At 37.9% G+C, this 72,089-nt stretch overlaps 5 protein-coding genes and 1 long non-coding RNA gene across 9 annotated transcripts; 3 read left to right on the forward strand and 3 right to left on the reverse strand.

Moving 5' to 3' along the window:
* Positions 1-887: 887 nt before the first annotated feature.
* On the forward strand, positions 888-1,946 carry LOC138894333 (uncharacterized mitochondrial protein AtMg00810-like). Its single transcript, XM_070179022.1, has 2 exons — positions 888-1,508; positions 1,551-1,946. The coding sequence occupies exons 1-2, from the start codon at positions 888-890 to the stop codon at positions 1,944-1,946; spliced, it is 1,017 nt and encodes a 338-aa protein (XP_070035123.1).
* An 11,982-nt stretch (positions 1,947-13,928) lies between these two features.
* On the forward strand, positions 13,929-15,789 carry LOC104115621 (transcription factor MYB48-like). Of its 2 annotated transcripts, XM_009626296.4 has the most exons (3): positions 14,023-14,248; positions 14,401-14,530; positions 15,032-15,789. In XM_009626296.4, the coding sequence occupies exons 1-3, from the start codon at positions 14,131-14,133 to the stop codon at positions 15,495-15,497; spliced, it is 714 nt and encodes a 237-aa protein (XP_009624591.1). In that variant the 5' UTR covers positions 14,023-14,130; the 3' UTR covers positions 15,498-15,789. The 2 variants fall into 2 exon arrangements, 1 of the variants encoding a protein (XP_009624591.1); XR_011408711.1 differs by lacking the exon at positions 15,032-15,789 and having other exon boundaries at positions 13,929-14,285; positions 14,401-14,519.
* A 3,244-nt stretch (positions 15,790-19,033) lies between these two features.
* On the reverse strand, positions 19,034-25,686 carry LOC104115622 (uncharacterized). Its single transcript, XR_011408712.1, has 6 exons — positions 25,177-25,686; positions 20,520-21,151; positions 20,307-20,433; positions 19,952-20,230; positions 19,751-19,865; positions 19,034-19,670 (listed from the first exon to the last, which is right to left on the reverse strand). It is a non-coding gene; the product is annotated as an uncharacterized lncRNA (long non-coding RNA).
* Positions 25,687-32,407: 6,721 nt separating this feature from the next.
* Positions 32,408-33,647, reverse strand: LOC104115623 (aquaporin TIP1-2). The gene is made up of 3 exons (XM_009626300.4): positions 33,432-33,647; positions 33,071-33,321; positions 32,408-32,975 (listed from the first exon to the last, which is right to left on the reverse strand). Exons 1-3 carry the CDS (start codon positions 33,562-33,564, stop codon positions 32,601-32,603), a joined length of 759 nt encoding a protein of 252 aa, XP_009624595.1. The 5' UTR covers positions 33,565-33,647; the 3' UTR covers positions 32,408-32,600.
* A 3,159-nt stretch (positions 33,648-36,806) lies between these two features.
* Positions 36,807-40,484, reverse strand: LOC104115624 (protein POLLENLESS 3-like). The gene is made up of 5 exons (XM_009626301.4): positions 40,042-40,484; positions 39,286-39,498; positions 38,417-38,565; positions 38,254-38,322; positions 36,807-38,168 (listed from the first exon to the last, which is right to left on the reverse strand). The coding sequence occupies exons 1-5, from the start codon at positions 40,240-40,242 to the stop codon at positions 36,986-36,988; spliced, it is 1,815 nt and encodes a 604-aa protein (XP_009624596.1). The 5' UTR covers positions 40,243-40,484; the 3' UTR covers positions 36,807-36,985.
* A 15,255-nt stretch (positions 40,485-55,739) lies between these two features.
* LOC104115625 (dirigent protein 25-like) lies at positions 55,740-57,272 on the forward strand. 3 transcript variants are annotated; one of them, XM_009626302.4, is made up of 2 exons: positions 55,740-56,049; positions 56,352-57,272. In XM_009626302.4, exons 1-2 carry the CDS (start codon positions 55,839-55,841, stop codon positions 57,110-57,112), a joined length of 972 nt encoding a protein of 323 aa, XP_009624597.1. In that variant the 5' UTR covers positions 55,740-55,838; the 3' UTR covers positions 57,113-57,272. The 3 variants fall into 3 exon arrangements, with proteins under 3 accessions (XP_009624597.1, XP_009624598.1, XP_070035780.1); XM_009626303.4 differs by having other exon boundaries at positions 56,355-57,272; XM_070179679.1 differs by having other exon boundaries at positions 56,364-57,272.
* The last annotated feature ends 14,817 nt before the right edge of the window (positions 57,273-72,089 follow it).

Below are 72,089 nucleotides of genomic sequence, written 5' to 3' on the forward strand. Positions count from 1 at the left end.
GTATAGGCTGTATGATCTAGAAAGCAGAAGAATATTTGTCAGTAGAGATGTAACATTCAGAGAGCATATTTTTCCTTTCAAGGAAGGAATGCAAATTGAAGAAGAAGAAGGAGAAGACCTCTTCCCAAATACTACACCATCAATTGTTCCAACTGACCTTATGCCTGACCAACATGCTCTTCATTTAACTACTGAAGAGCAGCTTCCAAATGAGGCAGTAACAATAGTAGATTCGGAAACCACACCAGCAGTAGCTGATTCTGAACAAGCAGCCTCCATTGAATAAGCAACAGTAGATGATTCTGAACCAGCTGTGAGTCCAATAGCAGAGACTGATGATGTTGAGGATCAAACAGACACAAGCCAACTACCTGATGATGCTTTGCATACTAGAAAATCCAACAGTGTTTCAAGACCCTCTATTTGACTAAAAGATTACATTACCACATGCAAATCACAGTCCAAGCCACACTGTATCTCTAACTCTATATCCTACAGTCATTTATCTAACAATTACCAAGCCTATTTAGGAGTGTTTGCAGCAAAAGTTGAACCTAAATCCTTCAAGGAAGCATGAAGGAACAAGAACTGGATAGAAGCAATGTCACAAGAAATTAAGGCTCTTGAGGTCAATGCTACTTGGGAGATAGTTGACTTACGAGTAGGTAAGTGAGCAATAGGATCTAAATGGGTGTTCAAGATAAAGTACAAAGCAAATGGGAAAATAGAGAGATACAAAGATAGATTAGTGGCAAAGGGTTATACTCAACAAGAAGGTTTGTATTATCATGAAACTCTCTCTACGGTGGCAAAGATGGTAACTCTGAAGACAGTGATCAGCATTGCAGCATCAAGAGGTTGGACTTTGATCCAAATGGATGTGAACAATGCATTTTTGCAAGGAAGCCTCTATGATTGTCTACATGGACTTACCTCAGGGTTTACAGAAACAAGGGGAGAAAAAGGTGTACAAACTACTCAAATCTCTATATGGTCTTAAACAGGCCTCAAGACAATGGAACATTAAACTTACTGAAGCTTTAGTGAAAGGTGGTTACTCTCAAAGTGCTCATGATCACTCTCTATTCACTAAGAAAACAGGTCCTCACATTGTTATAATCCAGGAGTATGTGGATGATTTTCTTATGACTAGAAGCAATATAGAACTGATAGAGGAGGCAAAACAGACTCTACACAGCTCCTTTAAGGTGAAGGACCTAGGAGAACTTCGTTATTTCCTTGGCATAGAAGTTCTGAGATCAAAGGAAGGGATACTGCTCACTCAAAGAAAGTATGCTTTACAATTGATCTCAGAAGCTGGACTTGCAGCAGCCAAACCAATCTTTACTCCCATTGAACTGAATCAGAAATTGACTACCATGGACTATGACAAGCATGTAGGAGTCAAGGGGTATGAGGAATTGGAAGACATTGGAAGCTATCAAAGACTTATTGGGAAGCTACTCTACCTAACCATTACTAGACCAGGCCTTAGCTTTGCAGTTCAAGTACATAGCCAATTTATGCAACACCCCAAACAATCACATTAGGATGCAGCATTGCGTGTGGTCGGATATGTGAAATCAGCTCCAGGGCTTGGAATTTTGCTATGTACTGGTCCTATCAACAGCATATCTGCTTATTATGATTCTGACTGGGCCTCCTGCCCAAACACCAGGAGATCAGTCATAGGATACATCATCAAGTTGGGTGATTCTCTACTTTCCTGGAAGTCTAAGAAACAGCAAACTGTGAGTCAAAATTCTGCAGAGGCTGAATACAGAAGTCTAGCAGCAGCAGCAGAAGAAATTACATGGTTTCTAGGACTGTTGAAGGAGCTTCAAGTTCATGTCCATCAACCAGTTCCTCTGCATTGTGACAGTAAGGCTGCTTTACAAATAGCAGCTAATCCATCTTTCATGAAAGAACCAAACACATTGAAATAGATTTCCATTTTGTTCGAGAAAAAATCAAGGCTGGACAATTGACACCGCAATACATTCCTACCAGTCTACAACAGGCTGACCTTATGACCAAGGGTCTAGGATCAGCACAACATTATTTTCTCTTGTCCAAGCTTAGTGCGCTTGATGTATTTCACCCACCAGCTTGAAGGGGAGTATTGAGATACATACTAATTGTACATAGACTAAGTTGAGGGACCTATGTGTAAAGATTAGAAAGTTAGAGGTGGGCTGTTATAAAAGGCCCACCCTCACGTGTATTTGGGCTTATTCTTCTTAAGAGAAAATACAGAGCTTCTTCTTCATCTCTTTTCTCTCTATCTCCACTGTAGATCTCTCACTAGATTCACTGGCATGTTGCATTATTGTATAGATTCAATCAATTTTATCAGTTAGCCAATTTTACATTGTAAAATATAAATAGAAGAGGCCCCGGTTGTTAATAGTTGGCCGATTATTTTCTCATTCTCTCTCCTCGTCTATTCTCTCTGATGAAGAATATTCTAGAAAAGCCTAACCTCCATTAACGATTTTTCCTCTTCCGATCCATTTTCACTAGTTTAACATCAACATTGTAAATGGCCATAAAGCCTCATTCTCTCCCGCAATCAGACAATCAATATTTAAAACATACCACAACATCAAAGCAGTATATGTAACGGAGAAGACAGGGGGATGAAGACATAAAATAGTAGTAGTAGTATATATAACCTCCTACTACTACACAAAATAGTAGTAGTAGTAATATATATATATATATATATATATATATATATATATATATATATATATATATTAGAACTTCCACGGGATACCAATAACCATGTGACACTTATGGTGATACTTAAAGAAAACCATAAGGATAAAGCAGACTTTTTTCCTTTTCGTAATTTGTCTGGGATGTTGCTGCGGGAGAGGGTTGAGTTTTTTCTTTAATCTATCAATGGGTTTGGTAATTGAAAAAAAAGAGGTTTTTAATTTTGCTGTATCGGTCGGGTCGGGTCAGGTCGGGTCGGGTCCTTTCAATTGGGTCGAATATTTTATTTTTAAAATGGGTTAATGCTTCAGAAAGATTTGGATTTTCGACATTATGCCTTTTTAGTTACAACGGTAAAAGTTTTATAATTTTTACGTTATAAATAAAGTTATGTGACTTTGATAAAAAAAAAATATAGGTTATATGACTATTTATATAATTTACCCGGAAGATGAACCCCTTTTCTAAATTGGGATTTTATGTTTCTCGACGAATCTTTTGCAAATGGTAAAAAACAAAATCCTAAAGAAGAGAAAGTTGGAAGTCTAAGTAATACTATACAATATCTGTATTCGACTAAGACAAACAGAGCATTTTATGGAGTAATGATGTTCTCAAATTTGTACTAGAATATAGGAGTGAGAATTTCCACACAAAATTTCATACTTTCAACACTCGAATTAAAACTTCATATTAGTAAGTCTCTAAAGGGGCTTGCAATAACGAAGAATGTAAACACCTTATGGCTCGTTTGGTGATAATTAATTCCGGGTTAAATTTAAGATGAGTTTATCCCATATTTGGTTGGAATAAAATCGTAGTATAACTAATTCTGGGATTAGTTATCCCGGGATTGTAGTGTTTTTTTATCTCTATGGAATAGTGAAATAACTAATCCCGAAATAATTAATCATGAGATAACTTGTTTTCCTGTCACGGCCCGAAAATCCTACTATCGGGACCATGATGGCACCTAACAATTCACTTTCTAGGCAAGCCAACATTAGAATAATTTATCCATTTTTAACAGTTCAACTTAAATAATAAATAAGAAACCGTAATAACTCAAATAAGTTCTGAAGTAAGAAGCGGAAAACATAATAACTGAAAACTCTACTACAACCCGAATCTGGTGTCACAAGTGCACGAGCTACTAGAATATTATAGATAAAGGTCTGAATAAAAGTAAAGTTGTCTAAAAGGAAAATACACAGCTAAGATAAAGTGGGAGGGGACTTTAGGACTGCGAACGCCGATCAGATGTACCTCAAGCCTCCCCGCTGATAGTCAACCTGAGCACGTTATTGACCGCCGTTGGGACCGACTCCAAAATCTGCACAAGAAGTGCAGAGTGTAGTATGAGTACAACCGACCCCATTTACTCTGTAAGTGTCGAGCCTAACCTCAACGAAGTAGTGACGAGACTAAGGTGGGTTACTCACAATATAACCTGTACGCAGTATAAAATAATGACAGGAAAGGAAAATACGAAAACGAAATAAGGCAGTTAACTTAAGAAAATAAATCAATCCTTTACGAAACCCAGTGAATGCCAGAAATACAAATCCGTAGAGTCTCGTTTGAAAGTACCGAAGCCAACACAACACAATAAAGAATAGAACACATAAACTGTTGCGGCGCGCAACCCGATTTGTAATGACCCGATCGATCATTTTGAGCATTTGCCTTTTGCTTGATAGTTTAGGGGCATGAGTAGCTCCGTATGATGTATTATGACTAGTGTGTATCGTCGGTTTGGTTTTCAGGTGATCCGGAGCTTGATTTGGAAGAACGAATTTCATCGTTGAAGCCTTAAGTTGGAAGAGTTGACTAAGTTTGACTTTCGTAAATTTGACCCCTGTTACGACCCAAAAACTTAGCATGTCGTGATGGCGTATAACGTGGTACTAGGCAAGACGACACTTCAAAATACTTTCACATTTTTAAATAAAAAATAAGAATAACACACGATTAAATCATCGAAACTCTCAAAATGGATAGAAAGTCTTAACCAATATAGAAATTCCCACAATCGGGGTGTCACTGAGTACATGAGCGTCTTACATCACAATTCTGGGAGTACGGTCTATAATAGTCTGAAACTAAATACATAAAGCGGAAAAATAGGGAAGGAGAGACAAGGTCTGCGAAATGTCAGGCAGCTACCTTGAAGTCTCCACACGATCAACTGCGCAAAGGAATCAACACCCACCGTGTCCGGAAATACCTGAATCTGCACACGAAGTGTAAGGTGTAGAGTGAGTACAACCAACTCAGTAAGTAACAAGACTAAATAAAGGACTGAAAATAGTAACGAGCTTAATAGTTATAGTTCAATTACAGTAAATTTCCACATAAGAAGGTAGGCATGCATCCAAGTTCGACAATTTAAGCCACAACAATTCATCCATGACAAGTTTAGATGAAACAGAATATAATATCTCTCAGAAATTACAATACGGTGATATATGACAGCTGAAGTACAATAGAAATGAAAGTCAAATTTATCCTCTCAAAGAAACAGTCACTCAGTCCTCCCATTCACTCCCACTTCACCATCACTCATTCCTCACAGTCGCTCATTCCTCTCAATTACTCAACACTCGGCACTCGCACTCGGTAGGTACATGCGCTCACTGGGGTGTGTACAGACTCCGGAGGGGCTCCTTCAGCCCATACACTATAACAAGCCAATCATGGCATAAATCAATGAAACATATTGCGGCGTGCATCCTGATCTCATAAATATCCTCACAATTAAGCCCTCGGCCTCACTCAGTCATCAACCTCTCCAGTCTCTCGGGATCTTAGAAATCATGATAATCAGCCCAAACGGCAATGACATGATACATCAATAACGAACAATAGAGACTGAGATGTAATATCTAAGTAAAACTGTGACTGAGTACAAAACAGTATTTTTAGCAGATAATTCAACATATACGCGACCTTTTTGGGTCTCTACAAAGCCAACACATAATCTAAACATGATTTCAAACATGATTTGTAGTTTAATTTCTCTAATACATGGAGAATGTACGGATAACAACAGATTATTCAACTACATAATTCCATTGAATTGACCAAATCACAATTTCTATGCACGCCCACACACCCATTATTTGTATCGGATTATCGGGGTAATGGATGGTGAATGGATTGAGATTTTATAATTAATGGCTTAACGGTTTGAGGGCGAATTACTCAATTTGCTTATCGGGTAAACCGTTAACTCGTTAAAAATTTTTATATTTATATTTTTATCCCCTATGTATATAAAGTACTACTGAGAAGTCACCAGTCACCAGAGCTTAGAAAATCTTTCAGCAGTTCTGCAACATAACTTAGATGCCTTCTGCAACGAAAATATCATCTAAGTTACTTAGATGCCTTAGAAGTTACGTTCCAACAAATTCAGACTATGTACTTGCAGCAGATTCAGACTATGTTGCCTTAGATGGCATTTGAACTAAGTAACTTAGATACCTTTGTAATAACCAAATAAAAAATAAGTGGAAACTAATAAAAAGTTAGAACTGCATCTGTATTATGTGAAGTAGTGATATAATTATTTTTTTTCATAGCAGAATTTTACCAGCTATATAATACAATTGTTTAATCAATACTTTCCAGAAAATATGCATGAAAATTGAGACAGTGCAAGCACAATTCCAAGATAGAACCAAAGAAGACATCAACACAACATCTCAAGATAGAACTAGAGAAAGAGATCTATGATAATGGCCAGAACTGGAAGTAATTTGTCGATCTCAGATGGTATTGATTTGAAACCATTTGGTATTGATCGAATGATTGTTCAAAAACGTTCTATTTAACTTAGCCGATAAACCGCCCGATAATCATTAATCTGATACCAATCCGCACGTTGTCTTATTGGCTAGCGGATTACTATATTTATAATTCGATAACTGATAAGCCGAACTATTAAGCGTAATTATCTGCCCGGTCCGCCCGATAAGCACCCCTACCACCGAGCTCCCAAAATTAATTTTGTGTTTTGAACTCAAACCCTCATTTTTTAAATTTAACATTGCTGCCCAGCTACTCTTAATCGCGAACGCGACCATCTTCCCGCGTTTGCGAAGCACAAAACAGTCTGCCTCTCTAATTTTCCTTACGCGAACGCGGAGACATCCACGCGAACGCGGAGACATCCCTCAAACCTACATGATCGCATCCCTCTTCACGCGATTGTAAAGAACAAATGCGTGACCCCAGCTTTTGCCTCCTATACCCTACGCGAACGCGACCTTAGCCACGCGTTCGCGAATCACAACATCCCACAACTACGTGATCGGAGCCTCCTTATCGCGAACGCGTAAAACAAAGTCCTCCACTACCCAGCTAAGCCTATGCGATCGTGGACCTTTCCACACGATCGCGTATAAGGATACTTGATCAGTGCACCAGAAAATCTATAGCTATAACACCGAGTCCAAAATTGATTTGTTAACCATCCGAAACTCACTTAAGGCCCCCAGGACCTCAACCAAACATACCGATAAGTCCTAAAACATGATACAAACTTAGTCGAGCCTTCAAATTACATCAAACATAATCAAAAACACGAATATCACCCCAATTCAAGCCTAATGGAACTAAGGAAATCCAATTTCTACAAATGATACCGAAACCTATCAAATCACGTCTGATTGACCTCAAATTTTGCACACTAGTCACAAATGACACCACGGACTTACTCCAACTCCCGGAACCCCAATCCGAGCCCGGTAACCACAAAGTCCACTCTCATTCAAACTTTCAAATTTCTAACTTTCGTTATTTTAAGCCTAATTCAACTATAGAACTCCAAATCACAATCCGGATATGCTCCTAAGTTCAAAATCACCCAACGAAGCTAATGGAACCATCAAAACTCCATTCCGGAGTCGTTTACACATAAGTCAATATTCAGTCAACTATTTCAACTTAAGCTTCAACCTTAAGACTAAGTATCTCATTTCATTTCGAAATTCCTCCGGACCCAAACCGACTACCCCGTCAAGTCACATAACAACTATAAGACATAAAAGTAGCAGTAAATAGGGGAACGGGGATACAACTCTCAAAATGATAGGTCGGGTCATTACAACCCGGAACAGAGTTTGTATGGTTTCGTTATGTCCGGATGGTAATTTTAAACTCGGGTGTATGCTCGGGTTTAGAAGGATTCGACGCTAATTGGCAAAAGTTGGAAATTGAAAGGTTTGGAAAGTTCATAAGTTTGACCGAGAGTTGACTTTGATGATATCAGATTCAAATTGTGGTTCCGGGGACTGGAATAGCATTGTTATGTCATTCGGGACTTGTGTGTAAAATTTGAGTTCATTCCGGATTGATTTGATATGTTTCAGCGAGAGATTTGAAAGTTGAAAGATTTAAAGTTCATTAAGTTTGAATTGAGGTGCAATTCATCTTTTTGATATTATTATGTATGATTTGAGGCTTGAGTAAGTCCATGTGATGTTATGGAACTTGTTGGTATATTCGGGCGGGGTCCCGAGAGGTTCGGGTAAGTTTTGGACGAGGTTCGGATAAGTTGTAGACTAAGTTGAATTTTAGCTGTGCTGCTGGTTCTGGTGTTCCGCACCTGCGACTGGTATTGCGCAGGTGCGATGGTCACAGAAGCGAGCCCATGAGCATAGAAGCAAAGAGCACTGCTAGGAAGGAGTCCGCAAATACGGAGATTTCGTCACATCTACGAAGGCACAGATGCGGACACTTCATCACAGGAGCGAAATTGGACTGTTGGTGAGGGATCGTAGATGCGAAAATGTTTGCGCAGAAGTGCGACCGCAGAAGCGTGAAAATGATTATAGAAGCGATGGCGACTGAGTTTGGGCCTGTGCGCAGAAGCGGAGGCTGGGCCGCATGTGCGAGTCCGCAGAAGTGGAAATTGGTTCGCAAATGCAAAATTGCTGGGCAGATTCTATATATTTCGAGGTTTTGGTTCTTTTATCATATTTTGAGATTGGGGGCTCGAATTGAGACGATGTTTGAAGTAATTTTCACCATATGGATTGGGGTAAGTGTTCTCTACTTGGTTTTGAAAATTAGTTGATGAATTTTAGAGAGGAAATTGAGGCTTTTGTCTAAAATTTCATAAAGCAAATTTTTGAGTTTTGAACATCGATTCGGAGTCAGATTTGAGTGAAATTAGTATGGTTGGACTCGTAATTGAATGGTTGTCGGATTTTATAAGTTTCATCGAGTTCCGAGGCACGGACCCAGATTGGACTTTTGTGTTGATTTTGGGCTTTGATTAAAGATTCGACCTTTATCGATTGAGTTTATTTCCTTTTGTATTATTTGATGTATTTGAGTTGTTTTTGGCTAGTTTCGAGCCGTTCGGAGGTTGGTATGGTATTTTTGGGGCATCGCTTGGCTTGCTCGGTATTGGATTTGGCTTGTTCGAGGTAAGTAACACTTCTAAACTTGGTGCTAAGGGTATGAACCTCTGAATATATGTGATATGTGTTTGGTGTTGAGGTGACGCACATGCTAGGTGACGGGCGTGTGGGTGTGCACCGTGTGAATTGTGACTCGGTTATTTCTATGGTACTATGTAGTTACCTAATCTTATTTGTATCCATGAAATCTCTACGCACTAGAGTAATTGAGTTGTGATCCATGTTAGAAACCATGTCTAGACTATATGTTTATCCTGTTGGGACCCACTGAGGTCATTTCTGCTGTTGAGTTATTTGCTTATATTGTAATTACATACTCGGTCATACGCATTTATTTGCATACATATCTTAGTCTCTGTGACCATTTATTGATACATCACATCATCATTTTGGGTTGAATTTTCATAATATTGTGAGCCTGAGAGATTGGAGAGACTGATGACTGGGTGAGGCCGAGGTCCTAATAGTGAGGATATTGATGTGATCGGGCTGCACGCCGCAATATGTTTTATTGATTTATGTCATGATTGTCTTGTTGTAGCGCTTGGGCTGAAGGAGCCCATTCGGAGTCTGTACACCCCCAGTGAGCGTAGGTACCTACTGAGTGTGAGTGTCGAGAGCGAGTACCGAGTGATTGGGAGGACTGAATGACTGTGAGGACTGAGTGAATTGATACTCTAAGAGTATGCATATGGTTTTATCACTGAGCTGCATTGCATTCGATATGCATGCTTGATATATAGGCATAGAGATGCATTTTCCTCATGTTGTACGATATTGCGTCATTCATGACTTCACATATACATTGACATGTAGGCATAGAGATGTATTTTTCCTCATGCCATTTGAAAAATGAAACATTTACCTGTTAGAAGTTTTGGGAAAAATCAAAGTTTTACAAACATACTCATATTTTGGTGATTTCGGTAAAATATTTGAATTTTCACTGATATACTTGAAAAGCATGCCTATTTTCCGGAACTGTGAATGAGCTAAGCAATATATCTCTGAATTTCTTCTTTTAGCACTTTTATTATGTTGTTATGAACTGTTGTTGGCTATTGGTGTTGGACTTCGATCTTTATTCCAGCTCGTCACTACTTTCAACCTAAGGTTAGGTTTGTTACATATTGAGCATATGGGGTCGGTTGTACTCATACTACACTTCCGCACCTTGCGTGCAGATATTGGATGTTGATGTTGCTGTGCGCGGTGGGAGCTGGATTTGAAGATGTACCTGCATTCCGGTCATAGCTGCCTCTTGATCTTGGTAGCTTTAGAATTTTAATTTGTTCATGTATATTTCAAACAGATGATATACTGTATTTCATACCAACTTTATAAATTCTAAATCTTAGAAACTTATGGTTTGTACTATCAGTTCTTGGGGAGTTGTAAAGAAATTTAGTTATGTCATCTTTGATTCACGTCAGTGTTATTATATTATGTTGTTTTGTTAATTGGCTAACCTAGCGGGTTGGGTTAGGTGTCATCATGACGGTGTGGATTTTGTGTCGTGACACGATCCCACCGTATAACTCAATCCTCTCATATTCCACCATATAAATATCAATAATAATAATAATAAATAAATATATGTTACGGCGAGCAACCCGATCCCACCATATAATCAGAATCAATATCATAATTCACCCTTATTTCACCATATCAATCCACCCTTAGTTTACCTGTTGGGGCACGTAACCCGATCCCACCGTACCGTATGAATAAATTGATAACTGCATTTAATTTAACTATTTAGATCACAATAGTCCTCTGTGATTAATGGATATGAAGCGGAAACAGAAAGGGAATCTCGTCTCAAATTAAGAATCTACCATAATGAGTACTAAACAATAAGACAGATCAAATAAATGACAACTAAGGGTACAGATTAGTCATTTCAAGCAATAGCAGTAAATCATGGAAGCACGGCAAAATCTAACATTCTTAACATGAGATTAATAAGGGACAAGTAGCAATTAAGGCATGGGAAGCAATTAAAACATGTAACAGTTAAGGCATGTAATGAAATAATTCTTGAAATACAGGGCAAACAGAGAAACAAGTATTTTGGCGACGTATATACACTTGTCACCTCACATATATGCCGCAACACATGAATTTCACATAGCACATAACTTAAGGGTTCCTAAATGCCTCAAATTAAGGTTAAACCCGACACTTACCTTACTCCGCACTCCACTCAAAATTCAATCACGGCTTTACCTTTTGAACAAGCCTCCAAACTAACCAAATCTAGCAAATTATTAACCAAACGATTCAAATTAAGCTTTAGAAACTACTCACGAATGAAAAAGGTTCAATTTAGATCATTATTGAAAAAAGTCAACAAAAGTCAACCTTGAGCCCGCTTGGTCAAAACTCGAGGTTCGGACCGAAACCCGATCACCCATTCACCCCCAGCCCGATTACGCAATTTTTTTCGAAATTCGACCTCAATTCGACGTCTAAATTCTAATTTTACAAAAATCCCTAATTCTACCCAGTATTTTAAAAGGCGTGGGCGTAAGGCTGGACGTTTTACATATGTCTCAGTGGAGCGTAAGCCCCGAGGCACGGGGCGTAAGCCCCATAGGTATTTAATTTTTAATATTTTATAAAATAATATAATGACAGTTAATATTTATAAACAGGTAAAATTGCATAAAAATTGAAGAAAACTATATATATGTGTGCTCCATCCCCACAAAAAATTAATCAAAACAATCTATTATACGTTACTTACAAGCACAAGTAATTTGAGTCTAAAAGAATAGAGTTTTCTATATGGAGGAACAAAAAGGATGATTAACCTCCAATTTGAACTTTGAATTTGCTGCTATGAAGAAAAATATAGTTTTCTTTGTATTTGAAAAATAAATTAAATATTTTTTACTTTTGGGAGATATTAGCAGACTAGCGGACAAGATAACAAATTGAAAAAATCATGAATTAGGGATTAAATCAATAAAAAAAAATTTTACTTTTAAATTTAATACTTTTGAGTTCCTTTTTAAACCTTTTGAGTAATTACCAAACTGACTTTTAAGAATTTGGGTATTATATGAAGGACTAATTCAACAAATTTTGTTTTAATTTGAAAAAGTCTCTGGGGCTTACTCCTTACTAAAAAAACGCGCCCTGAACGCCCGGACGTACGCCCCGAACGCCCGGACGTACGCCCCAAATTACGGAGCGTACGCCTCTTAAGACTTTCGTCCCGGGGTATTTTTGGTACGCCTCGCCCCGGGGCTCGCCCCAAAAATGCCTTTTAAAACAGAGATTCTACCTAAATCCCCAATTTCTACTATGGAAGTCCTAAATTTAAGGTTAAAATCTTATGAAATGTAGTGGGTAATTGAAAGAAAGTAGGTTAGAGTCACTTACCAATGAATTGAGGAAGAAAAGCTCTTGAAACAATTGCCTCTAGGGTGTTTAGGGTTGAGAATTTGAGAGAATGAGCAAAAATCCCGTTTTTCCCTTCTTATATCTAGGCGCAGATGTCGCAATTGCGACCTGGGGTTCGCAATTGCGAACTGCGCAAATGCGAAGATTTCACACTTCTGCTTCCATCGCAATTGTGATGGTTTGTTCGCAAATGCGAACTTGGACTTCTCGCAATTGCGACCATTTTGATCGCAAATGCGAACTCTGTTGACCCAGCCCCACTTCGCAATTGCGAAGTAATTGTTCGCAATTGCGAACCTGACAGAGGCACTGAAACATCGCAAATGCGAAACCAGACCTCGCAATTGCGAGGTCTGAGGCCTGCACCATAAATAGGTTTCACCAACTATGCTTCTAAGTCCAAAATTGCTCTGAAGCCTATCCGAAACTCACCCGAGCTCTCGAGGCTCTAAACTAAACATGCATACAAGTCCAAAAATATCATACGAACTCGCTCGCGCGATCAAAACACCAAAATAACACCTAAAACTACTAATCGGACACCAAAACGAATGAATTTTCAAAGAAACTTACGAACTTTCATTTTAACAATCGGACGTACGAATCACGTCAAATCAACTCTGTTTTGTACCAAATTTTGCAGACAAATCATAATTATAGTAATGAACCTATACCAAGCTCCGGAACTAAAATTCGGACCCGATAGCAATAAAGTCAAACTGCGGTCAAATTTATAAAAAATTTAAACCTTTAAACTTCAAATTTCAACAAATTGTGATAACTCGAGTTAGGGACCTCCTAATTCGATTCTGGGCATATGCCCAAGTCCCAAATCACGATACGGACCCACCGGGACAGTCAAAATACGGATCTGGGTCCGTTTGCTCAAAACGTTGACCGAAGTCAACTCAAATGAATTTTTAAGGCACGAATTCACATTTTAATCATTTTTTCGCATAAAAGCCTTCCGAAAAAAGACACGGACTGCACACGTAAATCGAAGAAGGCTGAAAGGAACTATTTGAGATTTTAAAACACATAATTAAGGGTTAAAACTCTAGATGACCTATCGAATCATTACATTTCCAACCAAACGACCCCTTACTATTTGGCAGGGAATTTAGCTCATATACTTACTTTTATAAGTTTCTAACTTTTCGTAAAAGCAATCGCGAGTAGATACAGTGTGTGTATTGGATTTACTTGCTACATTTTCCTAGAGATGGAGATGAAATAAAAGAGAAATTCCAAGAGCGAATGCACTGTGAAACGGACAGTGAGTTATAAAAGTCACATCAACATCAAACATATCAACCTCTTATCTCATTTTATCATCACTTGCGTCTTTTCTGTTAATGGCTTGCATCATATGCCAACACTAGATGAGCACTCCCACACCACTTGTTAATACACACAATAATAAAACAAAGAAAATTAGGACAAATCCTTTCAGGCAAGTATAAATATCAATGGTGTACGTGTATCTATCAGTAGTTCATTATCAACCAAGAAAAGTCCTCAGAAAAAGAAAAAAAAGAAATCTAGTGAGAGAGAAATAAAATAAAAAATGGTACAAGAGGAAATAACAAGAAAAGGTCCATGGACAGAACAAGAAGATCTTCAGCTAGTATTTTATGTGAAAATGTTTGGTGATCGCCGCTGGGATTTTCTGGCGAAAGTTTCAGGTTTGAAGGTTTTGGAGGGAGACAAAAATAAAAATAGGTATATAGGCTTAGCTAGTTTTGGTTAAAATATTGGCATAGTAAATTTAGTGCAAAAGGATCAAGTTTAATAACCCCTTCTTCTGCATTCCATTTCTTGTTCTTATTATTTATAGATTTGAAAAGAACTGGAAAGAGTTGCAGATTACGCTGGGTTAATTACTTGAATCCTGCTCTCAAACGTGGCAAGATGACCCCTCAAGAAGAGCACCTTGTTCTTCAACTCCACTCCAAATATGGAAATAGGTAATTAATTGTATTTTCAACTTAAATCATTTTCTCATATCAAGAATCCTTCCTACTGTCCTTTTATTTTCATACTATAATCTTAATTTTGCTCATGCAAATATAATCTGCTCAAATTTAGGTGTTTTGCTCAGAACATATATGTTTATTGACGGGTCAATTTAGGCATAACATCCAAGTTAGTCTGTCTAACGCCTGAACCGATTCGGACACCCTTTGTAACTCAAATTCAAAAGAAAACTAATCCAACTGTAGAAGGTCCAGATAATTGACCCACTTATCTTGATCCAAGCATCGTATAACTCACCTAATTGATCAATTGTTAATTATTCAATTGATCGTGTAACTCATCTAATTTTAATTCTCTTTGTTAGAGCTATTGCTCCTTTGATGTGACTCGAACCCACCATCTTGGAGTCGTAGGTGAAGGGTGGTGACCATACGAGCGACTCCTCTTGTCACCTAATTACCGCCCATTTAACACCCACTCTTTAAGTGCAGGTGGTCGAAAATTGCTGGGAAATTGCCGGGACGAACTGATAACGAAATCAAGAATTACTGGAGAACCCACATGAGGAAACAAGCTCAAGATGAGAGGAATAAGAATAAGGCTTCTATTTCTCCATCTTCATCCTTCTCCAACTCTTCGTCTTCCTCTGCCAACAGTCCTACCGTGGACTCCACGCCCGACAATGAACAAAACGAAAGAAATTCTAACGATGGGCTCGAGCACTTGCAATTAGCTGCTGGAGAAAATAAAGTACATGATCATGAATCAGGGGAGAAAAATATGATGGTCTATTCCTTAGATGAAATCTGGAAAGATGTGGAATCATCACAAGATACTGATCAAACGATGAATAAATTACCAGTTATGGCATCACCTCTATGGGATTATTGCCCAGATTCACTATGGATGACTGATTATTACTATGACAATCAAGATATCTCATTTTTCAAAGGCTAATCCTAATTAATCGGATTCGGAAAATATTTGTTTCTTGTAGAGTTACGTTGGTGTTAGTTTTTGTGAGATAAGAGTAATATTTAGCTCTCACTTGTATATAGTAACATCAGAAAGGCACTCTGTTATTGAATTGGTAGTGTTTGGAAGTTTGCTCTGTTTTAATCATCTGAGGCTTAGTTACTAGAGTGTGAGTCTGTTTCTGTGTGATTATTCGACAATCATCTTGTCAAAATCTAAAGGTTCATTAATTCCTTGTAAATTACAAGTATTTGAACGTTATTTAGCTTTTCTATGAGCAATTTACTCTTTTCTTGCAGTTGCATTTCAGTACACAAGATACCCGTCAAAATCTCTATGGTTTCAGAGTTAGTTTAGGGATGTTTAATTTCGGGAATTTGAGATCAAGCAGGGAATACTTAAAGCCATTGAATTCATGAAGAAACATAACTAATGATTAAATATGATCAATAAAATGATTAAACATATTGTTGGCTTTTCAAAAGATCAGTTTGTTGGTTGATTGAACTAATTTGCAATGATCTGAAAAGTTTTTAAAAACATTTCTTATCAAATGAACATATCACTTCGTTATCCAATGCCTGATCTCTTAATATTTAATTTTAAATACTCAGTCAAGCACTCAAGTTCTTATTAAATTTCTTCTGCTTTAGGGGATTTCATGAGGATGCAAAGTGTTTAGTTAAAGAACATATTCTAAGCAAAGAATTATACCCAAATCTTTCTTGCTCAATACTTTTACAGATTCCAAAAAGGGACTAGTTCGCGCAATAACACGTAGCTCCTTCACTGTATTACACAAATATATATATCAGACATCTAAGGTAAAATAATTTTTATTTTTATAGGTCGGCCAAATATGTATCACTCGACAATTATTTTAATGATAGGGATTAGGCGCATTAGCAAGTGGATTTTATTTTATCAGACATCAAGGGAGGGATAGCAAGTGGATTTTATTTTATTGTGATAGGGAAGCCTTTAACCAAATAGTAAATAATACTACTATTACAACGAAAAATATGATACGGTTACGAAATTGGGAAAATATTTGGGAATTCCTCTGGCTAATTGCTGAGAGTAGTCCTCGTTTTATAAGTTAATAAAAAACATTTATAACAATGGCGCAGCATAGTAGTGTAGAATAATTAAGTGGACCACTTACAACTTTTCCATATTTGATTGATGGAATTTAACACATTAAGACTTGAGTAGATCAGCATTTTCTTGTTCAGTAATAATACATTATAGAAATAAGGGTATATATAGGTTACAGTGTTTTACTTAATTTGACTTATTAACGTTAAACATCTTTATGTAGTAAAATATACGACTCTTGATTGTAAGTAAATTAATCAAATAACATACGCATCTTTGTTTGTTAAGTTTGTCATCTCGCTGACAATTTTGGTTAGTTCTATAATTTTTTAATTGACCAAATAAAAGCTTCAATTCAATCGATTCTTGACTTAACTGATAGAAATTCCAGCCTACTCTGTCAATTAAAAAAATTAATATAATACGCGAAGACAATGATAATAAACACTACAACTTAGACACTAATCTCCTTAGTGGCACGTATTTCATGTCTCACAACCAATTACTTTGTTTATGAATGTGAAAGAAAATATTCTTCTACTACTAAAAGGGAAGACAAATTATGAGACAAAAAAAGATCGATACATCATGACTTTGATTGGCAGATAAAGAAGAGGTAGTGTAATGCCTAGAAAAATGTATATTTCATAAAATGCAATATATAAGAAATGAAACAATTAACAAGTGGGAAAGATGGACCCCTACTAAATACTAATGGGTGCTCCAGGATCAATGCCATTACTATATCAGTCCTACTAAACACTAATGAGTCTTTGGACAAAAGGGTATGGTCAGGGCTGCCGCGGCTTAATTAAGGCCATTAGTTACTCCCTCGTTCCAACTTATTTGATTGGACACGAAGTTTAAGAAAAAATGAAGACTTTTGAAATTTGTGATCTTAAACAAGTCAAAAAAAGGCCAAGAATATTTGTGTGGTTATAAAAGCTTCTCATTAAGGGTAGAATTATAAATTTAAGCTAAATTGTTTCCAAATTTAGAAAGGGGTCATTCTTTTTTGGAACGGACCAAAAAGGAAATATGATCACATAAACTGGAACCGGGAAGTATAATACAAGAATTTTTGCACTAGCAGTGCAATTAAATTGGTTATAACATATTCTCTATTTTTTAGATTTGATACGAAGAGTTATCTATCTTTGAAGGTCAACTTAACCTGATATGGTAAAAGGATTTTACACTATCCTAACATAGAATTTTAATAGTTAGTAGACTATTACCTGCCTCAGGAGGTGTATAAATCGACATAAATCTCGAAAAAAGTTTAATAACGACTTTTAGTTTAAAAACTAAAATTGACACAGTAATTATATCTCCATATGTTTGTCAATAGCCTTTTCATTCAAAGGTGCTCTGTAACAAACTACGCTCTGGTTTTTCTGAAGAACCTTTTCCTCTCTTGATCTATCAAGGGTATGTTGTAATATTTTCTAACAAACCAGACCGGACTCTGTTTTTTTCTATTGATTTCTAAGATAATTTTGAAGTTAACCAACAAAGTATGAGCACATAGTCTATGTAGATTTTTGTCTTTTGTTTGACTACTTAAAAATCGTTGCCAACTTAATGAACGACGAGTATCTTCTAACAGCAGAAAATGGAACTTAATAGTAACTTCCTTGTCACTAAAATATTTACTAGAGTTAATCCCGTCACAAGAAAAACAAAATCTCATCAGAAAATCGCTAGAGATATACAATGTTTTTTCTCTTATGCAACTTTCTAACTCTTCTACTTTATTTGGTGTGCCTACTCTCACTGCTAAAAGACGGCCAAAAAGCGTCCAAGAAAACCGTTCGAAATTGGTGGAATCCAAGAAAAACTAATCGATTTCTGACCCACTTTAATTCGTCAAAAAATAATGGTCGCTAACATTTGGTGACCGTAGACTGTCGAAATTTCCGACCAAAGCCGATCGGTAATTTCAAAGCACCTTTGACCAAATAATCTCACACAAAACTAAAAATACCGACCGAATTCAGTCGGTATTCTAGAAAATAATTTTTAATTAATTTTTAAAGTAGCAATCGAAATCGGTCGGTATTATTTATTTTTAATTAATTTTAGTAATTATTTATTTTTAAAAAAATTGTACGTTTCCGACCAAATCAATCGGTATATTTTGATAAAATATATGAAATTTAAAATCAAAAATTCCATTTCGGTCGGTAATTTCAAAACCTAGAAAATATTTATTGCTGATACCGACCAAAGTCAGCCGGTAATTTTAAATTTCTAGGAATTTAATTTTAACATTTCTGACCGGCTTCGGTCGGTATGCAGTCGATTTTCTAGGTAAAAATTTGGCAGAATATAGTTGTTTTACAGCTTCACCACCTGCCAACAACCTGTAATGGCAGCATTACATTGTTAATATTCAACCACAACAACAACAACAATAACAATAATAATAAAAATAATAACTATCAAAACTATATTAACAATATTTATAAAGTTTCAAATATTCAAACAACTAAACGTTTCACAAGTTAGAATTTCAAACATCATTCAACGAGTATTTTGTACTACATCATCTTCATCTCCACTACTAGAAGCTTCATCGTCGGCATGGTTCGAATGATCACGACGAGAAGCATTAGCATATAGGAAGACTCATGAGACCGGATAATTGGAAAAGCACCACTAGCAAGAAGATTGGCCAGCTGACCTTGAAGGACATTAAATTGTTCACCCATCTTTTCTAGCTGACCTTGAAGGCTATCAAATTGTTTATCTCTCTTTTTCTCTAGCATTTGCCTCATCAAGCTCTGCTGACAACTTTGCAATCTTCTTCTCCATAGCCGAGAGAGTTGACCTATCAAGTACCTCGCCCTGGGCGGAAGTCCCTATACCTTGCAATCCAGCCATGTAGCGCCAAAATGATCTCTCTAGAAGGTCGTATGCTATATCCTTTTTAGGACTACCTCCAACCTCCAACCATATCTCATGCCCTTCTTCGTCTGAAGTGGAAGGAGGCTCGCCTTACTCATTCGGTGGCAATCTTTGACTGTACTCCTCCACAATAGTCTTGTAGCGACCCTTTACTTAGAAGATAGAAAATTATTAACTATAAAATATTACAAACATTAATTTTAAGTTATAGTAGTTATGAAACTTACATATGTAGTCTCCGCCCGGTCCACCCATCTACTTGGATCTATCAGTGCTTTCTTCTTCCGGGTGTGAGTCTTCATGAAGAACTCATCATGAGTCAGCTTCCTCCCATTTTTTTTTCTACAAATATAATAAAACATGTTAAATGAATTAAAATATATAAATATAGTTCGATAAAAATAGATTTAAATATTTTAAGGAATTACCAGTAGTTTTCTTGCAGTCCACATGCTCCTTGCACTTACACAGTGCAAGGAACCACCCTTCTCAGATGTTCGGTCCTTCTTTCCATGTTCACTCCTTTTCTCGAAATCCTCAGTGGCCCACTGCCTCAGTAGATTCTCCCATAAATGCGGTAGAACCCATGAATGCTTCTTGTTCTTCTTCCGAGCAGAACACAAAGAATCAGATAGTTTCTTACGGCATTTGAACTCAAAATTTACAAGAATGGCACTGTTATGCCGGTCCTCCCATGCACATTTAGTCTGCAAATGAAGTGTGCAATGTTAGATGAAAATATTATTAATATAATATTTAAATAGATAAGAATTGTATTAAAACCTTAAATTAGTTGAAAATTTACTCTACGAGCTCCGGTGAAAAATCACTCCAAGTCGCATAGGGTGCATCATACAACCGGTCAAGAGCTTCGGTGATTATATTTGTAGTCTGATGATTAGGTATGAACCTGCAACATATCAATTACATTAAATAAACAAGACTAGCTATTATAGTTCAGCAAAAATAAAGAAGTAATAAATAAATAAATCTTACCCATTGCCCTCAGGCCTGATGATCATCCTATGATAACGATCATACCGCACTGCATTTCGATCATGATCCTCCGGTGTATCTGAAGTGTGCGTAGAAGGGGAGGCATCTGGTTCAGCACTACTATCCCGAAGGTGAAGTCTAGAAATGCTAGGAGACGAACTCCGTGGAGAGGGAGACAGGGTCGCTGATGAAGATGGATACGATCTAGACCACTGCTGTAATCCAAACCACTGCTGCGATCCAGACCCTTGTTGCGATCCGGGTGGTTGTAATCTAGATGGATGTGATTCAGTTGGTGGTGAAGCAAATAGAGCAGATGACGGGCGTATCACCACATGGCCCTGTGACTGTTGACTCGGTATACCCATATAACTATATGCAGGATTATATGGAGGAAGCGGGGTATAGCCTTGTGGTGAAAAATGGTAAGAATACTGCTGCGAGGGCGAACGATAGTTAATCTGATGAGTACATGGATGTGGTGGAAAAGATGTGTGCCTAGAAGATTGTTGCCGGCCATCATCAGTGGAGGAATGCAAGTGTGGAGTGGAAGGAAGCGAGGGTGTAGCACTATCCTCATGATCAATATGCCTCTTATCCTTCCTAGACCTACCTTGACCCCTACCGGTCATCTGCATAAATTAAAGAAAATGTCAGAATTGAGAATATAAATGTATATAAGTTGAGAGCGCTTTAAAAAACTAACATGCTAGACGTCTTCGAAATATCCTTCCTCGTCCAAAAACTCTTCCTCTTCACTTATTTCATTTTCATCAGGTGATTCTTCGTCCTCATTTTCTATGGTTGTTATTTCCTCCATATCAACTTCTTATAATATGCGTTGAGGATGCTCCTAGTCATTTTCTAACTGATCGTCCACCATTTGGTTAACACTTGAGGTATCGTTTTGGTAAGCAACATCTAGCACATTCTCAACTTTCACCCTACAACAGGCTTAGTTTTGATTACAACCAACCAATCAGACTTATCCCTCCGCAATGGATATGGAGCATAATACACTTGCTTAACATTTTCTGTAATTATAAAAGGATCATAGCGATCATACTCTCTCTTTTTATTAACCTCAATTATGTTGTACTGCGAGTATACATTTGTACCTCTTCTAGGTGTTGGGTCAAACCACTTGCATCGAAAAAGTATGATCTTCTTATTTGTTTAACCTAAATATGATAATTCTAGAATCTCTTTGATCACACCATAATAATCATTTTCCCCATCCTAGTTGCCTTCACCACCTTTAACACACACCCCACTGTTATTGCTTTTTTTTTTTTTATATACTTGGAGCATTCCTCGGTGCGAAATTTGTAATCATTCACAAAATACTTAGACATAGTTGTAATCGTAGATGCAGGTCCCCAAGATATATCTTTCAAATATTGATTAGCAGCATTATTTAGATTATTGACCTACATGTATTGTTAAAAAAATAATAAAATCATTTGAAATCAAGAATTTCACTATTCCAAAGAATTTATTTTAAAATATAAAAACCTAAAACAAGTTGTCCAAAGACCTCATAAATCCTATTCTAATACATATATGTATTGTACTTGTCAATGGATAAACAACTTGCATCATAAATAATATTAAATATTATTGCATTCTTCTGCTGATATACAAAAGTATTCTATCACTGCGTGATTCTAAAATGTTTCGTTCCATTTTGTTAATAAATTTGATTCTCGTAACATTATTAATGAATTGGTTTGCAATATATTTATATAAATTTTTATTTTAAGGAGCTGATTAGCTAATTTTAACAATTATTTTTAGAACACGTTTTATAATATTTGACATAAGCTATTCGTGTAACGCATGAACATAGAGACTAATTTCTTAATATGTGTGAAAACAACCAAAACATCAATTAAAATGGACCAAAGGGAATACTATCTTTTTGTTTTTATAATTTTTGTGTACTTCCTAAAAAGTAATTTGATAATCTTATTCATAAGATTACACTTAAATTACTATTTATCTCTGATTAAACATTTCATGTAATTTACAAGTGATCAAGTGTGTATATTCACATGTGAGCAAGTATGTAAGCTGCACTTACACACTCTTTAAACCACGCCTCAAATGTAGAATATACAACATCATGGCCAAATTGACTCACGAAGTCACTGTGCAACACATTGAAAATTTTGTTAGTTGCATCAACCTAATTAAATAATATTCCATGTAAATTAATCTTACGCCAACACTTACTCAAGAAAGGGTTGAACTTTCGGACAATTTAGCAATACATGATTTGAAGCTGATTTGTACTCCATACTACTTAGGCCCATTTTTTATCGATCTTTAGAACATCGACCTGGTTGATTGAATATGGATATTGATCGTTATAATGGATCATTCTCAATCACGATGTTGTACCGAGTGGGCCTATTTCTAGCACATGGAACATGACTGTCGAAGTAGTAAGAACAAAAATGGGCAATTTTCTTGGGCTTGGGGTTGAACACCTTACCATTGTTCGCAGACTGTAAATGTAATTCAGGTCGCCTGCAATATTCTTGTAAGTCTAGTCTAGCCTTCGGATTATCTTTAGTCTAGACTAGCGGCCTCTAACTGTTCATAAAAATATTTTGCCTCTTCGTTAGGAACTTGTTCAATACTTTTATGGGGTTCAAACTCGAAGTGCATCCCAAAAGCATCCGCAACCATTTCATAGTATCTAGGATCTTGAACGCTATTTACCGCCGATCTACTACTTTCACCAACAACTACGTTATAAAATACACCATCACTACTATCAACCTCTCCATGACTAGTCCACATAAAATAATTATCCATAAACCCCTTTCTATAAAGATGAGTCGTAACATCCTCCGAACCCAAAAAAATTCAAACACTTGCACTTCGTACAAGAACATCTAATTATCCCTCCAATCCGAAACAGTTCAAGTAACATTACATGTCTAATAAATTTTTTAACCCCTTCTATAAATTTCTCCCTTAAAAATCGACGATTAGGATAATTTCTATTATACATCCAGCTACGATATTCCATCTACACATAGAACAAATAAATTACATACTATATTAATTGACTATTCAAATTAATTTATAAAATTAAGTCACATAATAAACTTTAGTTACAAAGTAGTTAATTTAAATAATTTGAGTGCATATTAGTTTTAAAGTTCTCATATATCCCTAAATAAATTTTTTTCAAATTCAATTAGACCATTAACAGGCAATATAATTGAAAGACTTGCAAGATAGCTAACACTAGCATTAATCGTAATTAGACTAACTCATTCAATTATAATTTATTAGTACATTCAATTATATTTTATTAACGCATTCAATTAGACTAATACAATTAGTTAACCCTAATTTTCTAAAGGCAACAAATACTAATAGAATAATATTAGTGTTCCATAAATTAATAAATCCTAAATTTCTAAAAGCAATAAACACTAATAGAACAATAAATTAAACCCTAAATTAATAAACTCTAAATTTCTAAAAGCAATAAATAAAAATAGAACAATAAATTAAACCCTAAATTTAAGAATTAAAGTAACTTTAAAAAAACTAGGTGACTAACCTTCAGGTGGTGGAAGTGTCACACCTCCTTTTTTCCCAAAGGGATAGAGGAGTTTTTTCAATTAAAATGACATTAATCGAAATGGAATTATTTATTTGATCAGAGTCGCCACTTGGAATAATTTATGGTGTCCCAAGTCACCACTTTATTTTAAATCCCAAATAGAGGGAATTGACTCTTATTCGTGGTCCGCGAACACAGGAGACCAGGTAAGGAATTTTGTTAACCCGGGAGAAGGTGTGAGGCACTCCCGAGTTCAGTAATTTTAGCACGGTCACTTAACAATTAATACTTGACCTAATTATCCGATTCATTACATGCTTAAAACCTTTTATGCGTTATTTTACCTTTTACCGCTTTTTAATTATTTGGAATTATTTTGAACAAGTCGCGATGTCGCGCACTTGTTATTTTTGTACATATTGCAAATCGCGCCACGTGAAATGCAATCGCGATTTATAACATGTTTATTTTTAATATTATTATTTGAAGTTATAGTCGAGTCACGTGAAACGCACACTCGAATTGGGGATTACGTCTTATGACTATGCCACGGGAACCGTACTAATAGTCATGATGTTTTATTATTAATCGCGCCTAAAGCAAGCTACGATGTTCATGAATTGTTCATTTCCTACGCTTGAGATTATTGTGAGGTCATAAATTATGGATATAACATTGTTGGAAAAGTCTAATTTTAAGTAATGGGATTATTTGTTAGCAAAGCTTTGGTATATGAAGAAAATGAATACTTCAAAAATAACAATTAATTGACACAAAGACAGATTTTAACAAGACAAGATAGTGGGCAAGGACTTAAAAGAAAGAAAGTTATATTTTTTAACTTAACACCACTCATGACCAAGCCTAGACAAAAGGAAACAGAATAAACATGGACAAAATGCGGACATACAAATATACATTTTAAACTTGATTATAAACAAAGAACACTTAAAAGTAATTAATTCATTTAACACTATGCTAAAGAGAAATCAGTAGTATCCATTTCATCCACTTAAAGAACTCCAATACATACAACAACAGTAGACTAAAAAGGGGAGATTAGAAAGGGACCTCAAGGATTCGACTCCTTAAATAATTTCCTTGGATCTGATTACGTCTTCGACCAGGAAACACCTTGGACAAGAGTTCAACGGAAACATAACCACGATGGAAAAATCAGATCGGCGACTTCTAAGAAACCTGACTCAGTAGCAAAACTAATAACTCCGGATATCCAAAAAATTCTACAATTTGGACGACGAACATGGATGGTTCATGTCTGTTTTTTCGGCTATCAAAGATTGATTTTTGGGGAATTTATGGAGTTTTCGAAGAACTAATAACTAGACCCAGATGATTTTGAACTCGACTTTTCAAGAACAACAGAATTTGAGCTTAAGTTGCTATCTCCATTCTATTCTGTCTTTCCCTCATTTGCCTCGTTTCCTCTCTACTGTTTTTTGCCCTTTTTCCTTTTCTTGTTTGTCCGTTTCTCTTGTGTGTGTTGAGTGTTATTGGGTTTAGAGAATGGGAGGGTGGTGGCAGAAGCTTTTTTGGAAAGGAGGGGGGGTCAGCCGTTCTAGCCTTAGGAATTAGGTTAGGTCCTTTTGTGTTATATTGGGGTGTTGGAATTAATAGTGGCCTTTGAGATGAAAGTAGATCAATGGCTATGATTAAGGGAGGGGTTTTATGGGTGAGAAAAGGGTTTGGACTAAAAGGAATTCGGAAGAATGAGTTTTTGTCTTGCTGGGCCACTAAAATTCCAAAATGAGCTCTCAGTTGGCTCAAATTCAATTCTTTCTTGTTGAACAAGAATAAAAATAAAGTTACTACTAAAATATACTAATTAATCTTAGTTAATAAGAATAAACTATTAAAGTGAATTATACATTAAAATGAAAATATTTTTGATATTTTTTAAATGTTATAAAAAGGTAGGGAAAACTATGTTAAAGTAATGGTAAAAATTAAAATATTATCATTATAAAATACTAATAAGCTTAAATAAATAAAAAAGATGTATAATAAGAGAAGAAATATTGAAAAACTATTTTTGTGTTTTTAAAATTATGTTCTAAAATTAAAATTAAAAGTTGACTGAAATCCTATAAAAATGAAAAATAAGTAAATATTTTTAAAATACTACTTTTAAATATTGCGCGGGTCAAAAATTACGTGCTTACGGGAAGCAGCGGCGGTTGAGCAGTGATGAGAAGGGAGGCAGGTGGTGGAAGCAGCGACGGCGGCGGAGCAGTGGTGGTGAGGAGAAAAAAGTGAAGCAGTGGCGGCGGACATGATGGGGATGATGGGGGGCTTTGATTTTGGGGGAGAATGGAGGTAGGAATAGATTTTGGGTGGGATTTGGGTGAAATCGCCTTAGGGTGGAGGATGGTGGAGGAGAGAATGAGAGATAGAGAAAATAAAGAAATGGGGAAGAAAGCCCGTCGCTGGGGCTCTAATTTACAGATTTCGGATAGACTTTGGTCGGAAAAGGTGATCTCTACATTTAAGTGAATATATGACCGTTTGACCACAAACTAAACGACCGAAATCGGTCGGTAATCTGATTTTTAATTTTTTTAAAAATTGTTTAATTAAAATAACCGACCGAAGTCGGTCTGTATTTAGTGAAATAGTCAAAATTAATTTTAATTAAGAATTATATATGTCCTATATATATATATATATATATATATATATATATATATATATACACACACATACATACATACATACATACATACATACATACACACACATATACACACGCACAAAAAAAATACCATTTGATTTTGTGTTTAAACATTGTAATAAAATAATTTATAATTAGATTTATATATAGCACTACATTTTAAGTTTTACCATAGCATTACATCAACGATACACTTTATTATCCATTTACTAAGACACTAAGTGTATCATAGCATGTTGGATACAATGACTATTTCAATTAAATTCGATCAATTACATATATAATGTTATCATCTGTGTGCTTTCGTATAAATTACACTTCATATCCGTATAAGTATAATAGATTATAATAGAGTATATGATTTTACTTCATTTATGATAATTTACACTTACATATATATGACAAACGTTGATGATTATTCTCAACTGTTCATTACATCGCTCGAATGCTTGATTGGTGAATAAATAAGAAAATAAATCTTGAAGTTTAAGTAACTAGGTACTCCGGTATAATGAGTGACTAGATACTCCAATATGTGTACAATAGATAGAGTCTTGAATGTTTTATTCTTGATCACCTTATTAGTACTTTGCTCAGATAATTCATCAGTGCATCTATTGAAAATTCAATTATATTCGATCAAAACTTACTATAACACATTTAAAAATAAAATGTATAGTTTTATAAGATGAATTTAAATTATTGTTATTTTCAATTTATTTATATTTAATAATATAAATTGTATATAACAATAATTTATATGTGTCAGACATAACAGTGTTTCTTTATTATGGGACCATTTTTTCTGACCTAAGGTGGTCGATATCTTTGTGTAAAATTTTTAATTTGACTTTTGCTACCAATTTAGATAGTTTCCGAGCAATTTCGGTCGGTTTTCTCGAAATCGAAATGACGTGGACGGGTTTTGCCAGATTTCTAGTAGTGTCCTACTGAAAGGCAATTTTTATCCAATTTTTTCGGGGGAGTAGCAAGTTGTTAATGTTAGTTTGTCTCTCGAAGCTTCCGCCTAGCTTCATACACTACATTCACCGAGTAGAATTGCTTCTTCAACTCCTTCTTGAACTGCTCCCACGTCTCAATCTTGCATAGTCCCTTCTCTATGTCAGCACACTTTCGACGCCACCATAACGCAGCAATCTCTGTGAGGTACAATACAACGATGTTGATCTTAGCCTCATCGTCCCTCACTCTACTGCGCTGGAAGTAGTTCTCCAAGTGCCAAAGGAAGTTCTCCACTTCGTGTGCATTACGAACACCTTTGAATACCGGCAGTTTGGGAGCCTCGATCTTGGCCTCCCTCGTCACAACAACATTACTGTCTGCCTCGGTCACGCCAGCATCGACACGCTCCTCGAGTGCCTTTATCTTAGCCTTCATGGTATCGATAGTGCTCACCGCCTCCATAAGTCTGCACTCCAAGGTAGTGATGGTTTGTCTTAGCTCCATCTCGGCCTGCGTGCACCCCTCCAAGTCATTTCGGATACTCTCAATCTCCTCAAGAGTGTGTCCCTCAAGAACGCTAAGGGTACCTTCTACCTTCCCCAAGAGTTGGCCAAAGATCTCGACAGTGTCCATCCCCTCGTTCACCTTCATCACCCACTCTTTACCGAGCTAGATGTCCTCTGGCAGGACCTCTACTTCATCCTCGCTCGCCACAGTGGCAGATGGTTCTTGGGATGTATGCCCCTCGTTTGGCACAATCTCGGGTGGCACCTCCTCACTCTTGTTGGTGGCATTCCTCTTTTTGTTACTACCACTCTTGCCAGCAGTATCCTGGATGACGTTGGCTTAGGTGTTGGCAGCGCTAATTTCTCCGTTGTTTGTCATTCCCTTAGTTGTAACCTTTGCTCTGATACCACGTTGTCATGTCCTTAGTCTTCAACTAAGTATACGTGCGGCACTTGACAATACGCTCACGATCTTGCATAACTTGCTCACGTTCTTGCTATACCAAGTCAGCCTTACTACACTAAAGATTGCTAAAGGAATGTTAGAACATAGGAGAATTGCCAAAGGAAGCTTTTTTATTAGAGAGAAGTTGATTGTTTTGCTTGTTGAGTTACAAATGAATGTCCCCTATTTATATTAATCACATAAGGGCTAGTGCGTAAATAATAATTGTTCTATAAGTCCTTCCATATTTACAAATAAGTACACCCTCTAGAATTTTCTACTTGACTAGAACATTCCAAGGCTTTCCAAAAGAGTCTTCCTACCAAGTCCATAAATATCTAGAGTTTTCCTAAGGAAATTCTCCATAGTTCTAGAATATTCCACCAAGAGCTAGTCCCTTATGTAACCCTTCCATATGGCAAAAATATATGTCAAATGACACCTACGTGGCATGATGATGTGGGGGGTCATGACACATATCTACTGATAGTTTATATAATAAACTTAATATTTGTTTGGCGTACCTGTTATAAAAAACTTATCTTCTTTGATTCCTTCGGTGCTCTTATATTACGTCTTTTTATTTGCTAACAAAAGATATCTTTTTCCTAACGTGGTTTAGTTTCACTTAGCTGGAAAATTATAATGCACAAATATATTAAATTTCTGAATCTCCTTGATTTGGTTTAGGTTGCAGTTTAAAAATTGTATGAAACGCAGTTTTTAATATACATATTTATGTGATTTTTAAAAAGAAATTATTCATTGAGATCAAATAACATACGCATCTTTGTTTGTTAAGTTTGTCATCTCACTGACAATTTTGGTTGGTTATCAATTACCAAATAAAGCTTTAATTGAATCGATTCTCTGACTTAACTGATAGAAATTCCAGCCTACTCAGTTCATTAAAAAAACAAAACTGTATACCCGATGACAAAGATAATAAACACACTACAACTAGTCACTAATCTCCTTAGTGGCACATATTTCATGTTTTACAACCAATTACTTTGTTTATGAATGTGAAAGAAAATATTCTTCTACTACTAAAAGGGAAGACAAATTATGAGACAAAATAGTTCGATATTACATATCATGGCTTTGATTGGCAGATAAGGAGAGATAGTATAATGCGTAGAAAAATGTATATTTCCTAAAATGCAATAAGAAATGGAGCACATCAATGAAACAATTATCAAGTGGGAAAGATGGCCCCTACTAAATACTACTGAATCTTCGGACACAATGAACTAGGAAAACAAGGGTCAGGGGCGGCTGCCACGACTTCCTATTAGGTAGGGCTGTCAAGTGGGTCGGTTCTGGGCCTAAACGGGTCAAGTGGGCCTGTCCAAACGGTCCCCGATCCTGGTCCCAAATTAAACGGGTCAAACGGTCCCGGGCTAAATGAGCTTTTTGTAGGGACCGGCCCGGGACCGGGACGGTTTGGTCCCGGGCGAAATGGTCCCGGCCCGCGGGCTAAGTAGGCCCAACATATATTTATAAAAAAAAATTTAAATAAATATTAGAGACAAAAGGATGTTAAAAAAAATATCTAAGGCAATGCTTTGTAAATTTTATTATAGAATTGTGACCTAAATTTTATTTAACATCCTAAATTTTAATATTCAATATTTAATATCGAATATAACTTTTATATATATATATATATATATATACTATACTATACGTACATCTTAAAAGGTATCATACTTTGGTCCTTTCATGTTACTACTAAAAAGTATATATATACTAAGTGTATAGTATATAAGCTATATAAGATGTACATATAGTGTATATATATATATATAAGATGTATATATATACATAGCCTTCAAAATCATACATTCTTTAGACAACTGTTCCTTTTCATTGTTTACATCCCCATATTCATCAATTAGTTCTAGAAGTAACTCTGATAACCTTTTTTAAGACAACAATTTAATTTTGTCTTTGAGATGAATTACACTTACCTCAGTTTCTTCATCAGATTCTCCAATGGCCATAAGAGCAATACACAATTTCAACTCACGAATATGTAAGAACGCAAAACACATCGAAACTACTTACAAAGCAAAGCATTAGTTAAAACAGCCACTTATGGGCATCACGTGAGTTCATAAACTTTTAGGCAATTCTATTTTCGAAATTATTTTTAAACAGTTGAGTCGAGATATATATACATCTTATATATATATATATATATATATATATATATATATATATAAAAGCTATATTCGATAAGCTATATATACATCTTATATACTATATATAAGATGTATATATAGTATAGTATATATATTAAATGTATATCGAATATATATAGTATATAAGATGTATATATAGTATATCGATATAAGATGTATATATATATATATATATATATATATATATATATATATATATATAGATGTATATATAGTATAGTATAATATATATATTAAATGTATAGAAAGTTTGGGGTTAAAACAAAGTTGAGAGGGTTAAATGACTATTTTATAAATAGCCAATGGCTTTTTTTTTTATTTTTAAATATAGCCGTTGGGTCCGTTTGGCCCGCTAAGGGACCGGTCCGGTCCCTGGCGGGCTAAATGGTCCCAGGCCTGACGGGCCCAAATTATAGGACCGGCCTAGGCCCACTAAAACCGGGCCAAACGGTCCTAGCACATTTAGCTCGTTTGGCCCGTTTGGCCCGCGATCCCGGACCGGTCCCGGGCCTGGACCGGCCCACTTGCCACCCTTACTATTAGGCCATTAGTTGCATGCGTTTAAGTTATATACTATTTCCTCTTTTGTAAATGTTTTCGTTTTTCGAGATTCAAACTATATAAATTTTAACCTAACATTTTAAAATGTAGTTTTCATCATATTGACCTGAAAAAAATTATAATTTATAATACTTTCGTATAGTTTTTGAATATTTAAATTTTAAATTTTGAATATTGAGTTAATCTAATCCAGTTTAGCTTTAAATTTCACTACTAAAAATCACCTGTTTACCGACGGACGTCCCTCGATAACAAGGCTTTACCAAAGGAAGTCCGTCGGTAAGTGGCAGGTAGGTAAATCCTTCCTCAGTAAAATAAACCGACAGAATCCCTCGGTAATTACCGATGGACCCCATCGGAAAGCCATCGGTACATTTCTGACAGTAGTTGGTCAAATAATTTTACTTACCGACGGATATCCGTTGGTATATTATAAAATAAAATAATATTAATAATATCAATATCGACGGATATCCATCGGTACATTAAAAATAATAATTTAATATTATCGACGGATACGATCGGTAAATTTAAAATTTTAATTTAGTAAGTACTTGGGGAGGGCCTCCCTCGGTATGGTGCAATGAGCACAGAGCCTATTAGACTTTTGTCTTTTGTTTGACTACTTAAAAATCGTTGCCAAGTTAATGAATGATGAGTTTTTAAGCAATTTTGAATGTTCTAACTGCAGAAAGTGGAACTTAATAATAACTTCCTTGGCACTCTAAACTATTTACTAGAGTTATCCCGTCAGAAAATCCCTGGAGATATACAATGTTTTTTCTCTCGTGCAATATTATTCTAACTTCTTTTACTTTATTTGGTGTGCCTACTCCTACGGTGGGGTAGCAAGTTGTTAATGTTAGTTTGTCTACAACAAAAAAATATAGCTAATCCAAGTAACCATATCAAAGAGAAGTCAAACTCCTGAACATTAAACACGACACTTGCATCTCTTGATTTTTCACGATTTTACAATTAAGAAAACCCAGAACTTTTACCATGTACTGAAACGAAAAACAAAGAGCGAACAGCAAAACAAACCACAACCTTGCAAACCATAGCTTAAATTAATTATATCCAACATTTGGTTTTAGAGAAAGAAAGGAGGAAATTGTTCCTTAGTAATCAGCGGTGGGGAGCTGCTCGTGAGTGTTGTCACCAATGAAAATAATTTCATAAACCAAAGCAGCAATGGCAGCACCAACAAATGGTCCGAGCCAGTAGACCCAGTGGCTGTTCCATGTCCAGCTAACCACTGCTGGACCAAATGACACAGCAGGATTCATTGATGCACCATCAAAGGCTCCACCAGCCAAAATGTTCGCACCTACAATGAAACCAATTGCAATTGGGGCAATAATTCCCAAATTGCCCCTCTTAGGATCAATTGCAGTTGCGTAAACGGTGTAAACAAGCCCGAAGGTCATCACTATCTCAAAAACAACTGCGTTCCATGGGGTAACTCCTGTCGAGAGTGCGAATGCTGATGTTTCCTGCGTTATTTTTAAGTAATTTCATCAGTAAAACTTTAGGAATAAACTCAGTACAAACACATATACTAGTGTAATTTTCTTTATTAATTAATTACCAATCCACCAGTAGCAAACTTGAGGAGCACGCAAGCGACGACAGATCCAAGCAATTGGGCAATCCAATACAAAACACTTCTGAAAAGGGTAATGTGACCTCCCACGAAAGCACCGAATGTAACCGCAGGATTTACGTGACCTCCAGAAATATTTGCTCCTACTGAAACTGCCACAAAAAGGGCAAAGGCATGGGCTATAGCCGCCGAAATCAATCCAGCAGGCGTGGCTGCTCCGCCATTTGTTAGTTTACCTGTGAAGAGTATCAATATTTTCAATAGTTATTATTACAGGTTCTAATACCCGTGATAGTGTAAAAATTCTTTACATGCTCATTTAATAGGCCTTGAATCATGGACTTACCGAAGGCCATGCCAGAGCCTTCACCGGCAAAAACAAAAATGAGCATTGAAATGAACTCAGCTAGTGCAGCCTTGAGAGCATCAGGCTGACTAGCCTCTGCTAAATTTCCGAGGGAAATTTTTGAAATCGGCATTATCTTTTCTTCTTAAAATTGTATGTTTTCTTTGAGGAAGAAGAAATTAAAAGCTCTATATTTGTGAGACTGTTTATTTCCTAGCAGCTATATGCCACTTCAATATATATAGTGGACTAAATAAGAGGAAAGCCTTGGGCTGGAAACCACCTGTCATTGTTCCTTAGGCGTGCCTCCAAATTGTTTGCATGCTGACACGTGGCATATAATGGAATCCTTTTTGTTGGAATTGGTTGATATAAGGGATTGAACTTTGAGGGGCCGTTTGGTTAAAAACTAAGTTGTACATGGATTATAATTTATGAATTAGTAATACACATATTATTTCTTGTTAAGTGTTTGGTTCATTTCACTAAATTAGATATGCAAGATACAAGTTAAAATATTTGTTTAATTTCTAAACTAAAAACTAATGAGTTTGCCATTATACCCTTGGATGCTTGATTTTCATAGGCTTCTAGAAAATAACCATGACAATTTTGTCCTTTTGATGCTTTATCTATGTAGAAATTAGACATGGATTATTTATTCCATGTTGATAGTGGTATAAAGTTATACCAAAATTGGTGTATAACTTTATACTAGGATTAACTTTACATGAATAGAAAAGTAAACCAAACAATGTATAATTATTACAACTCCTTTATAGTAGTATTAATACAATTTAATCAACTATATCAATTTATCTTTAGGTTATGAAATTATTTATCATTATAGGTCAATTTAATATGATGAAATAAAAAAATTATACACCATTAAATAAAAACATAAAGAAATCGAAAGAAGGAATGAGGTTATAAGGATATACAGCCGACCAAAATAAGGAAAATGATAATAGGGTCCATCAAAATGATTGTTGCTCGAACCGACCATTTAACCGACTGTGGAATCTATGATAGAGACAACCATGGTCAGCTATGGACTTAATGGTTAGTTGCATCAGTTAATCAAAAAATCCTTTTGTGCTTAATTACAGATTATTTTTTAGAGTTAAAGAAATTATGTTATATATATAATATATGAAGGATCCTTTTGTTATGGGTCTTTTACCTCTCCAAGTTTGGCTAGGTATAAATATGTGTAATCTTGATAATAAGCTTCTAAGATCAATCTGATTAAACCAAATATGACTTGTTATCAATTGAGTGACATGTATTTTATAATTTTACCCATAATAATGATAGTATTTCTAAAAATCTTGAAAATGATTTGGGGAATGAGTAGTTAATAATAAAGGTAAATAGAAAAAAAAGATTATATTTCTCTTGATTTAGTATAGTAGACAAATTAAAGTAAAAGTGAAGGGAGGGAGTACTCTAGTTCCAATCAATAAAGGACAGCCACAAGTTTAAGTTTCTTTAAAAAGGAGAGGGAAGGTGGTGGCTTGTAATTATGATGTGATAAACAAAGTTATTATGCTGTCTTTATCAATGATTTTAATTTTATATATGAACAGTCCAAGATGCTTTTCAATATGGATTAATCAAAAACTGAGGGCCAATGAGCTGTTAAGTGCAATTATAGTAGTGAGTAGGTACGTAATGGTGGACTTGGTGCTTTACCACTTGATAAAAGAAAAATGCTTTTTATGATTTAACAAACCAAAGCACCAATTACGCATTAATTTATCATCTCTTCTGATAATACTATACAGAAATTAAGTTTCCTGCCTTCTTTTTTCTAAATTATCTTCTACAATTTAAATTATTTTGGGCGGCTAAGCTAACAACTTTTCTGAATTTGTTCAAGAAATGCTGGACCTCCTTGTTTGTTTGGACACTCTAAAAAGAATATTAGCATTTTTTTAAGCTTTATTCAGCCATTTTGACAATCATTGAAATTTTCCAGTTTTCGTAAGAAGAACTAATGAAGAACCGTTTGTGAAAAGGTAAATGTAATGTTACTTTCGCCAAATATGTTTTCAGATTACACGAATGGCTTCTAATTTACCTTTTTAGTTTCATTTCAAAAAAAAAAAAAAAAATCATATTGGCAAGCATTTTCGTGGGAAAATATGTGAAGGTATTAGATACTATTGGGATGAAAAACCAGTTAGATGAAAGTGCTAAATCAATTAAACCTCCAGAATGAGTAGTAATACCACTTTAAAGACAGATAACCGATGCTACTCCACAAGCGCTTAAAAAAAATGGTACAAAATAACCCGTTACGATTTGAATAAAAGAAAATAACTCTACAATATCTTCTTTGTTACATTATCGATCCCCAATGCGTTAAGATAAATACCTCGTCATATAACTAAAACAATATTAGTATATAACTACCTACACGCCTTAGCTTCTAGTATGTAGTATGTTCTGACAATGGACTTGAGGAACTAGGATTTAAGATGGATAGAACTTTTTACGGATTAACATATCCAAAACCACGAGGGTTGATATCTCAGAAATCAGAACGAAGGATAATTAACTTCTTAAGACAGGTTCCAGTTCTGTAAACAAAAGAAGGATTTTGAACCTTAAACACCTTAATTCTTGGCCAATAAGCATGAAAAGTGTAAGTGCTGTATGGCATGTTTTTTCCTTGTAAAACCAAATCTCATGTAGATTCCTCCTGCTTTGATCCAAGAATGGACAAGATAGAACCTATCAGGGAATTTTGAGCAAAGCAGGTAAAGAAACTTGAACAAAGTAAATAGTACTAATTGGTACCAGAGCATTCTAAGAAATTACTTGTCTTCTATTGATTAGAAAAATATGCCTGGGATGAAGGACCATTCTGGAGAGCATAAGAAAATGAACAAAAGAATCTACTTAAATAGGACTATCTTATGAATATTTCAAGAAGCAGTTTTCCTTGTCCTTTAGCTTTGCAAAATTCAAAATCCAGACTGCTCTTATAAGTCAAGCACAAGTCGGGCAGAAATATATGTTCAGGAAAAGTGAGATATGGCTTTCAAAAAAGAATTAGACAACGTCAGGGATTTGAAGCTCCACCCAACTTACTTAGTCACGACATTTAGGACAAGAATCTCACTTGGAAGGAACAAGAAACTCAACTATGAAGCTGTGCCTTCAATATTCCCCAAATTCTAAGTGCCTCGACCTCCTTCACTCTGTTTCAGAGAGGCTCGGCTGCAATTTTAAAATGCTATACCAGTTCGGGATTATCAAGAAAATTATCATGTTTATTGGACTTTTGTGATCATCAGATAAGAGTTGCTTAATTAGACTCTAGAAGCAATTGATACAAAGATATTAACCTGCGCGTGGTACTAATGAAAGGACAAAAGTAATCACCACTTCAAGATTTTATACACTTACCAACACATGTTTCTCATGATATCTCTAGCAAGTCAATCGATCATAAGACCTGACAAAGAATAAGGCCAGACTTACAGCATCAAAGAACACATTTCCATTTACAGTATTTGCTATTTAGTTCTGTACATGATAATAGTTCAAGGCTTAGGACTTTCAGGAGTTATATCTCTGAATACTTGCAATCTGTTCCTCCGCAATAACTCGACTGGAGTGTGATTAGCAATATCTCCTATAGGTGGCAAAGAGTTCAAGCTTCCACATTTCAGCTCTTTCCCCTGGAATTTAGATGAACAATTTTCTTTTCTGTCATTCTGTTCAAAGCACAAGGAACGCCTCACTTCTCGTCCAGGTTGTGTATGATATCCTTCACTCAGACACAACGACTCAATGTTTTGGCTAAGATTAATAATATTGGAATCGACATTCTCATTGCCATCGGCATATTTGCTTGGAGTTTCATAGAACTGCAAATCTAGTTCGTCCTCTTCCACCATATCAGCCCAACTCTTCTTGCTTTTACATGTGGCCAAGTCTAAAGGTTTCATGTTTGTACTCTCTAAGTGTTCAGTGGTATCCGTTAATGTCACCACATCTCTAAAAGTGAAAGTGGAACTCTGACAATCTTTACCCCCATCTTCAGAAAATTTTCTTGCACTTGAATTATCAGCCGATGATTCTGCGGGAGAAATTTTTTCTGATCCATCATTTTCTGGAAAGTTCTGTTTCTGTTTGTAGCAAAGTGGCTGCAAATCAGATTCACTTTTCATGTTAGCACCATTTCTGGATGACTTAGAGAACTCTTGTCCACGTACAAGGGACGCTCCTTTGCTCATCTCATCAGCAGAAATGAGATTGTTGAAGTTATGGTTTGCCACTGACTGCACATTCTCATTATTTGTTGTTTGCTCAAATAACAGTCTTCGACTACAAGCATTAACAGTATCCTTCTTGAACCAACTGCCGTCATTGAGTGAACATGAAAATCTTCTAGGTTGCGTAAAAAAGTCCTTTGGATGTCCGGAAGCAGAAAATGGAGATGGATATGTGCTCTTGTTTCCCCAGCGATTATGTCCATCTGATGTGGACGATCCTAGCATTTTCTCGTGTTCCTTAGAGTTCCAAGTGCCATGTGATTCTAACTCAGCTAGCATTTGAGTGGCACGCTCCAAGGACTTGATGCATGAGTCATCCATCTGCCTTCTATCTGAAGCTTTTATGCTTTGAATCAGAAACTTAGCTTCTGTAATCTTGTTCATATGCATCAAACAGATTGCCAGATTACTTTGCTTGTTCTTATCCGGTTCGAGAGAGAGTGCTTTTCTGCATTAAAGAAATTTCCATATAAAGCCAATTTTTTCTCCAAATAATGGCACATCTCTGATGCTCAATTTTGTGTGATTATTACCTATAGTACTCTTCTGCCAATTTAAAGTTATTCAGTTGCATATGTGACCATGCCAAGTTCCCTAACAATCTGCACTTATGTCGAAAATTCCAAAACAATCTGCACTATGTTAGACAGGCAAGAAATAATGCTGAAGTTGAAGATAAGTAATTGCAGGTACAACCTCGAGTACTCCTTTTCAATTGTGATTTGAACTTTTTTTCCTTGAGATCTAGCAATCTTAGTCTTCTTCCCACCAAAAGCTATGCCTTCTTCGATGCTCTTCAATTTCAATTCAAGTAATTTAATCTCTTCTTCGATCCTACCAGATCTCTGCAGAAAAACAAATATAAGCAAAGTGGTCACAGAGATATACTGCAGGATTCACACAATCATTAGAGCAGCATCCTCATATTGTAAAAAAATATAGGTTGCTATATTATCATAACACCTCCACTATAAGTGGTGTAAATTCAGCCTTTCTTTTGAATTACCTGTTTATGTGTCTAAGACATAACTGTTGCTATTGATACAGCTTCCTTTCACTCCCCCTTCTTCATTTTTCTCTTTCATTTATTTAGTTCCACAAACTTTAAGCATATCCAAACCAAATATTGGCTGTCAAGACTAAGTCTATAAAAAGATGCCGTTACATCTATTTTTTATTTTTTTTGCGGTGACTCACATCTAATTTGTGTTTGTATAAATTAGGAAAAAATGTGTTAGTCAAAATTAGATGGAATTAAGCCTTCAACAGGAGGACAGATAACAACTACTAGTATTCTTTACAATAACAGTCGCAACTATATCAGCTAATATGATCTAGGAAATGGTGTAGGCATAAGACAACCAAGATATACATATTCAAGTTAAAAACAATGTAAACTTCAATATAGAACTATTATTTCCCTGCAGTCTTGAAGCACATTCTACTATATTAGCTAATATTATCTAGGAAATAGTGTAGGTTATAAATAATGCAAACATCAATACAGAACTATTATTTTCCTTCAATCTTAAAGCAAAATCAAATAGTATAAGATGATAAGCTACCTTGTAGAGTTCAATCAAGATATTGTCAATAGACTCCTGTGACTCAGAGGGACAAAGATGTCGAAATGACTTTATTGCTTCGATTGCCTCGTCTGAACGATTCAACTGTTTCATCACAACTGCCATGTCTTTCAGGGCACTATCTACTCGGTCACCAGAATTTATTGCTGCCCAGAACAGAGATATTGCCTTGCTTGGATCCTTGTCAATTAACTGCCATTTGATTACAGATTAGTAAACAACTTAGTTGAAAAAACAATGAACACATTTCCTCACCAAGATTGTGTAACTAGCCCAAAGTGAGAAATCTGTCTAGTGAAGCACCTAATCTGATTGAAGGCTTTCCAGGGTAAATAAATACAAAAACAAATTTTCTATAAACCCCAAAAGGGTATTACGTGAAATGAAGAGGATATATCAAGAAAAAAGACAAAATTGAAAATTCACCTGGCTTTGCAAAATACATTCGGCCTATACATATATAATAACTTAGATAAATTAACCATAAATTCTTCATTGATATGATCTGATAATTTTATTATTCGATTTTACAACCATTAACAATATGATTTTATCTACAGATTACTAAGATAAGGCGCAATTCCAAAATATGGGAAAAAAGAAGAAGATAATTAAGACTCACAACAAGAAATTATCAGTGCAAATAAGTAAAAGAAATACAAGAAAGGAAGAGAAAACAGAATTGAAAAGGCCAATGCAGCATAAAAAGAAAGTAGAAAATAAAAATGCACTAACTTGAACATGTTTGGCTCTGACATAAGGAGAATCACCAGCAGGAACTTTATGAATAACATGAAAAAGATCAGGTTTAGCACTCTGTGCATGAGTTGGCCTCCTTTGGTTCTTTTCCGACGCCGGCGATCTCCATTTCGGCGGTGGGGTCAAGAAACCCCTTGTTGCCTGAGTCATATGATCACTCTCGTTATTCCTCCACATTCCAACAATAAACCCACTAAGTCCCTTAATTAAATTTGCAAGAATATGCAAAATTGTGGATGAAATTCACAATGGGCTGTGAATTCTTGAAGATGAACTTTGAGACACTTTCTTTTGGCAAAACAGATGGAATGACGATCAATTCTTTTTTCTACTGAAAAATGATACTTTGATCGCCAAGAAAGTGGTATTAATATTGGGAAAAGAAGAAAAAGAAAAGCTACTTTCTCTTGCGAGAGAGAGGAGAGAGTAGGGAAAAGCGGTCAATTGAGAACAAACTAGCCGTTAAATATAAGGTATCCGTTGACATAGGAGACGCCTGCAATTGAGCTAGCATGTGCAAATCACGTGCAAATCAAAATTTGACCATTGGCTAGTGTATGACCCAAAAAATAGGTCTGGGTTTTATATAATTGGATTTGTTGAAAGACGAGGTTAATCATAGTAAATATTAATATTCAATGATAGATCCAGCACTTTACGGCGAAGACAATGCGAGATACTCGCTCTGGTCCATAATAAGTGACTATTTTGCCCTTTTATTTTGGTTCAAAATAAGTGTCATTTTTATATAATAAAGAATGAATTAACTATAGTTTTTCAAATTTTCCCTTGTGTACATATCTCAATGTGTCAAATTAACAATATGCAAATTTTAATTAAGGGTAATTTAGTCAAATACTTATTTATTTTCTAGGAGTTAGTATTTTATTAAGGGGTATGCCAAAGGCAAAAAAAGTCACTTATTGTGGACCGGAGGGAGTAGTAATGGAGCAATAAAGATTCAAAAATGTAAAGGAGAGTAATAAATAACTTTCAAATAGTAAATTTAGATAAAGACAACCTGACAAAGATGAGATTCTCGGATGTCTTTATGACAATGATGGATAATGATGATCAACCTTATATTTTTCACGATCCAAAACCCAACCTGTCATGATGACGCCTATCATGGTACTAGGCAAGTCGACTACTCAGACATTTCCAACACTTTCAACTTTGAAATATACTAAAACAGTTTAAATTAAAAAAAATCTCATAAAACGGGATAGAATATCATAACTCAATATATAACTTTTCCCAAAATCGGGGTGTCCCTAAGTATATGAGTATCTACATAATGACATAGTCTGGTACACTGTCTAGAAAGTAGAACTGAATAAATAAACTGAAAGATAGGGGAGGAGAGTTAAGGCCTGCGGACGCCAAAGCAGCTACCTCGATGATCTCCGAATGTCTGAACTTTGTGAATTAGCAATCGCCATGACCGAAAATACCTGGATCTGCACACGAGGTGCAGGGTGTAGCATGAGTACAACCAACTCAGTAAGTAACAAGTCTAACTTTTGGGCTGAAAGCAATGATGAGTTTCACAGGTACAGTTCAATTACAAAATTTCAGTACATAAATGTAAACATACTTCCAAATTAAACAGTTAAAGCCCAAACAGGTAAATCATGTCAAGTTCAATTGAAATAAGATATGGTACACCTCGGTATCTACATGACAGTTATATATGCCAACTGAAATATAAAAACAGTAATGAAATCATATGCATACTCTCAGAGTATCAGTCACTCAGTTCTCTCATTCACTCCATCCTCACATTCACTCATTCCTCACAGTCACTCCATTCTCACAACCACTCAATAATCCCAATCGCTCGACACTCGCGCTCGGCACTCGCACTCGCACTCAATATTTACATGCGTCCATTGTGGATGTGCAGACTCCGGAGGGGCAATTCCAGCTCAAGCGCTATAATAAGCCAATCTAGGCATAAATCAATAAACATGTTGCGGCGTGTAACCCGATCCCATAAATATCTTCACAATCAGGCCCTCGTTCTCACTTAGTAATCAATCTCTCCAGTCTCTCGGGCTCACAAGAATCATGATAATCACTCCAAACAATGATGATATAATATATCAAAAAAGAACAACAGAGACTGAGATATAACATGCAAGGAATAGCTGTGATTGAGTACAAAATGACAATTTAAGCAAATAATTCAACATGTAACACGACCTATGTGGATCTCAACAGTACCAACACGTGGCCTAAACATGATTTCTAGCATGATTGGCACCTCAACTTCTCTAACACATGGTTAAAATGCGGGTAACGACAAGATTATTCAACTATACAGTTCCATGGAATTGACTAAGCCATAATTCCTATGGTGCACGCCCACATGCCCGTCATCTAGCATGTGCGTCACCTCAACACCAACCACATAACACGTAAATCGGGGGTTTCATACCCTCAAAACCACGTTTAGAAGTATTACTTATCTCGAACTTTACAAAATCCCTACTTCAATAAGCCCTTGCCTTGCGAATCGGCCTACGAATGCCTCGAATCTAGCCACAAATAATTTGATACAATCAACACGAGGTAAATGAATCAATTCCATAAAAAAATACTAAATTCTTAATCAAAAGTCAAAAAGTCAACTCAAAGCCGACCTACGGGCCCACGTCTCAAAATCCAATAAAAGTCACAAAATTCGAAAGCCCATTCAACTACGAGTCTAATCATATCAAATTTACCAAATTCTGATACCAATTCACCACTCAAATCCAGAAATTAAACTCTCCAAATCCCTAACTTCAAACTCCCAAATTCCACCTCAAAAATACACAAACTAGGTGGGAAATTCAATGGGGAAATAAGATAATTGAATAAAAATGATCACAAGTGACTTACCTCAAAAAACCTCTCGAAAATCCTCTCAAAAATCGCCTAAGCTCGAGCTTGCAAAGTCCAAAATGAGAAAAATCACGAAACCCTCGAATTTAACATTCTACCCAACTGATTTCGTTTCTGCGGATCATTTAACCGCAACTGCGGTTCCGCTTTTGCTGTCCAAGCGCCGCATCCGTGGAGCTACACTGCACACTGGCCCTTCGCACATGCGGCCACTAATCCGCACCTGCAACCTCGCTTCTGCGAGAATTTCTCCGCTCCTGCGGACCTGCCTCACCAGGCCCTCTTTCGCTTCTGCGAAGCTTCCTCCGTGTCTGCATATTCGCAGGTGAAAAAATTCCCTTCGCAGCTGCGAAACTCCCCAACTCAAGCCAACCTCGCTTCTGCGCCCCACCAGCGGCATCGCACCTGCGGCCAATCCCCTTGCAGGTGCGATCACACCAGAAATGAGAATTTCCAGCAATGCTTCAAGTCCAAATTATCTTCCGTTAACCATCCGGAATCCACCCGAGGCCCTTGGGACCCCAACCAAATATACCCTCAAGTCCTAAAACATCATACGAACTTGCTCGAAGCGTCAAATCACATCAAATAACGCTAAAACTACGAATCGCGCATCGATTCAAGCCTAATGAACTTTGAACTTCCAACTTCGACATCCGATGCCGAAACCTATCAAATTAAGTCTGATTGACCTCAAATTTTACACACAAGTCATAAATGACACAATGGACCTATTCCAACTTCCGGAACCAAAATTCGATCTTGGTAACAACAAACTCAACTCTCGGTCAAACTTCTTAATTTCTAACTTTTGCCATTTCAAGCCGAATTCAACTACGGACCTCCAAATTACTATCCAGACACACTCTTAAGTCCAAAATCACACAACGGAGCTATCGGAACCATCGAAACTCTATTCCTGAGCCATTTACACATAATTCACATCTGGTCAATCTTTTCAACTTAAGATTTCAACCCTTGAGACTAAGTGTCTCATCACATTCCGAAACATCTCCGGAAACGAACCAACTACCCCGACAAGTCACATAGCAACTAATAAGCATAAAATGAGCAGTAAATAGGGAACGGGGCTACAACACTCAAAACGACTGGCTGAGTTATTACATCCTTCCCCTCTTAAAAAATGTTCGTCCTCGAAAGAGTCTAGAAACGTACCTGGAGTCTCAAATAGGCGTGAATATCTGCTCTACATCTCCCACTCGGTCTCCCAAGTAGCCTCCTCAACTGGCTGACCTCTTCACTGCACCTTCACTGAAGCTATATCCTTTGACATCAACCTTCTAACATACCGACCCAAAATGGCCTCTGGCTCCACGTCATAAGTCAAATCATCACCAACTGAACCGTGTTGAAATCTAAAACATGAGACGGATCGCCGACATACTTCCGGAGTATAAAAACATGAAATACTGGATGAACACTCGACAGACTAGGCGCCAAGGCAAGCTTGTAAGCCACCTCTCCAATCCTCTGAAGCACCTCAAACGGCCCAATATACTGAGGGCTTAACTTGCCTTTCTTCCCGAACCTCATAATACCCTTCACGGGTGAAACCTTGAGCAGTACCTTCTCCCCAACCATGTAAGCAACATTGCGAACCCTCCGATCGGCGTAACTCTTCTGTCTAGACTGCGTCATGTGAAGCCGATCCTAAATCAATTTGACCTTGTCCAAAGCATCCTAAACCAAGTCAGTACCCAATAGCCTAGCCTCACCCGGCTCAAACTAACCCACCAGAGACCGACACCGTCTCCCATACAAAGCCTCATACATAGCCATATGAATGCTCGATTGATAGCTGTTATTATAGGCAAACTCTGCGAGCGGAAGGAACTGATCCTAAGAACCCCCGAAATCTATGACACAAACGCGTAACATATCCTCCAATATCTGAATAGTGCGCTCGGACTGCCCGTCCGTCTGAGGGTGAAATACTGTACTTAACTCAACCTGGGTGCCTAACTCTCACTGCACTGCTCTCCAAAATTGTGATGTAAAATGCATACCCCAATCTGAAATGATGGACACCGGCACACCATGAAGGCGAACAATCTCGCAGATGTAGATCTCAGCCAACTGCTCCGAAGAATAAGTAGTCCCAACTGGAATGAAGTGCACAAACTTTGTCAACCGATCCACAATTACCCAAATAGCATCAAACTTCCTCGAAGTCCGTGGGAGCCCAACTACAAAATCCATGGTGATACGCTCCTATTTCCACTACGGAATCTTAAGCCTCTGAAGCAATTCACCCGGTCTCTGATGCTAATACTTCACTTGCTGACAATTTAGGCACCGAGCTATAAACTCTACTATATCCTTCTTCATCCTCCTCCATCAATAGTGCTGCCTTAAGTCCTGGTACATCTTCGCGGCACCCGGATGGATGGAATACCACAAACTGTGGGTCTCTTCAAGAATCAACTCACGTAGTCCATCTACATTAGGCACACAAATCTGATCCTGTATCCTCAACACCCCATCATCCCCAATAGTAACATCCTTGGCACCACCATGCTGAACAGTGTCCTTAAGGACAAGGAAATGGGGATCATCATGCTGGCACTCTCTGATGTGATCAAATAAAGAAGACTGAGAAACCACACAAGCTAGAACACGGCTGGGTAATCTCACAAACTGGTTGGCCAAGGCCTGAACATCAACTGCAAGCGGTCTCTTACCAACAGGAATGAATGCAAGGCTACCCATACTCACCGCCTTTCTACTCAAGGCATCGACCGCCATATTGCCCTTCCTGAGATGATACAGAATGGTGATATCATAGTCCTTTTGTAGCTCTAACCATCTCCACTGCCTCAAATTTAGATCCTTTTGTTTGAACAAGTGCTGGAGACTCCGATGATACGTAAATACCTCACAAGACATACCGTAGAGATAATACCTCCAAATCTTCAATGCATGAATGATGGCAGCCAACTCCAAATCATGAACAAGGTAGTTATTCTCATGGAGCTTCAACTGACGTGAAGCATAAGAAATCACTCTACCCTCCTACATCAAGACACACCCAATACCCATCCGAGAAACGTCACAATACACTATATAAGAGCTAGAAGCTGAAGGCAAAACTAGAACTGGAGTTGTGGTCAATGCAGTTTTGAGCTTCTGAAAGCTCTCCTCACACTCATCCGACCACCTGAATGGAGCACCCTTCTAGGTCAATTTGGTCAAAAGAACTGCAATAGACGAGAAACTCTCCACGAAGCGACGATAATAATCGGACAAGCCGAGAAAGCTCCGAATCTCAGTAGCTGAGGACGGTCTGGGACAACTCTGAACCGCCTCTATCTTCTTTGGATCCACCTTAATCCCCTCATTGGACACCACGTGTCCAAGAAAGCCACCAAACTAAGCCAAAACTCACTCTTGGAGAACTTTTCTCCTCCCTCGGCAACTGTAGTACAATCCTCAAATGTTGGGCATGCTCCTCCTGGCTACGTGAGTACACCAGGATATCATCAATGAATACTATAACAAACGAGTCGAGATAAGGCTGAAATACACTTTTCATCAAATTCATGAATGCTGCTGGGTCGTTGGTCAGCCCAAAAGACATCACAAGGAACTCGTAGTGACCATAACGGGTCCTGAATGCCGTCTTTAGAATATCCGAGTCCCGAATCTTCAACTGGTGATATCCAGACCTCAAATCAATCTTAAAGAACACCCTTCCTCCCTGAAGCTGGTCAAATAGATCATCAATGTGCAGCAAAGGATACTTGTTCATGATTGTAACTTTGTTCAACTGCATATAGTCGATCCACATCCGCATAGTACCATCCTTCTTCTTCACAGACAGAACCGGTGCACCCCAAGGCGACATACTAGGCCTAATAAATCCCTTATCAAGAAGTTCCTGTAGCTGCTCTTTCAATTCCTTCAATTCAGCTGGTGCCATATAATACAGAGGAATAGAAATGGGTTGAGTGCCCGGCACCAAGTCAATACCAAAGTCAATATACCTGTCGGGTGGTGTGCCCGACAGGTCTGCAGGAAACACATCCGAAAAGTCTCGTACTACCGAAACAGAATCAATAGTAGGAGTATCAGCACCAACATCCCTCACAAAGGCCAAATAAGACAGACACCCCTTCCCAACCATCCGTTAGGCCTTCAAATATGAAATTACCCTGCTGGGAACATAATCTAGAGAACCCCTCCACTCGATCCTTGGAAAGCCTGGCATTGCCAACGTCACGGTCTTAGCGTGACAATCCAGAATAGCGTGACATAGAGATAACCAATCCATACCCAAGATCACATCTAAATCTACCATACTAAGAATTAAGAGATCATCTCTGCTCTTTAATCCTCCCTAATAGTCACCACACACGACCGATATATACGGTCCACAACAATAGTATCACCCACCGGTGTAGAGACATGAACAGATGAAACTAAGGACTCACAGGGCATATCGAGGTAACAAGCAAAATATGATGATACATACGAATAAGTGGAACCAAGGTCAAATAATACAGAAGCATCCTTGTGGCATACTGAGACAATACCTGTGATCACTGTGTCTGAAGCAACAACATCTGGTATGGCAGGAATAGCATAAAACCGGGTCTGACCACCACCTGATCGGCCTCCCCCTCTAGGGCGACCTCTAGCTACATGGGCCTCACCCCGAGCTGGCTGGGCGGGTGGTGAAGTAACCGGTGCTGAAGTTGTGGCATGACTCCTCTGCTGAACTGGACCTCCCAAGCGATGAGGACACTGTCTCCACATATGCCCAAACTCCCCGCACTCGAAGCAACTCCCTGATAGTGGTGGTGGGGACTCAATCGGGCCTCGAGTACCAGAGTGACTGTTAGAAGGACCTGGCACAGATGAACCCTGAACCGATGGAGCACAGGACAAACACTAAGCTGGGAGAGCACTGAGAGATGATTGGCCTGGACGGGCACTATATGAACCATGGCTGGATAATGCACCACGATGAACTGGATGAGTCATCTGAGCGGGCGTATAAGGATGACCCCTGCTGTGGTGGAACTGACTCCCGGAAGAAACACCGTTGAAGCCACCCGAACCAATAGGCCTCTTGGCCTCCCTCTCCTCACGCTCCTGACTAATGACTATCTCTATCCACTGAGCAATATCAACTACTTCATCGAACCGAGCACTAGATACAATCTCCCCGAGTCATAACAAAACGTAACTGATAGTGGAGGCCACCAATGAACCTCCTAATCATCTCCCTCTTAGTGGGAACCAATCAAAGTGCGTGATGAGTCAACTATGAAAATATCATCTCATACTAAGTCATAGATAGGCCATCTTGATGTAGCTGCTCGAACTGCCTACAAAGCTCCTCCCTATGGGTTTGTGGAACAAACTTCTCCAAGAAGATGACGGAGAACTCATGCCATGAAAGTGGTGCAGCACCGACTAGCATGCTCCTCTCATAGGTCTCCCACCATCTGAAGGCATCCCCAGTAAACTGAAAAGTAGTGAATGAGACCCCCCCTACTAGTCTCCAGAATACCCGTCGTTCGAAGAATCCACTGGCACATATCCAAAAAGTCTTGGGCATCCTCTGACTTTTCCCCACTGAATGATGGAGGCTAGAGTCTCCCAAATATCTCAAATCTCTTCTGCTCATCATCACTCATAACGGGACCTACCTGGGCCTGAGCAGCTGTAACCGGTTGGGCTGGTAGTACCCCTGGTGTCTGAAGTCCCTGCATCACCTGCTCTGGAGTACGGGCGGCGGGAGTCTGAGTACCTTCCCCAGCCTGAGAAGTGGTTGGCACGGTCTGAACAGAAATCGCCTGAGCAAGGCTAGTGTACACAGTCAAAATTTGAGCCAAAGTCTCCTGAAGGCCTGGAATCACAATGGGCACAACTGGTGCCTAAGGTGGCCCTACTAGCTCAATCACATCTGGAATATGCTCCTGAGCTGAAGCGACTGGTGGATCTGCAAGTGCTGCTTTAACTGTTGTACGAGCTGCACCTCTGCCCCTACCGCGGCCCCTACCACGACCCCGGCCTCTCGTGGCTCTAGCCAGTGGTACTGGTGGTTGTCCGTCCTGTCCGGTAGCATATGTCCTCACTATATGTGAGAGAATAGAATAACAGAAGTTTATTTCTCGGAATCAATAAATTTGCACGACAAGAATACAAGAACGTGAAGTTTTCCTAAGGGTTCAGCTGGCTCTCGAAGATAAGTACGGACGTCTCCGTACCGATCCGCAAGACTCTACTAAACCTGCTCATGACTCGTGAGACATATGTAACCTAGGCTCTGATACCAACTTGTCATAAGGTGACAAGTGGGCCGGCCCGGGCCCGCGGGCTAAATGGGCTAAACGGGCTGGGACCGTTAGGCCCGCTAGAGGTTGGCTCGTGCCAGTCTCGTGGGCCGGTTCTTAGCTAGAAATTATTAGGACCGGGCCCGTTTGGCCCGCCAATAGACCGGGACCGGACTGGTCCCTTGGCGGGCCCAACAGATATTTTTTTTTTTTAAAAAAAATAGTTGTTTGGCTTTTGAAAAAAAGAGTTGTTGGGGGTTTAAAAAATAGCCGTTGGCTATTTAAAAAATAGCTATTTTACCCCCCAACTTAGTTTTAACCCCAAACTTTTTATTATTATACTTTTTCACTATTTTTTACTATACATACCCCCTCATTCTTTCATTTTCTTATAAAATCAATATCAATCTATCAAAATCTCTCTCTAATTTTCTTCTATACTTGCTACAATTGTTTACTTTATCAAAAACAATTGTGAGGCTGCTACTATTACTTACTTTATTCTAAAAAATAGTCAAAAATATTGAGGTTGTTATAATTTGTGAAAAAATTGTGAAGTTGGTGAATTGAAGTCTTCAAGTCTTCGATGATAATCAATTTTCAACAAGTTGTTCGTCAATTCGGTAAACTCGTTCCAACTCTTAAGTCTTAATATTATAGTTTTGTTTGTTTTATTTATTTGCTATAATTTGATTAATTAAGATGTCTTCCTTAAGAAATATTTTTGATAAAAATAAGAATAAGGGAAAATCTAAGACTGGCGAATCTAGTGGTACTGTTGTTCCTCCTCCCCTGCCCCCGGCTTCCCGAACCAAATCACATACCCGTCCTACACCTGCTATTCTTGATACTGATAATAGTTTATTACAATTTAGCAATACTGAATTTTGCCATAATATTGCACCTGGTGAACATTTAGACCATGAATTAATGAATGCTCTCTATTCTAATAATTATAATACTATTGATGAAAATGATGATGAGAAAATTAATCTTGATGAAACTCAACCGGATGATGATACACCCACTAGTCCTGCTCCTGATGTTGACCCAACTAGTAGTAATGATTTTTTACAACTAAATGAGCTTGAAATTTATTTGTCTCTAATTTCTATTTAATTTTAAAAAAAATTTACTGCTTAGCCGTTGGGCCCGTAGGGACCACGGGCCCGACCCGTTTAGCCCGGGACCATGAGTTCATGGGCCAGGTCCCGGGCCGGTTCCTACAAAAAAAACATTTAGCCCGGGACCGTTTAGCCTATTTATTTAAGGACCGGGACCGAGGCCCACGAGACCGGCCCGTTAGGCCCATTTAGGGCCCGACCCGACCCACTTTCCACCCCTACCTTGTCACGACCCAAAATCCAATATGTCGTGATGGCGTTTATCATGGTACTAGGCAAGCCGACTAATCAGACATTTCTAACATAGTCAACTTTAAAATATACTAAAAAGTTTAAATAAATAAAAATATCTCATAAAATGGGATAGAATATCATAACTCAATACATAAGTTTTTTCAAAATCGGGGTGTCACTCAGTACATGATCATCTACATAATGACATAGTCTGGTACACTGTCTAGAAAGTAGAACTGAATAAATAAACTGAAAGATAAGGAAGGAGAGTCAAGGACTACTGACGCCAAAGCAACTACCTCGATCATCTCCAAATGTCTGAACTCTGTGAATCAGCAACCGCCGTGACCGAAAATACCTGGATCTGCACACGAGGTGCAGGGTGTAGCGTGAGTACAACCAACTCAGTAAGTAACAAATCTAACTATTGGGCTGAAAGTAGTGACGAGCTTTACAAGTATAGTTCAATTACAAAATTACAGTACAGAAATGTAAGCATGCTTCCAAATTAAACAGTTAAAGCCCAAACAGGTAAATCATGTCAAGTTCAATTGAAACAAGATATGGTACACCTCGATATCTACATGACAGTTATACACGCCAACTAAAGTATAAAAATAGTAATGAAATCATATGCATACTCTCAGAGTACAAGTCACTCAGTTCTCTCAGTCACTCAATCCTCCCAATCGCTCGGCACTCGCACTCAATAGGTACCTGCGTCCATTGTAGATGTGCAGACTCTGGAGGGGCAATTCCAGTCCAAGCGCTATAATAAGCCAATCTAGGCATAAATCAATAAACATGTTGCGGTGTGGAGCCCGAACCCATAAATATCCTCACAATTAGGCCCTTGTCCTCACTTAGTAATCAATCTCTCTAGTCTCTCGGGCTCACAAGAATCATGATAATCACTCCAAACAATGATGATATAATGTATCAAAAAAGAACAACAAAGACTGAGATATAACATGTAACTAATAGATGTGACTGAGTACAAAATGATAAATCAAGCAAATAATTCAACATGTAACATGACCTATGTGGGTCTCAACAGTACCAACACATGGCCTAAACATGATTTCTAGCATGATTGGCAGCTCAACTTCTCTAACACATGGTTAAAATGCGGGTAACGACAAGATTATTCAACTATACAGTTCCATGGAATTGACCAAGTCATAATTCCCATGGTGCATGCCCACACGCCCGTCACCTAGCATGTGCGTCACCTCAACACCAATCACATAACACGTAAATCGGGGGTTTTATACCCTCAAAACCATATTTAGAAGTGTTACTTATTTCGAACTTTACAAAATCCCTACTCCAATAAGCCCTTGCCTCGCGAATCGGCCTCCGAATACCTCGAATCTAGCCCCAAACAATTCGATACAATCAACATGAGCTAAAGGAATCAATTCCATAAGAAAATACTAAATTATTAATCAAAAGTCAAAAAGTCAACTCAAAAGTCGACCCTCGGGCTCATGTCTCGGAATCCAATAAAAATTATAAAATCCGGAATCCCATTCAACCACGAGTCTAACCATACCAAATTACCAAATTCCGATACCAATTCACCACTCAAATCCCCAAATTAAACTCTCAAAATCCCTAGCCTCAAACTCCCAAATTCCACCTCAAAGTCACACAAGCTAGATGGAAAATTGAATGGGGAAACAAGATTATTGAATAAAAATGATCACAAGTGACTTACCTCAAGAAACCCCTCGAAAATCCATTCAAAAATCGCCTAATCCCTAGCTTGCAAAGTCCAAAGTGAAAGAAATTACGAAACCCTTGAATTTAACATTCTGCCTAGCTGTTTTCGGTTCTAATGATCATTTAACCGCACCTGCGATTTCGCTTTTGCGGTCCAAGCGTCGTATATGCGGAGCTACACTGCACACTGGCCCTTCGCACCTGCGGCCAATCCCCTCGCAGGTGCGATCACACCAGAAGGCAGAATTTCTAGCAACGCTTCCAGTCCAAATTTTCTTCCGTTAACCATCCGGAATCCACCCGAGGCCCTCGGGACCCAACCAAATATGCCCTCAAGTCCTAAAACATTATACGAACTTGCTCGAAGCGTCAAATCATATCAAACAATACTAAAATTATGAATCGCGCATCGATTCTAGCCTAATGAACTTTGAACTTCCAACTTCGACATCCGATGGCGAAACCTATCAAATCAAGTCCGATTGACCTCAAATTTTGCACACAAGTCATAAATAACACAACAGACCTACTCCAACTCCCGGAACCAAAATCCGAGCTAGTAACCACAAAGTCAACTCTTGGTCAAATTTCGTAATTTTCAACTTTTGTCATTTCAAGCCTAATTCAACTACGAATCTCCAAATTACTATCCGGACACACTCCTAAGTTCAAAATCATCTAACGGAGCTATCAGAACCACCGAAACTCCGTTTCGGATCCTTTTACACATAATTCATATCCGGTCAACCTTTTTAACCTAAGCTTTCAACTCTTGAGACTAAGTGTCTCATCACATTCTGAAACATCCCCAGAACTGAAGCAACTACCCCGACAAGTCACATAGCAACTAATAAGCATAAAATGAGCAGTAAATGGATAACGGAGCTACAACACTCAAAACGACTGGCCGAGTCATTACAATATTCCAATCCTTCTTGGATCGGGAGAGAGGGATAAAAGAAAAAAAGTGTAAAGTCTAGTTTTATTTCTATTCAATAAAATGAGAATCGTGCAGAGAATATTGATGAAATTCTTTACAAAAGGTCCAAATCACCCTTCTAATCTAGATCTTTTCCTACTTATAATGGCACATGGGCCACAAAACCCTATATGGTATAATAGAAGGGAATATCTATAGAATATTCTTTAAGGAATTTAAATCCTAAGACTGGTCGTCACTTCAGGCTGAAGATGGGTGTTTGTCTTCGTCTTCATCTTCTGCCAATTCGGTTTGACCTCGGCATCGCTTCATCCTTCACTAGGTCCCAGCCACCAAAGACTATATTACCGTTGTCAAATACGTAAAACAAAGTTTTTACCCATTAATACAGGTAGAAAGTATTCTCTTTTTTTCACCGGAGTAGAAACTAGAAAGTAAGAGTTCTTTTTAAATTTTTGGTTCTTTTTCCTTTTTCGTTTTTCCATTCGTATTGGCATCCTACTAATTTGAGTTTATATCGCGCAAAACCTGCAAAAGATGTAAACGCTTCCTTTTTGAATTATTTTCATTATCAGAATTTAAACTTAAAGACATTTTGTTAAGGGTGAATACATCATAAGCATTCTACTGCAGTTCTTGGTGGTGATAGTTCATTTTCATACACGTTTGGGATGGGGAAGAGTTTTTATTATCTGAAATTTTCTTTAACTTCATGAGTGGGGAAAAATTTCTGTGATCTTATTCAAAAGGTCTAGTTGAAAATTTGCAAGTTGTTCTTTTACCAGACAAAAACCTAAGGAAAATAGTAAAAAATATTTTACCTTTCTAACTTTTTGTTAAAAGTGGAATTCCTCTTCACATTTTAGAGTATGATAATTATTTCGTTCCAACTTAATGATCCGCATATTGACCGGTGCTTTTGAAAAGATAATGTTCGTTCTGTCTTCTAGATTATTTACCTCTTTGAACAAAATATTTTCTATCAACCTCTCAAAATTATCCTCTTTTCCTTTTGTCCCCCTCCCCCCTTTTTTTTTTGCTTTTCTTTTTCGAAAAAAAAAAAACCATACGAGTACTAATTAACTTGACTCTTCTTTTCATTATTTACCTTAAATATTTTACCGATAATTTGATGTTTTCTCTTCACATTGGACTCTAAGTTCATCCACTATGTAAATAAATATTACTTTACACACCTAACTATCTAAGACACACTACTTTTTTCTTAACTAATTTTTCAAAATGTATAATATCACGCACCAATCAAATAGTGACACGTGTCATTTAAAATAATAAAATAATTAAAATTACAGTTATACCTTTCATCTTCCCCATCTAAACTACCATGGCTATCTTCCTCCTCTCTTCACCATCAAACACTATAGCCTCTTCCTCCACCTTTTACTTAATAACAAAGCCACCATTAACTAACAAAAATCACCAGAAAACAAACCCAAAACTCCATCTTTTCCACTAAAATTGAATCAAGCTTTAATCATTGGAAAAATTTTCGGAAAGTTCTTGCTTCCGAAAAATTCGACTTCGCTATGGGTAAAGATCAAGTTAAGCTTCTCTGCAAAAAAGAAAAGATCTTCTATGCAAAAGGTTGAGGCAAGCTTTTGGCGGAGCTACAAAAAGCTTTAACGGTTGAATCTAATCTAAATTTCTCGATAAAAGATCTGAAAAAAAAAAACTAAAAACTAATCAACGAGAAGAAATATGAGAAATCGTGGTATGTCTATTTGAGAAGAAGGAGATTTGGTGGTGGAGCTCAAGGAGTAGCCATGGCAAAATTTTGTAAAAGGAAGAAGATGGCTCAATTTAAAACATTAAAAAACTAAAAAAAAAATTGACATCTGACACAAAATTTTTCTGTTCACGCGACTCATTCGTTGGGAAAAACACACAATGTCCATGTGGGCAAAGTAGTGTGTCTTAAATATACTTTAGAAATGTTAAGTGTGTAAAGTAATATTCGTTCCCAGAGAGTATGTAACATGCATTTGGGTTATAATTCAGGGGAAGTTATGTATTTTGCCGAAAATCATTAAGTTTGTTTACTATAGAATAGGAGTACTTGAGAAATATTGATTAGTAATATTCCCTAGAGAATTAAGGACTTGAGAAATACTACTCTTTATCGAACCCATAAGATTCTTGTTTCATATTAAATTCTTTCAAGAAGGAAGTTTCATCCTTGTCACATGAGTAATTCTAACCAACTCCTCTAGGCTCTAGAAATAATAGAAGTTTCTCTTTCTTAAGAATACCTTTTATGGTTAGCATCTGCTTTTATACTTAGGTTCCTATCTGTACATTAAATTCTTTTTGCAATCACTTAACTAATACACTGTTAAGAGTGGGAAGGTTTATACCTAATCCATCTCATCAACTCCTCTCACCTTATGAAAGTATCCAATTTGTCTCCATTTTTAGCATATATATATACTCTCATTGAAGTTGCTGTTATCCATCAACTCTCATTTAAGATAATCATTAATTTCTCAAGCATATCAGAAACCAGAGAACCTCTCTTTTCCATAATTCTGTCATTAACAAATGGCTACTCACAAATGCATCAAGCCTTTTCAACTCAAATTCATCATCTCATCCTTACTCATTCTAGCTCTTACAATAACATTTGCCACAGCAGGTCGAATCCTTGACGAGGAAGTGGCTACCCCAACTGTAGTACCAGAAGATCCTGATCCAACCCAGGCACCAGTTTCTGGCGCAACTGCGGGTACTGGTGCAGCTGCTGGGGTTACAGGTATTAGTTACTATGTGACTATTTCATGAGATAACAGAATTTTAGTTACTTAATTATATACTCCCTTTGTCACAATTTATGTGACATTTTTCGTTTCTCGAGATTCAAACGAACATTTTAAAATGTATTTTTTTTATTATATTGACACAAGAACAATTGTAATTTAAAGTATTTTTTATATAATTTTTTGAATATATATAAATTTTAATATTAAAATATTAAGATGATCTAATCCAATTTAGCTTTAACGATTAGTCAAATTTACTTTGGAGAAGTTGTTCTCACGTCTTATTATTTTCCAGCAGGTACCGCAGCACCTGCTGCTGCTGCAGCAGGAGTTGGTGCTGCAGCAGGCGGAGTTGGTGCTGGAGATGATAACACATTTTCCTTCTTCATGCACGATATACTTGGAGGATCAAATCCTTCAGCTATAGCAGTTACTGGAATTGTAACTAACCCTGCAACAAGCGGTCAAGTTCCGTTCGCGAAGCCTAACGGTGCAGTTTTAGCAGTAGACAATGGTGTCCCTACTAACAATGCCAACAGCGGAATTATCAGCAACAACAACGTCCCTTTCCTTACTGGCCTTAGCGGAATTACATCAAACGTTATTAATCAAAACAACGGAAACAATATCATCGGTGGAGGTTACGGTTTACCAGCAATAAATTTGCAGCAATTAGGATCAGGAATTAGTTTCCAGAAGCTGATGTTTGGGACATTGACAGTATTTGATGATGAATTAACCGAAGGACACGAGCTTAATTCGGGGTTAATTGGGAAAGCTCAAGGATTTTATGTTGCTAGTTCAGAAGATGGGTTGAGTCAGACTATGGCATTTACTGTGATGTTTAAGAGTGGAAGTTATGCTGATAGCCTTAGTTTCTTTGGTGTTCACAGAATGGGAGTTTCAGAATCACATCTTGCTGTTATGGCTGGTACTGGAAAGTATGTAAATGCTAAGGGATTTGCTACTGTTAAGACTTTTCCAGCTACAAACCAGATTCAAGAGACAGATGGTGTACAAACTGTGCTGCTTATTACTGTGTATCTTGCTTATTAGTGTGTTTGTGATTCATTTTCTATTCTGGTGTGGCTTTTGCTCAGAGATTGGATGACAAGATTTTTAACTTTGTGCTCTTGAAAATTTTATGTAAGTTTAAGCTCCAATTTGGGTTGCTCTGTTTCGCTTTTCATCAATGAAGTAATTAACCATTTCTCTACATGATCCTTTATATATATGTTATATGTGATAAGTCAACCACAAGCAAAATATTAATTAGTGTTTAAATTTTATATATTGACAAGGTAAAATCAATATATTTACACATTTAGATCACTTGTAAATAATAACGTCAAAACATCTTTATAGTTTATATAACTTAAATCCTTATATTAGCTATTAGTACAGTACTACCTTAAAATGCTCAGGCCTCTAGACATATAAATAAAGAAAAGGAGCAAAAAAGTGTTTGAAAACAGAATATGGAAAAAAAGGGGACAAAGATTTGTATGAAATTAGAATAGCTCTTCCTAATCAAACACGAATATAAGCTCCAAAATTGAAGGATGAGACCAACTTAACTCTTAATGAAGTAAGACAAACTTTTGGTGCGTCCACCATTGTACCTTGCACGTGACAAGTTTTAAGGGGGTGAGAAAATAATAATTGAAAAATGAAAAACAAAATAAGAATAAAACAAGACGGCTGATCTTTTAACAGGCATGCTATGGAATAGATAGAGCGGGGTAAATAGTTTGGAATGGGCAGAGCCAGATAAATTATTTGAATTGTGTATGTAATTGTGAATCAATCCCTAAAAATTTTAATCTTGGGCATTGGCTGGATTCAGATATAAACAACGACGAGTAATACTCAGACCTACTCTACTACTATTCAAACAAAATTTATTCTAAAATAGCGAGTAACCAAAATATGTTTCCCAATCCTCCTCTTCTTTTTGTTCCCCTTTATATTATTGTGATATTTGACTCAAATATCAAGTTCAAAGATAAAAATCCTTGAAAAATAAAAGAAACAAATGATATAGATGGTCATTATAGGGAGGTAGTTACTCAAGAAGAGATACGAGACATAACAATTGATAAAACCTCATGTACCTAAAAATAATAAAAATAAAGAGATATCAATAAAACATGTCTCAAATGAAAAAAGATGGAATCGAAATGATATAGTTGTCGACAATATCTTTGCTTATAATGTTACTGTTGAAATAATGCAACAAGATGAGGATCTTGAACCTAAATTTGTCGATGAATGTAGAAAAAGAAATAATTGGCCAAAATGGAAAAACGTTATCCAAGTAGAATTGACTTCACTTGAAAAACGTGAAGTTTTTGGACTTTAGCCTGAACACCTAAAGGTGTAAAGCCTATGGGTTACAAATAAATTTTTATGCGAAAAAAGAAAATGAAAAAATAAAGTCGTAAATATAAAGCACAACTTGTGGCACACGGATTTTCGCAACGACCTGTCATTGATTGTATGGAGACATATTCTCCTATTATGGATGCAATCACATTCAGGTATCTTATCAGTCTGGCAGTACATGAAAAAATAGATATGTGTCTTATGGATGTTGTCACGGCCTATTTATATGGCTCACTAGACAACAAAAGTTTTATGAAAATCCCTGAAGGATTCAAAGTGCCTGAAACATATAAAGATTTCCGAGTGTCACGACTCAAAAACTAACCGTCGTGATGGTGCCTATCGATGGTACTAGGCAAGCCGTCATTTCCAAATACTCCAAATATTTAACAGAAAAATAATTCAAGACATTTGAAATAGGCAAAGTTTTCATAAACAAGGGGGGTAAAACGCAAAACACAAGTGCGGAAATAGCTCCCAATATCGGGGTGTCACTAAGCCATGAGCATCTATACATAATCAATCTAGAAATAAAATGACTGTAACAGTTTGGATCCCAAATATAACGAAAGAAAGGATAAGGAAGGAGAAACAAGGAATGTAAACACCAGGTAGCTACCTCGGTATCCCCAACGGCCAGCTACGCAAAATATCAACACCCTCCACGTCCAAAAACTCCTGGATCTGCACAAGAAGTACAGCGTGTAGCGTGAGTACAACCAACTCAGTAAGTAATAATAATAAATAAAGAACTGAAAAATAGTGACGAGCTATACAATTATAGTTTGTTTTCAGTAATCTCGGCAAGAAAGTAGACATGCTTTCAAATCCGGCAATTTAAGTCAAATCAGTTTATACATTGCCAAGTTCAAGTAAACCCGGATATAATATCTTCCAGGAGTTTCAAAACAGTGACATATAGCAGCTAAGTGCAACAACAAATGAAAGCAAGTACAACCTCTCAGGACAACAGTCACTCAACCTTTCTCAATAGCTCAATCACTCGGCTCTCGGCTCTTAACACTCCCACTCAATAGGTACATGCACTCACTGGAGGTGTACAGACTCCGGAGGGGCTCCTTCAGCCCAAGCGCTATATCGTTGCGGTGTGCAGCCCGACCCCATATAAATAGCCATAAGGCTCATTGCGGTGTATAACCCGGTCCATATATACAACCCTAAGGCTCGTTGCGGCGTGCAACCCGATCCATATCTACATATATCTCACAACTCAGGCCCAAACTCAGTCACCAACCTTTCCAGTCTCTAGGGCTCTCAGAAATTATAAAAATCAGCCCAAACAAAGATAATATAATGTATCAGCAAGAACAAGAAGAGACTGAGATATGATACACAAGTAAACCGTGACTGAGTACTGATCGGGTCCAAACACACACCACTATAGAGTAGCGAGGATGGTCAATGCAGCTTTACCCAACGAGGTCGGGATCGATTTCCACTAGGAGTTAATTTGGTTTGGAGTTGGGTATCTAACTAATCTAGATGTGCTTGTTGTTCCTAATTGTACTTCCAAACATTGTTGCGATTGATTCTATTCTAATTTTATACTATTATGTGCTGAGTGTAAGCGAAGTACAATATTTTTGGTGAAAGTTTTCAAGTGTTAAAAGGCACTAAGGAAGTGACTTCCGCCTAGGTGAGTATCTAATGAGTATCAAGAATCTAGGACAAGCTTGTTATGATTGGGATCGTGATATAGTCATCACACATTAGCGCTCACTTTATACCTCTCGGTAGTTAGAGTGACTTTGCCCGATTTGGCTTTCTCAAGCCCAAATGGGTGTTCATACAATACAAGTTAAATTGGCTCAAGTCGGGTATTACTATCTCTAGGTTTAACCCTTTAATTGGGCAATCAATCTCTTGAGTTCACCTTAATTCCTTGTTAGCCTAATTTTTCTAGACTTAGTCCCTCTTTCTCAAGAAGAGCCTAAGTCATAAAGGCATGAATCAGTGTTTGCAATCACTAATTCTACAATTTTAGCATTAATTAGGCTAAATATTACTAACCCATAAACAATTAAGCCCTAAAATTCAAGACCCATTAAATACCCACACTAGGGTTGGGTCACAACCCTAGCTATGGGGTATAGCTACTCATAATAATAGTAAAAATCAAAGATAAAGATGAAATATAAGCCATAATATTAAAGTACAAGATGAAAATTTAAAGTTTAAAGGTAAATCTACTCTAAAATTGCCTAAAAAGGGAAAAACCAGCCGTTCACGTGCTCTCCTCAACAAAACTTAACCTAAAATTGATAAAAGGATCTATTTATACTAGGCTAAAATTTTCGGACAAAAATGCTACTGCGGAGGATTTGCGGACGCGTAATTCTGACCGCGTTCGCGTTTGAGCTTTCGCGGCCGCGTAATAATGAGCGTGGTCCGCGTTTCTTCAATACTGGACTTGGATTGGGCTTAGTTTTGCAGACCGCATAATTTCAACAGCGTCTGCGTGTGCTTCTATCGTGGCCGCGTAATTTGGACGCCGACCGCGTTCTTCAGTTAAGCTTGACTTGCATGGTCTCTGAACCTCAAGATGCGCTCTCAGCGAAATTTCCTTCGTGGCCGCGCCAAAGATTTCGAGGTCGCGCCTTTCTTACACGGTCATCAGTGATTTTAGTACTCAAAGCAGCTTCTCTTAATCTACTTTCGCGGACCGCGTAATAGTGGCCGCCTTAGCGGTGGTCCTTACTCGGCCGCACTTTTCTGCCGCTCTCAGCGCTCCAGTCTCAGCCTTGGATTCGTGCAGGTTTGACTCCTTTATGAGTTGATTATGGCTTCTTTGCCTCATTTTGACCAAACCATGCAAGCAAGCACATTAAGTTAGTTTTTGGGAATAACTTTACGCATTTTTGACCCAAAACCTAAGCAAAAGATAGCAAATAATAGGATAAAACCCTAGTTATCAACTCACCCAAACTTCAGCTTTTGCTTGTTCTCAAGGAAATAAGGTAATTCCCACCTCCACATGAAAAAAATAAAGGAAAATTTCAGCTTTCCTATGGTGACTTTATCAAGCATCAATTGGGACTAACAATTACCCTCAACACAAATGCATTATCAACAACATCATGCTATGACTTCTTGAGTTCCATAGTTCTAATGTGATACAAAAGCATCAAGAGTTGACTCAATTCATCAAGGAAGCTCGCTCTCTCATGTAGGTCATTGTGGATCCCAGACTCCTCCTCTTCTACTCTCCATGAGCTAATCTCACCTTATAGAATATGACACTCAAAATAGGGATTGTAAAGAAGTGTGCTCGTCATTCTCAAAAGAATGTCACAAGTCTGGCTCTAAGTACCATAAGGTTGCCCCTCATGTAAATCACCACTAATGTAAGCTCACTCAACTTGAAATCCTATAGGGTTTTATCGGGATGTAATGAAGGCCTTTTGGATTAAGGTAGGACATAATGAACTATAATGGTATCATCTTTCCTTAAGCACTCCATTTTCTCATTTCGGCTCATACTTTCTGGACTCTTTTGAGTAATTTTCTTCTTTCTTAGGGGAACTAGAGAGACACATTGTCACTCTTTCTTCTTCATGACAATCATTTTTCTCCTTTGAGTCTTTTGATTCAATCCATGCCTTTCAACATTGTTTTCTTGAATCCGTTCAACCTTTACTTTCGTTTTGACATGCTTCTTTTTGGTTTTTCATCCTTTCTTTGCCTTTTTTTCCATCAATTCTTTTTGTTCTTTGAATCTTTCATCACTTTGAAATTCCTCGTCTCTCCCTTAAACTTATGTTTTTACCAAATGTTCATCATGAATGCTAAGGAAAGATTGGGTGCCAAGAGAGGGTCATTATAAAACAGATGAGGGTTGTAATGTGGTTATTGAATGAAAAAGGCTTAGGCTCAAAGGGGTTGACTAAGGATATCATAATGGTAGGCTACAGAAGTTTTCAAATGTTCAAATGGGACCAAGAAGACCCTATAATCACTTCTCAAGTCGAGCTACACTTAGAATTTTGCCTAGAAAAACATTCAGGGTAAGGTCTAGACTTGTTGGCACGAGACTTGGACTTGTAATTCAATACCTCACCTCTCAAGCTACTTGATTGTTAAAGAAAATAGTGTCGAGGGCCCACAACAACCCCAGCTAAGATTGAAGATCACAGATGACTCACAAAACCACTTGATGATAGTTTCAGTCAACTCAAGAGTCTAAAGGTCACAACTAGAGCTAATCTTGTCAACAAACTTGTCTCTAACCATGAGGTCGAAGGTAAATGTGTTAGTGCCAAGTGAAGCCTACTTGAGACACTTTTATTCATTACTACTATATATCAAAACAGAAAGAAAAACAGACTCAATCCCTTAAGAAGGTTGTCACGCCATCCATCGTTGGGAAGAGCCACCCGATTCACACAACAACCACCTTTGAAAAGAACCGTGGTATTAAAAAAACCAAAGGCTTATTGATCACGCAGAAATATAAAAAGAGGCTACAAACTCAAAAAGAAGCTACTAAAGGAAATAAGAAGCTAAGCTATTAAGGAAAATTACAAAAGAAGTTATAAAGTAAAATACGGAAAGTAAAATGAATATGTACAATAGGGGAGTGGAACGAATATACACAAAATGAGGATGAATATATACATGGAATGGTAAAGTTATATACATACCAAAAGTGAAAAATAACAAAAATAAAAATAACGATAAGTAAAAATAAAGAAAAATAGTATCATAATTATTACATGCCAGTCATCAAATCAAAATAAGACCACAACACCCCACCCCCCACCCCCCCAAATAAAAAATAGCATTATCCTCAATGCTGAAAGCAAAAATAAGATTGGGGATGGGATAGAGAGTAAAGAAAACTCCCTATGTGGTCTCTGTCTGCATGGGGTCAGGCTCACTAGTTGGGACCTCGGACTGCATAGGATCATCAACTCCCTCCGGGTCCTCCAACTGTATCTCCTGGTCCTCTGACTGGGGCACCACAAATCCTCTCACCGGCTCTCTGTCATCCTCCTGCTCTGATGCCTGTGTTGTCTGTGCTGCAGGGGCAGTCTCCTCCATAAGTAGGTCTAGTGGAATATCTCCGGTAGAAGTAAACTTCTCTACCTCCTTCTTCAGCAGCTCCACTGACTCTTTTGAAGCTTGAGTCTTCTTCATCTTTTTGACCTGCTTGCCCAGCTCCTTGATCACCTTCCTTTGAGTATCTAATGTCTCTAGGATTTTTTTTTTGGTTGTCCAGGAGCTTCTTCTGGTTGTCTAGAAGCTCCTTCAATGAATCCTCCACTGATGGAGGTACCTGAAGTTATGCTGGGGCCGCCTGTGCTGTGACTGCACTGGATAAGACAAACAACTTTGATTTAGATGCCTGCAACCAGTTGTTGATATTGGATAGCATCTGAGAGACCCGCAGTGAAGTCTGAGGATATGCGGAAGATCAGGGCACAAATAATGGGGATGTGATAGATGGCCCAGATGAGGGAGGTGGCATAGCAGCCGAAGAACCCTCCGCTGTGGAAGGCTCGGAACCAGTGGCCACTACCCTTGGCTCTTCAGACTAGCCAGTGAAGGTAGTGGCCTTGCCTTTAGACTTCAGGTTGTCTGCTCTCTGAAGGCTGTACCAAGAGAAGGGCCTTTTCGGCTTCACCTTCGTGTCAAAGTGTCTCCCCTTAACCCCCTGGTCCTCTAGGTACATAGTGATGAAATTGGGGTAAGGGTAGGAACTTTCTTCCTTCCCGGTTGCCTTAGATATGTTCTGCGCCATAAGGCTCCCCATATTTATTGGGTACCCTGCCATGAAGGATGCTATTAGGATCTCCCGGGAGAGTGGAATGTCACTGTCATGCTGGCACGGATCAAGGCGGTTACAGATGATGGTGCACCACCCTTTGGCTTCAAAGCTAAGGGTGTTTCTGGCAATTGAGACTCCCGGTGTAAGCCAAGCCAGTGTTGTCCCAGGGATAGCTATCACCTCTGCAAGCCATGGACGGGATGCCTCATCTAATGCCACCTTCTCCAAGTACAGGGATTCGTCCACATCATCGAACCCAGCATATGTGTTCAGTGTCTTGCCATAAAATCTGATCTTCCGGTTTCGTGCCTTAGTCACATATGTGCCCTTTTTTAATGTGGATGACATTGGTGTAGAATTCTTTGACTAGGTAATCATTTGCTTCTCGCAACTTGCTAGTGAAGAATTTCCACCCCACTCTTTCATCAAATTGTCTCTTCATGTTCGGGTTGTGAGGGAGAAGGTCTCTTTCTATGAAATGTCGCTCAAGGGTGAGCAACCTTTGTGTCCACCATTCCCGGAATTTCTGGTAGGCCTTCTCACTCATGAATCTATCTTGCCATACTGCAGGCTTCCTTGATCTCACCAAACCTCCAACCCGGGTATCACCATCTCTCCCGTCATCCGGGACATCCTCTTCATCATCAATATTAATTGGAGCCGCTGTTGAGGCCGAAGTTGTAGCAGGTGGGACAGGTGGTGTGGAAGTCTCACTACCTCCTCCTAAGCCATCAAACGACCAAGACAAGGAGGTAGATTCATTGACGAGGCGGTAGGGTTGTGATTGAGCCTCTTGTTGGGGTTGTGCAGCTTCTCCTTCAGAAATCTCCCAGGAGGGGACATATTCACTAGTTTCAGAAGAGTCTGGAGTTTGTCTTCGGAGGGTTTGCTTATTGTCAATGACCTTTTTAGGTGCTAAGGGTACAGTCTGTTTCCCTCTACCCCGGCCTCGGGAGGATTCTCCCCTCCCTTGTGATTTCTCAGGACCGCCACGAGATCGCATCATTACTAGCACACACAATTAGTGAAAGCTCATTAGTATTGTGGTTCAATGAATCAACAAAGGAAAGCAGATGAAATGATCACATTGTTTCTCAAAGCAGGGGTCCGCTGATAGTGTAAGAAGGAGCGCGACCGCGGAAGGGTCAGTGCGGTCCACGTAAAAAGGAGCGCGATCGCGAAAGAGTTGGGACCAGACTACTAACTCTCTGAACATTGGTTTCCGCTTACCGAGAAATAATGGGCGCGGCCGCGAAATAACAGACGCGGACCGCGTAAGAATGAACGCGGCCACATAATCAATTCGTTCATTCTCTGAAGCTCATGAACGCGGTCCGCAAAATTATGGACACGACCGCGTAAACTCAACTGCTGATCGCGGAAAAATCACCGCGTCCGCGAACATATAAGCCTACCCAGTTCGCACAAAAGCATGAACACGTACCGCGTAATTTGGACCACGGTCCACAAAATTCAAATCATACTGGCACTGATGAATTATTTAAGACTTAGGGTTTCACTTAATGCAAACATTTAGGCAATCAACAGGCATAGTGAACAACCCTATCCCCCATTAGGCATTAAACATTATCCACATGCAATTTTAGCATCAATCAAGCATCATTTTGAAATCATGACGTGTGTTAAACCTAAAAAAGAAAAAGTAAAACTAGAAGAATAGAAAATCAAAAGATGAAATTAATGTAAAGATTTGAGCATACCAGATATGGATTTGTAGTATGAAATTGCTTCTTGATTAATGAGATATGAAATTGAAAGTGTAAGAAGGGGAAGATGAACAGTGGTCTATTTCGGTGAGAGTGTGGGGTTCGAAAAGTGTAAAAGTCCTAAGGACTTCCTATTTATACCAACCCCAGAGGTCCCATCGACTTACCTGAGCGTGATCCGCGGTCCGCGCTTTTTAAATTTCGAAGAGCCTTTTCAGAAACAGGTTTTCTGAGAGCAGATTAAAGGGCGCGACCACGTAAGATCAATGCGGATCGCAAAATTATGAACGCGGATGCAAATACAACTTTAGAGAGTTGATATTTTGGACTTTTCAAGTCCGCATCCGTTGACAATTTGCGCCCCCGCGAAAAGCTCTCGCTGACTGCGAAATGTTAAGCGCGGTCCGCGTAATTCCCCAGACTTAGGCAAATTTTTTCATCAACAGTCTTGTACTACATAAACAATTCCTACACAAAGCTTATAACCAGTTAGTTCAAAAGAAAGCCTGATCTAAGAAGAAGAAAAAAAACACATGGGTTACCTCCCAAGAAGCGCCTGATTTAACGTCGCGGACGACGCATGTTACCAACATCATTGAAAATTGATCAAGGCCACCACATGTCTGTCATCAAACTTGCTGAGGTAATGCTTCACTAGGTGCCCATTAACTTTGAAGATTTTACCATTTTTGTTTTTCAAGTCAAGAGCACCAAACGGAGTCACGTGCACCACCTCAAAAGGGCCACTCCATTTTGACTTGAGCTTTCCCGAAAACAGTTATAACCGAGAGTTGAATAGAAGAACCAAGTCACCCTCCTTGAATTCTTTGTTTTGGGCATATTTGTAATGTAAGTACATCATCTTGTCCTTATACAAGGACGAGCTGGAATAGGCATGAAATCGGAATTCATCAAGTTCATTGAGTTGCTCTACCCGGAGATTGGCTGCTACATCCCATTCAAGGTTTAACTTCTTTAGCGCCCACATGGCCTTGTGCTCTAACTCAACCGAAAGATGGCATGCTTTCCCAAATACCAACCGGTACGGAGACATACCAATTGGAGTCTTGTACGTAGTTCTATAAGCCCACAAAGCATCGTCAAGTTTCCTTGACCAATCCGTCCGGTTTGCATTGGCAGTTTTTGATAATATGCACTTTATCTCCCTGTTGGAGACCTCAACTTCTCCACTAGCCTGGGGATGATAAGGGGTTGACACCTTATGATTGACACCATACTTGGAAAGTAAAGTGTCGAAGGCCTTGTTGCAGAAATGAGAACCCCCATCACTGATGATCGCCCTAGGAGTGCCAAACCTTGTGAAGATATTTTTCTTTAAGGATGCCACCACACTCTGTGCCTCATTGTTGGGCATAGATACATCTTTAACCCACTTGGAAACATAATCAACAGCAACCAGAATGTAAGTGTTACCACAGGAACTCACGAATGGCCCCATGAAGTCTATGTCCCACACGTCAAAAATATCGATCTCAAGAATAGTGGTGAGAGGCATTTCATCTTTCTTGGAAATTCCACCAGCTCTTTGGCATTCATCACACCTCTTAACAAGCTCACTTGCATCTTTATACAGGGTAGGCCAATAAAATCCACAACTAAGAACCTTTGAAGCAGTTCTCGCCCCACCATGATGACTACTGTAGGGCAAGGAATGGCAAGCATCAAGAATATTCATTTTCTCCTCTTCCGGGACACATCTCCGGATCACACCATCTTTGCAAATCTTGAAAAGATAGGGCTCGTCCCAATAATAAACCAAGCTGTCCCATTTGCGTTTCTTCCTTTGGTTAGAAGAGAGCTCACTCAGGATAATGCCGGTCACAAGAAAGTTAGCCACATCGGCGAACCAAGGCATACCATTCAAAGACACAGAGAGAAGTTGTTCATCCAGGAACGAATCATTAATTTTGAGGCCATCGTGGGGTCTCCCCTCCTCTTGTAAGGGGGACAAGTGGTCTTCCACTTAATTATCACTTCCTTTTCTATCAATGATTTCAAGGTCAAACTCTTGAAGCAGAAGAACCCATCTCATCAACCTAGCCTTCGAGTCCTTTTTGGTCATCAAGTAACAGAGTGCCACGTGATCGGTGTGCACAATTACTTTGGCACCCATGAGATATGGCCTGAACTTTTCCATGGCGAAGAAAATGGCTAATAACTCTTTCTCGGTCACCGTATAATTGACTTGGGTGTCATTCATCATTTTGGTTGCATAAGAGACCGGATGAAATATCTTGTTGACCCTTTTCCCGAAAACCGCTCCTACCGCAACGTCATTAGCATCGCACATGAGCTCAAATGGTAAGCTCTAATTGGGTGTGGTAATTATGGGAGTGGTTGTCAATTTATACTTGAGAAGCTCAAAAGCTTTCATGCAATCTTCATTGAACACAAACTTTGCATCCTTTTCTAGCAGCTTGCACAAGGGGTTCACCACTTTTGAGAAATCCTTGATGAACCTTCGGTAGAATCCCGCGTGCCCAAGAAAGCTCCTAACTCCCTTGACGGATGTAGGAGAAGGTAGTTTTGAAATAACTTCAATCTTCGCTTTGTCCATTTCAATACCTTTCTTTGAGATCTTATGGCCGAGGATAATGCCCTCCTCGACCATAAAGTGGCATTTTTTCCAATTACGTACTGGGTTAGTCTATTCACATCGGGCCAACACTTTGTCAAGATTATCCAAGAATTCTTCAAATGAGTCCCCCACAACACTAAAATTATCAATAAACACTTCGAGGAAGTCCTCCACCATATCCGTAAATATTTCCATCATACACCGCTGAAAGGTAGCCGGTGCATTACACCAACCAAACAGTATCTGTGAGAATGCAAATGTGACATACGGATATGTGAAGGTGGTTTTCTCTTGGTCTTCCGGTGCAATGAGAATCTGGTTGTACCCTGAGTACCCATCCAAAAAGCAATAGTGGGCACGCTCGGCAAATCTGTCCAACATTTGATCAAGAAAGGGCAATGGAAAGTGCTTTTTGCGGGTCACTTTGTTCAGCTTTCTGTAGTCCATACATACCCTCCATCTGATGAAAGTACGAGTGGGGATCAACTCATATTTCTCATTTGTGACCACAGTCATACCCCCCTTCTTCGGCACACATTTTACCGGTGAAGTCCATGAACTATCAGAAATAGGGTATACAACCCCTGCATCAAGCCACTTGATAATTTCCTTCTTGATGACCTCTTGCATAGCCTCGTTCAACCTCCTTTGATGTTCCCCGGAGGGTTTGGCATCATCCTCTAGTATAATTTTGGGCATGCAAAAGGCGAGGCTTATACCCTGAATGTCAGCCAAAGTCCATCAATTGACTTTTTCCTTCTTTGAAGAACCTCAAGGGTGGAGTCTACCTACACGTTAGTTAGGCACGCAGAAAGAATAACAGGTAATGTCGAAGAAGGGCCCAAATATTCATACCTGAGGTGTGAAGGCAAAGGCTTCAACTCCAATGTTGGTGGCTCCTCGATTGAGGGCTTTGTTGGTGGAGTCTTCCGATTTTCCAAGTCCAAGGAAAGTTTACGGGGCCCATATGAGTAGGATCCCATTCCTTGCAATGCATTTGTACATTCAACCAAGTCTTCCTTTTCATCATCCTCATGGTTTAACAACACAGCTTCCAAAGGGTCTTCCACATTGATCATGACACTCGTGTCATCAACTATCACCTCCGTCACAAGATCCACAAAAGAGCAAACTTCATTGCTATTTGGTTGCCTCATTGATTTGCACACGAGGAATACAACTTTTTCATCGCCCACTCGGAAGGTGAGCTCCCCTGCTTCCACATCAACCAATGCCTTCCTTGTTGCTAGGAAAGGTCTCCCCAATATTATAGGTACCTCATAGTCGACTTCGCAGTCGAGAATCATAAAATCAGTAGGAAAACTAAACTTGTCGACTGATCACGCCCAACTATGCCTTATAAAAAGGACTAAGCGGTCGTTGCAAATATAATCCGGTTTACAAGTCCGGAGTTGAATCTCACAGAGAACAAAGGCTTAGCTATAACTGTTCAATATTGCAAAGAAACACAAGTTCAAATAATGTTCTAGTTATAAAGATTTGATTTATTTCTACTAATTAACTAGCAAATATTATAAAGCAGTAAAATTATCAACTAACATGGATGAAATTCTAGACAAGACTAAGGAGGTCTAGAGTTATGATTTTCCCAATTGTCGGAATCCTTTCCGCTACATTTCCTGTAAATTTGCCTAAGTCTTCTCTACCGATCATGAGCACTCTAACTGTCGTAACTCTCTCCCGAGTAATTACCACAATTTACCTGACATATTCTCCCGAATTACGCTAGCTGGCATTAAGTACAACTCACTCAGATCTCACCAAGGTTTCGTTATCCCTAATCCCACCTTTAAACCTCCGTATTGATCCCTCATATACGTTTAGGAGTGATGTTGATCAACAACTACCTAAATATGCACTCTATCCCGAGTAATACATATTAAATAGGCACAGCTAATTGAGAGCCCTTCAATCAACCACAAGAATAATATAGTTGAACAAATAGAGAAAATACTACGGAAAATCTATATTAACGTAACAAGAAAATCATCCTTCAATAGGTTCCATCAAAATTCTAGATTAGGAATTTAGCTACTCATACTCATAGTAACAATATCCCAAATATTTTGCATAATTAAAATACAGAGTAAAGATGAAAAAATGTAGAAATTGATGATTCTCACTCCCAAGGGGTGATTCCACCATCTCTTCTTGCCTCTGGCTGCCCAAGTCGTTCTCCAAGTGGTGATTTTGGGTCTATTTATATATGTAGAAGAAACCCTAAACGTGTGGGCCGAGTCCTAGTCAAACCCAGAACGAATTAAGTCTTCAAAACTCGGATTGGACTTGGCCTCAGGCCTGGCGTTGCCAGCCTAACGCCTGGAATTTGGCTGGCCTCGCCAGGTCTCTCCTTTTCACTGTTCTCGAGCACACTTTCAATGTTTAAGTATCCCTTTTACTCTACTTTCATCTCCAATTCACCTACACATAAAATAGACTCCATTATGCGCAAATAAAGTGTAATTTATCATTAAAGCATGTAAAATGCAAGTCACATAATGTACAAAACTATGGAATTATAGCCACACATCAATACCCCACACTTAAACATTGCTCGTCCTCGATCAATCAAACTACACTTACAGATACGACCTTTTTAAGCAATTCTCCTAACTCACTACACCAAGAATTTTTTTAAAATAGTTTAAGCACACAAGTGTGACATCCTCGCCTCAAGATTCGACTCACAAATACCATGCCTTATTCACAATTCACTTACTTACTCTGACATGGATGTCAACAACATTACCTTTCCTTTATGAATCATGTGCCCTCACACAACAAAAGAGATTAGTTTCACACACAATAAATTTTAAGACCGTAGGAACTTAAGATAGGAAGAATTCACTTGCTCTCAGAAATAACATTCATATGCTACAAAAGATGCACCATAGCCTTGCCCGTAGTGTAATACTCTACTAATCGAGTTCATTCAATCTAAGATCAAGTAGGACTTTCATTGGTTGTAATGTAGGCTGCGGGTCGGGTAGGATACATTTGGATATGAGTGACTATACCTCCCTTAAGCACTTTAATACATATACTTTAACACACATCCCATACTTATGTCAAACCATAACTCTACCTTCACCTCAATATATATTAATTCCATATTTCTTTAAGTACAATTACATTAAGAGTCACCACTATCAAGGAATTTTTTTTTCCCCAGCAATACAACTATATATATATATATATATATATATATATATATATATATATATATATATATATATATATATATATATATATTTCTTTCTTTTTCAATTCAAGCGGCTCTTACTTTTTCAAAACAGTTTACCTTTCTCCTTATTTAATTAGTTTCACTCAAAAACCAAACCAACCACCCCACACTTTAACTTTTACAAAGTTCATAACAATTCAAGTGCTCATTAGAGGTGAAAATGTTCAAATAGATGGTTAATTCAAACAATTGGGTAAGGCTTGTAGTGTGGTTTCCAGAGAAACAGGATTACAGGCTCAACGGGGTTACCTACGATACATAACATTTAG

The sequence above is a fragment of the Nicotiana tomentosiformis genome, chromosome 6 (assembly GCF_000390325.3).
Source record: "Nicotiana tomentosiformis chromosome 6, ASM39032v3, whole genome shotgun sequence".
Taxonomy (NCBI): Eukaryota; Viridiplantae; Streptophyta; class Magnoliopsida; order Solanales; family Solanaceae; genus Nicotiana; species Nicotiana tomentosiformis.

Coding starts and splice junctions, on each gene's coding strand:
- LOC104115621 (XM_009626296.4), top strand. CDS start 14,131: ATGGTACAAGAGGAAATAACAAGAAAAGGTCCATGGACAGAACAAGAA. Junction 14,249..14,400: donor TTTTCTGGCGAAAGTTTCAG/GTTTGAAGGTTT, acceptor TATTATTTATAG/ATTTGAAAAGAACTGGAAAG. Junction 14,531..15,031: donor CACTCCAAATATGGAAATAG/GTAATTAATTGT, acceptor CTTTAAGTGCAG/GTGGTCGAAAATTGCTGGGA.
- LOC104115625 (XM_009626302.4), top strand. CDS start 55,839: ATGGCTACTCACAAATGCATCAAGCCTTTTCAACTCAAATTCATCATC. Junction 56,050..56,351: donor TGCAGCTGCTGGGGTTACAG/GTATTAGTTACT, acceptor ATTATTTTCCAG/CAGGTACCGCAGCACCTGCT.
- LOC138894333 (XM_070179022.1), top strand. CDS start 888: ATGCATTTTTGCAAGGAAGCCTCTATGATTGTCTACATGGACTTACCT. Junction 1,509..1,550: donor GCCTTAGCTTTGCAGTTCAA/GTACATAGCCAA, acceptor CAATCACATTAG/GATGCAGCATTGCGTGTGGT.
- LOC104115624 (XM_009626301.4), bottom strand. CDS start 40,242: ATGTGGAGGAATAACGAGAGTGATCATATGACTCAGGCAACAAGGGGT. Junction 39,499..40,041: donor TCAGAGCCAAACATGTTCAA/GTTAGTGCATTT, acceptor ATCAAATGGCAG/TTAATTGACAAGGATCCAAG. Junction 38,323..38,416: donor ATTGAAAAGGAGTACTCGAG/GTTGTACCTGCA, acceptor ACATAAGTGCAG/ATTGTTAGGGAACTTGGCAT.
- LOC104115623 (XM_009626300.4), bottom strand. CDS start 33,564: ATGCCGATTTCAAAAATTTCCCTCGGAAATTTAGCAGAGGCTAGTCAG. Junction 33,322..33,431: donor AGGCTCTGGCATGGCCTTCG/GTAAGTCCATGA, acceptor TACTCTTCACAG/GTAAACTAACAAATGGCGGA. Junction 32,976..33,070: donor AGTTTGCTACTGGTGGATTG/GTAATTAATTAA, acceptor AAAATAACGCAG/GAAACATCAGCATTCGCACT.